Below are 72,089 nucleotides of genomic sequence, written 5' to 3' on the forward strand. Positions count from 1 at the left end.
TTTATCCTATGCTTTATTAAATTGTATATATGTTGTTTTATCCTATGCTTTATTAAATTGTGTTTATGTTGTTTTAACTCATGCTTTATTAAATTGTATTTATGTTGTTTTATCCTATGCTTTATTAAATTGCATCTATGTTATTTTATCCTATGCTTTATTAAATTGTATTTATGTTGTTTTATCCTATGCTTTATAAAATAATATTTATGTGGTTTTATCATATGCTTTATTAAATTGTATTCATGTTGTTTTATCTTATGCTTTATTAAATTGAATTTATGTTGTTTTATCCTATGCTTTATTAAATTGTATTTATGTGGTTTTATCCTATGCTTTATTAAATTGAATTTATGTTGTTTTCTCCTATGCTTTATTAAATTGTATTTATGTGGTTTTATCCTATGCTTTATTAAATTGTATTTATGTTGTTTTAACCTATGATTTATTAAATTGTATTTATGTTGTTTTATCCTATGCTTTATTAAATTGTATTTATGTTGTTTTATCCTATGCTTTATTAAATTGTATTTATGTTGTTTTATCCTATGCTTTATTAAATTGTATTTATGTTGTTTTATCCTATGCTTTATTAAATTGTATTTATGTTGTCTTAACCTATGCTTTATTACCTCGTGTTTATGTTGTTTTATCCTATGCTTTATTAAATTGTGTTTATGTTGCTTTAACCTATGCTTTATTAAATTATATTTATGTTGTTTTATCCTATGCTTTATTAAATGGTATTTATGTTGTTTTATCCTATGCTTTATTAAATTGTATTCATGTTGTTTTAACCTATGCTTTATTAAACTGTATTTATGTTGTTTTATCCTATGCTTTATTAAATTGTATTTATGTTGTTTTATCCTATGCTTTATTAAATTGTATTTATGTTGTTTTAACCTATGCTTTATTAAATTGTATTTATGTTGTTTTAACCTATGCTTTATTAAATTGTATTTATGTTGTTTTAACCTATGCTTTATTAAATTGTATTTATGTTGTTTTATCCTATGCTTTATTAAATTGTATTTATGTTGTTTTATCCTATGCTTTATTAAATTGTATTTATGTTGTTTTATCCTATGCTTTATTAAATTGCATTTATGTTGTTTTATCCTAAGCTTTATTACATCGTGTTTATGTTGTTTTATCCTATGCTTTATTAAATTGTATTTATGTTGCTTTAACCTATGCTATATTAAATTGTATTTATGTTGTTTTAATCTATGCTTTATTAAATTGTATTTATGTTGTTTTAACCATTGCTTTATTAAACTGTATTTATGTTGTTTTATCCTATGCTTTATTAAATTGTATTTATGTTGTTTTATCCTATGCTTTATTAAATTGTATTCATGTTGTTTTATCCTATGCTTTATTAAATTGTATTTATGTTGTTTTATCCTATGCTTTATTAAATGGTATTTATGTTGTTTTATCCTATGCTTTATTAAATTGTATTTATGTTGTTTTAACCTATGCTTTATTAAACTGTATTTATGTTGTTTTATCCTATGCTTTATTAAATTGTATTTATGTTGTTTTATCCTATGCTTTATTAAATTGTATTTATGTTGTTTTATCCTATGCTTTATTAAATTGTATATATGTTGTTTTATCCTATGCTTTATTAAATCGTGTTTATGTTGTTTTAACTCATGCTTTATTAAATTGTATTTATGTTGTTTTATCCTATGCTTTATTAAATTGCATCTATGTTATTTTATCCTATGCTTTATTAAATTGTATTTATGTTGTTTTATCCTATGCTTTATAAAATTATATTTATGTGGTTTTATCATATGCTTTATTAAATTGTATTCATGTTGTTTTATCTTATGCTTTATTAAATTGAATTTATGTTGTTTTATCCTATGCTTTATTAAATTGTATTTATGTGGTTTTATCCTATGCTTTATTAAATTGAATTTATGTTGTTTTCTCCTATGCTTTATTAAATTGTATTTATGTGGTTTTATCCTATGCTTTATTAAATTGTATTTATGTTGTTTTAACCTATGATTTATTAAATTGTATTTATGTTGTTTTATCCTATGCTTTATTAAATTGTATTTATGTTGTTTTATCCTATGCTTTATTAAATTGTATTTATGTTGTTTTATCCTATGCTTTATTAAATTGTATTTATGTTGTTTTATCCTATGCTTTATTAAATTGTATTTATGTTGTCTTAACCTATGCTTTATTACCTCGTGTTTATGTTGTTTTATCCTATGCTTTATTAAATTGTTTTTATGTTGCTTTAACCTATGCTTTATTAAATTATATTTATGTTGTTTTATCCTATGCTTTATTAAATGGTATTTATGTTGTTTTATCCTATGCTTTATTAAATTGTTTTCATGTTGTTTTAACCTATGCTTTATTAAACTGTATTTATGTTGTTTTATCCTATGCTTAATTAAATTGTATTTATGTTGTTTTATCCTATGCTTTATTAAATTGTATTTATGTTGTTTTAACCTATGCTTTATTAAATTGTATTTATGTTGTTTTAAACTATGCTTTATTAAATTGTATTTATGTTGTTTTAACCTATGCTTAATTAAATTGTATTTATGTTGTTTTATCCTATGCTTTATTAAATTGTATTTATGTTGTTTTATACTATGCTTTATTAAATTGTATTTATGTTGTTTTATCCTATGCTTTATTAAATTGTTTTTATGTTGTTTTATCCTATGCTTTATTACATCGTGTTTATGTTGTTTTATTCTATGCTTTATTAAATTGTATTTATGTTGCTTTAACCTATGCTTTATTAAATTGTATTTATGTTGTTTTATCCTATGCTTTACTAAATTGTATTTATGTTGTTTTATCCTATGCTTTATTAAATTGTATTTATGTTGTTTTATCCTAGGCTTTATTAAATTGTATTTATGTTGTTTTAACCTATGCTTTATTAAACTGTAGTTATGTTGTTTTATCCTATGCTTTATTAAATTGTATTTATGTTGTTTTATCCTATGCTTTATTAAATTGTATTTATGTTGTTTTATCCTATGCTTTATTAAATTGTATATATGTTGTTTTATCCTATGCTTTATTAAATTGTGTTTATGTTGTTTTAACTCATGCTTTATTAAATTGTATTTATGTTGTTTTATCCTATGCTTTATTAAATTGCATCTATGTTATTTTATCCTATACTTTATTAAATTGTATTTATGTTGTTTTATCCTATGCTTTATAAAATTATATTTATGTGGTTTTATCATATGCTTTATTAAATTGTATTCATGTTGTTTTATCTTAAGCTTTATTAAATTGAATTTATGTTGTTTTATCCTATGCTTTATTAAATTGTATTTATGTGGTTTTATCCTATGCTTTATTAAATTGAATTTATGTTGTTTTCTCCTATGCTTTATTAAATTGTATTTATGTTGTCTTAACCTATGCTTTATTACCTCGTGTTTATGTTGTTTTATCCTATGCTTTATTAAATTGTGTTTATGTTGCTTTAACCTATGCTTTATTAAATTATATTTATGTTGTTTTATCCTATGCTTTATTAAATGGTATTTATGTTGTTTTATCCTATGCTTTATTAAATTGTATTTATGTTGTTTTATCCTATGCTTTATTAAATTGTATTTATGTTGTTTTATCCTATGCTTTATTAAATTGTATTTATGTTGTTTTATCCTATGCTTTATTAAATTGTATTTATGTTGTTTTATCCTATGCTTTATTAAATTGTATTTATGTTGTTTTATCCTATGCTTTATTAAATTGTATTTATGTTGTTTTATCCTATGCTTTATTACATCGTGTTTATGTTGTTTTATTCTATGCTTTATTAAATTGTATTTATGTTGCTTTAACCTATGCTTTATTAAATTGTATTTATGTTGTTTTATCCTATGCTTTATTAAATTGTATTTATGTTGTTTTATCCTATGCTTTATTAAATTGTATTTATGTTGTTTTATCCTTTGCTTTATTAAATTTTATTGATGTTGTTTTATCCCATGCTTTATTAAATTGTATTTATGTTGTTTTAACCTATGATTTATTAAATTGTATTTATGTTGTTTTATCCTATGCTTTATTAAATTGTATTTATGTTGTTTTATCCTATGCTTTATTAAATTGTATTTATGTTGTTTTATCCTATGCTTTATTAAATGGTATTTATGTTGTTTTATCCTATGCTTTATTAAATTGTATTTATGTTGTTTTAACCTATGCTTTCTTAAACTGTATTTATGTTGTTTTATCCTATGCTTTATTAAATTGTATTTATGTTGTTTTATCCTATGCTTTATTAAATTGTATTTATGTTGTTTTATCCTATGCTTTATTAAATTGCATCTATGTTATTTTATCCTATGCTTTATTAAATTTTATTTATGTTGTTTTATCCTATGCTTTATAAAATTATATTTATGTGGTTTTATCATATGCTTTATTAAATTGTATTCATGTTGTTTTATCTTATGCTTTATTAAATTGAATTTATGTTGTTTTATCCTATGCTTTATTAAATTGTATTTATGTGGTTTTATCCTATGCTTTATTAAATTGAATTTATGTTGTTTTCTCCTATGCTTTATTAAATTGTATTTATGTGGTTTTATCCTATGCTTTATTAAATTGTATTTATGTTGTTTTAACCTATGATTTATTAAATTGTATTTATGTTGTTTTATCCTATGCTTTATTAAATTGTATTTATGTTGTTTTATCCAATGCTTTATTAAATTGTATTTATGTTGTTTTATCCTATGCTTTATTACCTCGTGTTTATGTTGTTTTATCCTATGCTTTATTAAATTGTGTTTATGTTGCTTTAACCTATGCTTTATTAAATTATATTTATGTTGTTTTATCCTATGCTTTATTAAATGGTATTTATGTTGTTTTATCCTATGCTTTATTAAATTGTATTTATGTTGTTTTATCCTATGCTTTATTAAATTGTATTTATGTTGTTTTAACCTATGCTTTATTAAATTGTATTTATGTTGTTTTATCCTATGCTTTATTAAATTGTATTTATGTTGTTTTATCCTATGCTTTATTAAATTGTATTTATGTTGTTTTATCCTATGCTTTATTAAATTGTATTTATGTTGTTTTATCCTATGCTTTATTACATCGTGTTTATGTTTTTTTATTCTATGCTTTATTAAATTGTATTTATGTTGCTTTAACCTATGCTTTATTAAATTGTATTTATGTTGTTTTATCCTATGCTTTATTAAATTGTATTTATGTTGTTTTATCCTATGCTTTATTAAATTGTATTTATGTTGTTTTATCCTTTGCTTTATTAAATTTTATAGATGTTGTTTTATCCCATGCTTTATTAAATTGTATTTTGTTGTTTTAACCTATGATTTATTAAATTGTATTTATGTTGTTTTATCCTATGCTTTATTAAATTGTATTTATGTTGTTTTATCCTATGCTTTATTAAATTGTATTTATGTTGTTTTATCCTATGCTTTATTAAATGGTATTTATGTTGTTTTATCCTATGCTTTATTAAATTGTATTTATGTTGTTTTAACCTATGCTTTATTAAACTGTATTTATGTTGTTTTATCCTATGCTTTATTAAATTGTATTTATGTTGTTTTATCCTATGCTTTATTAAATTGTATTTATGTTGTTTTATCCTATGCTTTATTAAATTGTATATATGTTGTTTTATCCTATGCTTTATTAAATTGTGTTTATGTAGTTTTAACCCATGCTTTATTAAATTGTATTTATGTTGTTTTATCCTATGCTTTATTAAATTGCATCTATGTTATTTTATCCTATGCTTTATTAAATTGTATTTATGTTGTTTTATCCTATGCTTTATAAAATTATATTTATGTGGTTTTATCCTATGCTTTATTAAATTGTATTCATGTTGTTTTATCTTATGCTTTATTAAATTGAATTTATGTTGTTTTATCTTATGCTTTATTAAATTGTATTTATGTTGTTTTATCCTATGCTTTATTAAATTGTATTTATGTGGTTTTATCCTATGCTTTATTAAATTGAATTTATGTTGTTTTCTCCTATGCTTTATTAAATTGTATTTATGTGGTTTTATCCTATGCTTTATTAAATTATATGTATGTTGTTTTAACCTATGATTTATTAAATTGTATTTATGTTGTTTTATCCTATGCTTTATTAAATTGTATTTATGTTGTTTTATCCTATGCTTTATTAAATTGTATTTATGTTGTTTTATCCTATGCTTTATTAAATTGTATTTATGTTGTTTTATCCTATGCTTTATTAAATTGTATTTATGTTCTCTTAACCTATGCTTTATTACCTCATGTTTATGTTGTTTTATCCTATGCTTTATTAAATTGTATTTATGTTGTTTTATCCTATGCTTTATAAAATTATATTTATGTGGTTTTATCCTATGCTTTATTAAATTGTATTCATGTTGTTTTATCTTATGCTTTATTAAATTGAATTTATGTTGTTTTATCTTATGCTTTATTAAATTGTATTTATGTTGTTTTATCCTATGCTTTATTAAATTGTATTTATGTGGTTTTATCCTATGCTTTATTAAATTGAATTTATGTTGTTTTCTCCTATGCTTTATTAAATTGTATTTATGTGGTTTTATCCTATGCTTTATTAAATTATATGTATGTTGTTTTAACCTATGATATATTAAATTGTATTTATGTTGTTTTATCCTATGCTTTATTAAATTGTATTTATGTTGTTTTATCCTATGCTTTATTAAATTGTATTTATGTTGTTTTATCCTATGCTTTATTAAATTGTATTTATGTTGTCTTAACCTATGCTTTATTACCTCATGTTTATGTTGTTTTATCCTATGCTTTATTAAATTGTGTTTATGTTGCTTTAACCTATGCTTTATTAAATTATATTTATGTTGTTTTCTCCTATGCTTTATTAAATTGTATTTATGTTGTTTTATCCTATGCTTTATTAAATTGTATTTATGTTGTTTTAACCTATGCTTTATTAAATTGTATTTATGTTGTTTTAACCTATGCTTTATTAAATTGTATTTATGTTGTTTTAACCTATGCTTTATTAAACTGCATTTATGTTGTTTTATCCTATGCTTTATTAAATTGTATTTATGTTGTTTTATCCTATGCTTTATTAAATTGTATTTATGTTGTTTTATCCTATGCTTTATTAAATTGTATTTATGTTGTTTTATCCTATGCTTTATTAAATTGTATTTATGTTGTTTTATCCTATGCTTTATTACATCGTGTTTATGTTGTTTTATCCTATGCTTTATTAAATTGTATTTATGTTGTTTTATCCTATGCTTTATTAAATTGTATTTATGTTGTTTTATCCTATGCTTTATTAAATTTTATTTATGTTGTTTTATCCTATGCTTAATTAAATTGTATTTATGTTGTTTTATTCTTTGCTTTATTAAATTTTATTGATGTTGTTTTATCCCATGCATTATTAAATTGTATTTATGTGGTTTTAACCTATGATTTATTAAATTGTATTTATGTTGTTTTATCCTATGCTTTATTAAATTGTATTCATGTTGTTTTATCCTATGCTTTATTAAATTGTATTTATGTTGTTTTATCCTATGCTTTATTAAATTGTATTTATGTTGTTTTATCCTATGCTTTATTAAATTGTATTTATGTTGTTTTAACCTATGCTTTATTACATCGTGTTTATGTTGTTTTATCCTATGCTTTATTAAATTGTATTTATGTTGCTTTAACCTATGCTTTATTTAATTATATTTATGTTGTTTTATCCTATGCTTTATTAAATTGTATTTACGTGGTTTCATCCTATGCTTTATTAAATTGTATTTATGTTGTTTTAACCTATGCTTTATTAAATTGTATTTATGTTGTTTTATCCTATGCTTTATTAAATTGTATTCATCTTGTTTTATCCAATGCTTTATTAAATTGTATTTATGTTGTTTTATCCTATGTTTCATTAAATTGTATTTATGTTGTTTTAATCTATGCTTTATTAAATTGTATTTATGTTGTTTTAACCAATGCTTTATTAAACTGTATTTATGTTGTTTTATCCTATGCTTTATTAAATTGTATTTATGTTGTTTTATCCTATGCTTTATTAAATTGTATTCATGTTGTTTTATCCTATGCTTTATTAAATTGTATTTATGTTGTTTTATCCTATGCTTTATTAAATGGTATTTATGTTGTTTTATCCTATGCTTTATTAAATTGTATTTATGTTGTTTTAACCTATGCTTTATTAAACTGTATTTATGTTGTTTTATCCTATGCTTTATTAAATTGTATTTATGTTGTTTTATCCTATGCTTTATTAAATTGTATTTATGTTGTTTTATCCTATGCTTTATTAAATTGTATATATGTTGTTTTATCCTATGCTTTATTAAATTGTGTTTATGTTGTTTTAACTCATGCTTTATTAAATTGTATTTATGTTGTTTTATCCTATGCTTTATTAAATTGCATCTATGTTATTTTATCCTATGCTTTATTAAATTGTATTTATGTTGTTTTATCCTATGCTTTATAAAATTATATTTATGTGGTTTTATCATATGCTTTATTAAATTGTATTCATGTTGTTTTATCTTATGCTTTATTAAATTGAATTTATGTTGTTTTATCCTATGCTTTATTAAATTGTATTTATGTGGTTTTATCCTATGCTTTATTAAATTGAATTTATGTTGTTTTCTCCTATGCTTTATTAAATTGTATTTATGTGGTTTTATCCTATGCTTTATTAAATTGTATTTATGTTGTTTTAACCTATGATTTATTAAATTGTATTTATGTTGTTTTATCCTATGCTTTATTAAATTGTATTTATGTTGTTTTATCCTATGCTTTATTAAATTGTATTTATGTTGTTTTATCCTATGCTTTATTAAATTGTATTTATGTTGTTTTATCCTATGCTTTATTAAATTGTATTTATGTTGTTTTATCCTATGCTTTATTAAATTGTATTTATGTTGTCTTAACCTATGCTTTATTACCTCGTGTTTATGTTGTTTTATCCTATGCTTTATTAAATTGTGTTTATGTTGCTTTAACCTATGCTTTATTAAATTATATTTATGTTGTTTTATCCTATGCTTTATTAAATGGTATTTATGTTGTTTTATCCTATGCTTTATTAAATTGTATTCATGTTGTTTTAACCTATGCTTTATTAAACTGTATTTATGTTGTTTTATCCTATGCTTTATTAAATTGTATTTATGTTGTTTTATCCTATGCTTTATTAAATTGTATTTATGTTGTTTTAACCTATGCTTTATTAAATTGTATTTATGTTGTTTTAACCTATGTTTTATTAAATTGTATTTATGTTGTTTTAACCTATGCTTTATTAAATTGTATTTATGTTGTTTTATCCTATGCTTTATTAAATTGTATTTATGTTGTTTTATCCTATGCTTTATTAAATTGTATTTATGTTGTTTTATCCTATGCTTAATTAAATTGTATTTATGTTGTTTTATCCTTTGCTTTATTAAATTGTATTTATGTGGTTTTATCCTATGCTTTATTAAATTGTATTTATGTTGTTTTAACCTATGCTTTATTAAACTGTATTTATGTTGTTTTATCCTATGCTTTATTAAATTGTATTTATGTTGTTTTATCCTATGCTTTATTAAATTGTATTTATGTTGTTTTATCCTATGCTTTATTAAATTGTATATATGTTGTTTTATCCTATGCTTTATTAAATTGTGTTTATGTTGTTTTAACCCATGCTTTATTAAATTGTATTTATGTTGTTTTATCCTATACTTTATTAAATTGCATCTATGTTATTTTATCCTATGCTTTATTAAATTGTATTTATGTTGTTTTATCCTATGCTTTATAAAATTATATTTATGTGGTTTTATCCTATGCTTTATTAAATTGTATTCATGTTGTTTTATCTTATGCTTTATTAAATTGTATTTATGTTGTTTTATCCAATGCTTTATTAAATTGTATTTATGTGGTTTTATCCTATGCTTTATTAAATTGAATTTATGTTGTTTTCTCCTATGCTTTATTAAATTGTATTTATGTGGTTTTATCCTATGCTTTATTAAATTATATTTATGTTGTTTTAACCTATGATTTATTAAATTGTATTTATGTTGTTTTATCCTATGCTTTATTAAATTGTATTTATGTTGTTTTATCCTATGCTTTATTAAATTGTATTTATGTTGTTTTATCCTATGTTTTATTAAATTGTATTTATGTTGTTTTATCCTATGCTTTATTAAATTGTATTTATGTTGTCTTAACCTATGCTTTATTACCTCATGTTTATGTTGTTTTATCCTATGCTTTATTAAATTGTGTTTATGTTGCTTTAAACTATGCTTTATTAAATTATATTTATGTTGTTTTATCCTATGCTTTATTAAATGGTATTTATGTTGTTTTATCCTATGCTTTATTAAATTGTATTCATGTTGTTTTAACCTATGCTTTATTAAACTGTATTTATGTTGTTTTATCCTATGCTTTATTAAATTGTATTTATGTTGTTTTATCCTATGCTTTATTAAATTGTATTTAAGTTGTCTTAACCTATGCTTTATTACCTCGTGTTTATGTTGTTTTATCCTATGCTTTATTAAATTGTGTTTATGTTGCTTTAACCTATGCTTTATTAAATTATATTTATGTTGTTTTATCCTATGCTTTATTAAATGGTATTTATGTTGTTTTATCCTATGCTTTATTAAATTGTATTCATGTTGTTTTAACCTATGCTTTTTTAAACTGTATTTATGTTGTTTTATCCTATGCTTTATTAAATTGTATTTATGTTGTTTTATCCTATGCTTTATTAAATTGTATTTATGTTGTTTTAACCTATGCTTTATTAAATTGTATTTATGTTGTTTTAACCTATGCTTTATTAAATTGTATTTATGTTGTTATAACCTATGCTTTATTAAACTGCATTTATGTTGTTTTATCCTATGCTTTATTAAATTGTATTTATGTTGTTTTATCCTATGCTTTATTAAATTGTATTTATGTTGTGTTATCCTATGCTTTATTAAATTGTATTTATGTTGTTTTATCCTATGCTTTATTAAATTGTATTTATGTGGTTTTATCCTATGCTTTATTAAATTGAATTTATGTTGTTTTCTCCTATGCTTTATTAAATTGTATTTATGTGGTTTTATCCTATGCTTTATTAAATTATATTTATGTTGTTTTAACCTATGATTTATTAAATTGTATTTATGTTGTTTTATCCTATGCTTTAATAAATTGTATTTATGTTGTTTTATCCTATGCTTTATTAAATTGTATTTATGTTGTTTTATCCTATGTTTTATTAAATTGTATTTATGTTGTTTTATCCTATGCTTTATTAAATTGTATTTATGTTGTCTTAACCTATGCTTTATTACCTCATGTTTATGTTGTTTTATCCTATGCTTTATTAAATTGTGTTTATGTTGCTTTAAACTATGCTTTATTAAATTATATTTATGTTGTTTTATCCTATGCTTTATTAAATGGTATTTATGTTGTTTTATCCTATGCTTTATTAAATTGTATTCATGTTGTTTTAACCTATGCTTTATTAAACTGTATTTATGTTGTTTTATCCTATGCTTTATTAAATTGTATTTATGTTGTTTTATCCTATGCTTTATTAAATTGTATTTATGTTGTCTTAACCTATGCTTTATTACCTCGTGTTTATGTTGTTTTATCCTATGCTTTATTAAATTGTGTTTATGTTGCTTTAACCTATGCTTTATTAAATTATATTTATGTTGTTTTATCCTATGCTTTATTAAATGGTATTTATGTTGTTTTATCCTATGCTTTATTAAATTGTATTCATGTTGTTTTAACCTATGCTTTTTTAAACTGTATTTATGTTGTTTTATCCTATGCTTTATTAAATTGTATTTATGTTGTTTTATCCTATGCTTTATTAAATTGTATTTATGTTGTTTTAACCTATGCTTTATTAAATTGTATTTATGTTGTTTTAACCTATGCTTTATTAAATTGTATTTATGTTGTTTTAACCTATGCTTTATTAAATTGTATTTATGTTGTTTTATCCTATGCTTTATTAAATTGTATTTATGTTGTTTTATCCTATGCTTTATTAAATTGTATTTATGTTGTTTTATCCTATGCTTTATTAAATTGTATTTATGTTGTTTTATCCTATGCTTTTTTAAATTGTATTTATGTTGTTTTAACCTATGCTTTATTACATCGTGTTTATGTTGTTTTATCCTATGCTTTATTAAATTGTATTTATGTTGCTTTAACCTATGCTTTATTTAATTATATTTATGTTGTTTTATCCTATGCTTTATTAAATGGTATTTATGTTGTTTTATCCTATGCTTTATTAAATTGTATTTATGTTGTTTTAACCTATGCTTTATTAAACTGTATTTATGTTGTTTTATCCTATGCTTTATTAAATTGTATTTATGTTGTTTTATCCTATGCTTTATTAAACTGTATTTATGTTGTTTTATCCTATGCTTTATTAAATTGTATTTATGTTGTTTTATCCTATGCTTTATTAAATTGTATTTATGTTGTTTTATCCTATACTTTATTAAATTGTATTTATGTTGTATTAACCTATGCTTTATTAAATTGTATTTATTTTGTTTTATCCTATGCTTTATTAAATTGTATATATGTTGTTTTATCCTATGCTTTATTAAATTGTGTTTATGTTGTTTTAACTCATGCTTTATTAAATTGTATTTATGTTGTTTTATCCTATGCTTTATTAAATTGCATCTATGTTATTTTATCCTATGCTTTATTAAATTGTATTTATGTTGTTTTATCCTATGCTTTATAAAATTATATTTATGTGGTTTTATCATATGCTTTATTAAATTGTATTCATGTTGTTTTATCTTATGCTTTATTAAATTGAATTTATGTTGTTTTATCCTATGCTTTATTAAATTGTATTTATGTGGTTTTATCCTATGCTTTATTAAATTGAATTTATGTTGTTTTCTCCTATGCTTTATTAAATTGTATTTATGTGGTTTTATCCTATGCTTTATTAAATTGTATTTATGTTGTTTTAACCTATGATTTATTAAATTGTATTTATGTTGTTTTATCCTATGCTTTATTAAATTGTATTTATGTTGTTTTATCCTATGCTTTATTAAATTGTATTTATGTTGTTTTATCCTATGCTTTATTAAATTGTATTTATGTTGTTTTATCCTATGCTTTATTAAATTGTATTTATGTTGTTTTATCCTATGCTTTATTAAATTGTATTTATGTTGTCTTAACCTATGCTTTATTACCTCGTGTTTATGTTGTTTTATCCTATGCTTTATTAAATTGTGTTTATGTTGCTTTAACCTATGCTTTATTAAATTATATTTATGTTGTTTTATCCTATGCTTTATTAAATGGTATTTATGTTGTTTTATCCTATGCTTTATTAAATTGTATTCATGTTGTTTTAACCTATGCTTTATTAAACTGTATTTATGTTGTTTTATCCTATGCTTTATTAAATTGTATTTATGTTGTTTTATCCTATGCTTTATTAAATTGTATTTATGTTGTTTTAACCTATGCTTTATTAAATTGTATTTATGTTGTTTTAACATATGTTTTATTAAATTGTATTTATGTTGTTTTAACCTATGCTTTATTAAATTGTATTTATGTTGTTTTATCCTATGCTTTATTAAATTGTATTTATGTTGTTTTATCCTATGCTTTATTAAATTGTATTTATGTTGTTTTATCCTATGCTTAATTAAATTGTATTTATGTTGTTTTATCCTTTGCTTTATTAAATTGTATTTATGTGGTTTTATCCTATGCTTTATTAAATTGTATTTATGTTGTTTTAACCTATGCTTTATTAAACTGTATTTATGTTGTTTTATCCTATGCTTTATTAAATTGTATTTATGTTGTTTTATCCTATGCTTTATTAAATTGTATTTATGTTGTTTTATCCTATGCTTTATTAAATTGTATATATGTTTTTTTATCCTATGCTTTATTAAATTGTGTTTATGTTGTTTTAACCCATGCTTTATTAAATTGTATTTATGTTGTTTTATCCTATACTTTATTAAATTGCATCTATGTTATTTTATCCTATGCTTTATTAAATTGTATTTATGTTGTTTTATCCTATGCTTTATAAAATTATATTTATGTGGTTTTATCCTATGCTTTATTAAATTGTATTCATGTTGTTTTATCTTATGCTTTATTAAATTGAATTTATGTTGTTTTATCTTATGCTTTATTAAATTGTATTTATGTTGTTTTATCCTATGCTTTATTAAATTGTATTTATGTGGTTTTATCCTATGCTTTATTAAATTGAATTTATGTTGTTTTATCCTATGTTTTATTAAATTGTATTTATGTTGTTTTATCCTATGCTTTATTAAATTGTATTTATGTTGTCTTAACCTATGCTTTATTACCTCATGTTTATGTTGTTTTATCCTATGCTTTATTAAATTGTGTTTATGTTGCTTTAAACTATGCTTTATTAAATTATATTTATGTTGTTTTATCCTATGCTTTATTAAATGGTATTTATGTTGTTTTATCCTATGCTTTATTAAATTGTATTCATGTTGTTTTAACCTATGCTTTATTAAACTGTATTTATGTTGTTTTATCCTATGCTTTATTAAATTGTATTTATGTTGTTTTATCCTATGCTTTATTAAATTGTATTTAAGTTGTCTTAACCTATGCTTTATTACCTCGTGTTTATGTTGTTTTATCCTATGCTTTATTAAATTGTGTTTATGTTGCTTTAACCTATGCTTTATTAAATTATATTTATGTTGTTTTATCCTATGCTTTATTAAATGGTATTTATGTTGTTTTATCCTATGCTTTATTAAATTGTATTCATGTTGTTTTAACCTATGCTTTTTTAAACTGTATTTATGTTGTTTTATCCTATGCTTTATTAAATTGTATTTATGTTGTTTTATCCTATGCTTTATTAAATTGTATTTATGTTGTTTTAACCTATGCTTTATTAAATTGTATTTATGTTGTTTTAACCTATGCTTTATTAAATTGTATTTATGTTGTTATAACCTATGCTTTATTAAACTGCATTTATGTTGTTTTATCCTATGCTTTATTAAATTGTATTTATGTTGTTTTATCCTATGCTTTATTAAATTGTATTTATGTTGTGTTATCCTATGCTTTATTAAATTGTATTTATGTTGTTTTATCCTATGCTTTATTAAATTGTATTTATGTGGTTTTATCCTATGCTTTATTAAATTGAATTTATGTTGTTTTCTCCTATGCTTTATTAAATTGTATTTATGTGGTTTTATCCTATGCTTTATTAAATTATATTTATGTTGTTTTAACCTATGATTTATTAAATTGTATTTATGTTGTTTTATCCTATGCTTTAATAAATTGTATTTATGTTGTTTTATCCTATGCTTTATTAAATTGTATTTATGTTGTTTTATCCTATGTTTTATTAAATTGTATTTATGTTGTTTTATCCTATGCTTTATTAAATTGTATTTATGTTGTCTTAACCTATGCTTTATTACCTCATGTTTATGTTGTTTTATCCTATGCTTTATTAAATTGTGTTTATGTTGCTTTAAACTATGCTTTATTAAATTATATTTATGTTGTTTTATCCTATGCTTTATTAAATGGTATTTATGTTGTTTTATCCTATGCTTTATTAAATTGTATTCATGTTGTTTTAACCTATGCTTTATTAAACTGTATTTATGTTGTTTTATCCTATGCTTTATTAAATTGTATTTATGTTGTTTTATCCTATGCTTTATTAAATTGTATTTATGTTGTCTTAACCTATGCTTTATTACCTCGTGTTTATGTTGTTTTATCCTATGCTTTATTAAATTGTGTTTATGTTGCTTTAACCTATGCTTTATTAAATTATATTTATGTTGTTTTATCCTATGCTTTATTAAATGGTATTTATGTTGTTTTATCCTATGCTTTATTAAATTGTATTCATGTTGTTTTAACCTATGCTTTTTTAAACTGTATTTATGTTGTTTTATCCTATGCTTTATTAAATTGTATTTATGTTGTTTTATCCTATGCTTTATTAAATTGTATTTATGTTGTTTTAACCTATGCTTTATTAAATTGTATTTATGTTGTTTTAACCTATGCTTTATTAAATTGTATTTATGTTGTTTTAACCTATGCTTTATTAAATTGTATTTATGTTGTTTTATCCTATGCTTTATTAAATTGTATTTATGTTGTTTTATCCTATGCTTTATTAAATTGTATTTATGTTGTTTTATCCTATGCTTTATTAAATTGTATTTATGTTGTTTTATCCTATGCTTTTTTAAATTGTATTTATGTTGTTTTAACCTATGCTTTATTACATCGTGTTTATGTTGTTTTATCCTATGCTTTATTAAATTGTATTTATGTTGCTTTAACCTATGCTTTATTTAATTATATTTATGTTGTTTTATCCTATGCTTTATTAAATGGTATTTATGTTGTTTTATCCTATGCTTTATTAAATTGTATTTATGTTGTTTTAACCTATGCTTTATTAAACTGTATTTATGTTGTTTTATCCTATGCTTTATTAAATTGTATTTATGTTGTTTTATCCTATGCTTTATTAAACTGTATTTATGTTGTTTTATCCTATGCTTTATTAAATTGTATTTATGTTGTTTTATCCTATGCTTTATTAAATTGTATTTATGTTGTTTTATCCTATACTTTATTAAATTGTATTTATGTTGTATTAACCTATGCTTTATTAAATTGTATTTATTTTGTTTTATCCTATGCTTTATTAAATTGTATTTATGTTGTTTTATCCTATGCTTTATTAAATTGCATTTATGTTGTTTTATCCTATGCTTTATTAAATTGTATTTATGTTGTTTTATCCTATGCTTTATTAAATTGTATTTATGTTGTTTTAACCTATGCTTTATTAAATTGTATTTATGTTGTTTTATCCTATGCTGTATTAAATTGTATTTATGTTGTTTTGTCCTATGCTTTATTACATCGTGTTTATGTTGTTTTATCCTATGCTTTATTAAATTGTATTTATGTTGCTTTAACCTATGCTTTATTAAATTGTATTTATGTTGTTTTATCCTATGCTTTATTAAATTGTATTTATGTTGTTTTATCCTATGCTTTATTAAATTGTATTTATGTCGTTTTAACCTATGCTTTATTAAATTGTATTTATGTTGTTTTATCCTATGCTTTATTAAATTGTATTTATGTTGCTTTAACCTATGCTTTATTAAATTGTATTTATGTTGTTTTATCCTATGCTTTATTAAATTGTAGTTATTTTGTTTTAACCTATGCTTTATTAAATTGTTTTTATGTTGTTTTATCCTATGCTTTATTAAATTGTATTTATGTTGTTTTATCCTATGCTTTATTAAATTGTATTTACGTGGTTTCATCCTATGCTTTATTAAATTGTATTTATGTTCTTTTAACCTATGCTTTATTAAATTGTATTTATGTTGTTTTATTCTATGCTTTATTAAATTGTTTTCATGTTGTTTTATCCAATGCTTTATTAAATTGTATTTATGTTGTTTTATCCTATGTTTCATTAAATTGTATTTATGTAGTTTTAATCTATGCTTTATTAAATTGTATTTATGTTGTTTTAACCAATGCTTTATTAAACTGTATTTATGTTGTTTTATCCTATGCTTTATTAAATTGTATTTATGGTGTTTTATCCTATGCTTTATTAAATGGTATTTATGTTGTTTTATCCTATGTTTTATTAAATGGTATTTATGTTGTTTTATCCTATGCTTTATTAAATTGTATTTATGTTGTTTTAACCTATGCTTTATTAAATTGTATTTATGTTGTTTTATCCTATGCTTTATTAAATTGTATTTATGTTGTTCTATCCTATGCTTTATTAAATTGTATTTATGTTGTTTTATCCTATGCTTTATTAAATTGTATTTATGTTGTTTTATCCTATGCTTTATTAAATTGTAGTTATGTTGTTTTATCCTATGCTTTATTAAATTGTATTTATGTTGTTTTATCCTATGCTTTATTAAATTGTATTTATGTTGTTTTAACCTATGATTTATTAAATTGTATTTATGTTGTTTTATCCTATGCTTTATTAAATTGTATTTATGTTGTTTTATCCTATGCTTTATTAAATTGTATTTATGTTGTTTTAACCAATGCTTTATTAAACTGTATTTATGTTGTTTTATCCTATGCTTTATTAAATTGTATTTAAGTTGTTTTAACCTATGCTTTATTAAATGGTATTTATGTTGTTTTATCCTATGCTTTATTAAATTGTATTTATGTTGTTTTATCCTATGCTTTATTAAATTGTATTTATGTTGTTTTATCCTATGCTTTATTGAATTGTATTTATGTTGTTTTATCCTATGCTTTATTAAATTGTATTTATGTTGTTTTATCCTATGCTTTATTAAATTGTATTTATGTTGTTTTATCATATGCTTTATTAAATTGTATTTATGTTGCTTTAACCTATGCTTTATTAAATTGTATTTATATTGTTTTATCCTATGCTTTATTAAATTGTATTTATTTTGTTTTAACCTATGCTTTATTAAATTGTTTTTATGTTGTTTTATCCTATGCTTTATTAAATTGTATTTATGTTGTTTTATCCTATGCTTTATTAAATTTTATTTACGTGGTTTCATCCTATGCTTTATTAAATTGTATTTATGTTGTTTTAACCTATGCTTTATTAAATTGTATTTCTGTTGTTTTATCCTATGCTTTATTAAATTGTTTTCATGTTGTTTTATCCAATGCTTTATTAAATTGTATTTATGTTGTTTTATCCTATGTTTCATTAAATTGTATTTATGTTGTATTAATCTATGATTTATTAAATTGTATTTACGTTGTTTTAACCAATGCTTTATTAAACTGTATTTATGTTGTTTTATCCTATGCTTTATTAAATTGTATTTAAGTTGTTTTAACCTATGCTTTATTAAATGGTATTTATGTTGTTTTATCCTATGCTTTATTAAATTGTATTTATGTTGTTTTATCCTATGCTTTATTAAATTGTATTTATGTTGTTTTATCCTATGCTTTATTGAATTGTATTTATGTTGTTTTATCCTATGCTTTATTAAATTGTATTTATGTTGTTTTATCCTATGCTTTATTACATCGTGTTTATGTTGTTTTATCATATGCTTTATTAAATTGTATTTATGTTGCTTTAACCTATGCTTTATTAAATTGTATTTATGTTGTTTTATCCTATGCTTTATTAAATTGTATTTATGTTGTTTTATCCTATGCTTTATTAAATTGTATTTATGTTGTTTTATCCTATGCTTAATTAAATTGTATTTATGTTGTTTTATCCTATGCTTTATTAAATTTTATTGATGTTGTTTTATCCCATGCTTTATTAAATTGTATTTATGTTGTTTTAACCTATGATTTATTAAATTGTATTTATGTTGTTTTATCCTATGCTTTATTAAATTGTATTTATGTTGTTTTATCCTATGCTTTATTAAATTGTATTTATGTTGTTTTATCCTATGCTTTATTAAATTGTATTTATGTTGTTTTATCCTATGCTTTATTAAATTGTATTTATGTTGTTTTATCCTATGCTTTATAAAATTATATTTATGTGGTTTTATCATATGCTTTATTAAATTGTATTCATGTTGTTTTATCTTATGCTTTATTAAATTGAATTTATGTTGTTTTATCCTATGCTTTATTAAATTGTATTTATGTGGTTTTATCCTATGCTTTATTAAATTGAATTTATGTTGTTTTCTCCTATGCTTTATTAAATTGTATTTATGTGGTTTTATCCTATGCTTTATTAAATTGTATTTATGTTGTTTTAACCTATGATTTATTAAATTGTATTTATGTTGTTTTATCCTATGCTTTATTAAATTGTATTTATGTTGTTTTATCCTATGCTTTATTAAATTGTATTTATGTTGTTTTATCCTATGCTTTATTAAATTGTATTTATGTTGTTTTATCCTATGCTTTATTAAATTGTATTTATGTTGTCTTAACCTATGCTTTATTACCTCGTGTTTATGTTGTTTTATCCTATGCTTTATTAAATTGTGTTTATGTTGCTTTAACCTATGCTTTATTAAATTATATTTATGTTGTTTTATCCTATGCTTTATTAAATGGTATTTATGTTGTTTTATCCTATGCTTTATTAAATTGTATTCATGTTGTTTTAACCTATGCTTTATTAAACTGTATTTATGTTGTTTTATCCTATGCTTTATTAAATTGTATTTATGTTGTTTTATCCTATGCTTTATTAAATTGTATTTATGTTGTTTTAACCTATGCTTTATTAAATTGTATTTATGTTGTTTTAACCTATGCTTTATTAAATTGTATTTATGTTGTTTTAACCTATGCTTTATTAAATTGTATTTATGTTGTTTTATCCTATGCTTTATTAAATTGTATTTATGTTGTTTTATCCTATGCTTTATTAAATTGTATTTATGTTGTTTTATCCTATGCTTTATTAATTTGTATTTATGTTGTTTTATCCTATGCTTTATTACATCGTGTTTATGTTGTTTTATCCTATGCTTTATTAAATTGTATTTATGTTGCTTTAACCTATGCTTTATTAAATTGTATTTATGTTGTTTTATCCTATGCTTTATTAAATTGTATTTATGTTGTTTTATCCTATGCTTTATTAAATTGTATTTATGTTGTTTTATCCTATGCTTAATTAAATTGTATTTATGTTGTTTTATCCTTTGCTTTATTAAATTTTATTGATGTTGTTTTATCCCATGCTTTATTAAATTGTATTTATGTTGTTTTAAAATATGATTTATTAAATTGTATTTATGTTGTTTTATCCTATGCTTTATTAAATTGTATTTATGTTGTTTTATCCTATGCTTTATTAAATTGTATTTATGTTGTTTTATCCTATGCTTTATTAAATGGTATTTATGTTGTTTTATCCTATGCTTTATTAAATTGTATTTATGTTGTTTTAACCTATGCTTTATTAAACTGTATTTATGTTGTTTTATCCTATGCTTTATTAAATTGTATTTATGTTGTTTTATCCTATGCTTTATTAAATTGTATTTATGTTGTTTTATCCTATGCTTTATTAAATTGTATATATGTTGTTTTATCCTATGCTTTATTAAATTGTGTTTATGTTGTTTTAACCCATGCTTTATTAAATTGTATTTATGTTGTTTTATCCTATGCTTTATTAAATTGCATCTATGTTATTTTATCCTATGCTTTATTAAATTGTATTTATGTTGTTTTATCCTATGCTTAATTAAATTGTATTTATGTTGTTTTATCCTATGCTTTATTAAATTGTATTTATGTTGTTTTATCCTATGCTTTATTAAATTGTATATATGTTGTTTTATCCTATGCTTTATTAAATTGTGTTTATGTTGTTTTAACCCATGCTTTATTAAATTGTATTTATGTTGTTTTATCCTATGCTTTATTAAATTGCATCTATGTTATTTTATCCTATGCTTTATTAAATTGTATTTATGTTGTTTTATCCTATGCTTAATTAAATTGTATTTATGTTGTTTTATCCTTTGCTTTATTAAATTTTATTGATGTTGTTTTATCCCATGCTTTATTAAATTGTATTTATGTTGTTTTAACCTATGATTTATTAAATTGTATTTATGTTGTTTTATCCTATGCTTTATTAAATTGTATTTATGTTGTTTTATCCTATGCTTTATTAAATTGTATTTATGTTGTTTTATCCTATGCTTTATTAAATGGTATTTATGTTGTTTTATCCTATGCTTTATTAAATTGTATTTATGTTGTTTTAACCTATGCTTTATTAAACTGTATTTATGTTGTTTTATCCTATGCTTTATTAAATTGTATTTATGTTGTTTTATCCTATGCTTTATTAAATTTTATTTATGTTGTTTTATCCTATGCTTTATTAAATTGTATATATGTTGTTTTATCCTATGCTTTATTAAATTGTGTTTATGTTGTTTTAACCCATGCTTTATTAAATTGTATTTATGTTGTTTTATCCTATGCTTTATTAAATTGCATCTATGTTATTTTATCCTATGCTTTATTAAATTGTATTTATGTTGTTTTATCCTATGCTTTATAAAATTATATTTATGTGGTTTTATCCTATGCTTTATTAAATTGTATTCATGTTGTTTTATCTTATGCTTTATTAAATTGAATTTATGTTGTTTTATCTTATGCTTTATTAAATTGTATTTATGTTGTTTTATCCTATGCTTTATTAAATTGTATTTATGTGGTTTTATCCTATGCTTTATTAAATTGAATTTATGTTGTTTTCTCCTATGCTTTATTAAATTGTATTTATGTGGTTTTATCCTATGCTTTATTAAATTATATTTATGTTGTTTTAACCTATGATTTATTAAATTGTATTTATGTTGTTTTATCCTATGCTTTATTAAATTGTATTTATGTTATTTTATCCTATGCTTTATTAAATTGTATTTATGTTGTTTTATCCTATGTTTTATTAAATTGTATTTATGTTGTTTTATCCTATGCTTTATTAAATTGTATTCATGTTGTCTTAACCTATGCTTTATTACCTCATGTTTATGTTGTTTTATCCTATGCTTTATTAAATTGTGTTTATGTTGCTTTAAACTATGCTTTATTAAATTATATTTATGTTGTTTTATCCTATGCTTTATTAAATGGTATTTATGTTGTTTTATCCTATGCTTTATTAAATTGTATTCATGTTGTTTTAACCTATGCTTTATTAAACTGTATTTATGTTGTTTTATCCTATGCTTTATTAAATTGTATTTATGTTGTTTTATCCTATGCTTTATTAAATTGTATTTATGTTGTCTTAACCTATGCTTTATTACCTCGTGTTTATGTTGTTTTATCCTATGCTTTATTAAATTGTGTTTATGTTGCTTTAACTTATGCTTTATTAAATTATATTTATGTTGTTTTATCCTATGCTTTATTAAATGGTATTTATGTTGTTTTATCCTATGCTTTATTAAATTGTATTCATGTTGTTTTAACCTATGCTTTTTTAAACTGTATTTATGTTGTTTTATCCTATGCTTTATTAAATTGTATTTATGTTGTTTTATCCTATGCTTTATTAAATTGTATTTATGTTGTTTTAACCTATGCTTTATTAAATTGTATTTATGTTGTTTTAACCTATGCTTTATTAAATTGTATTTATGTTGTTTTAACCTATGCTTTATTAAACTGCATTTATGTTGTTTTATCCTATGCTTTATTAAATTGTATTTATGTTGTTTTATCCTATGCTTTATTAAATTGTATTTATGTTGTGTTATCCTATGCTTTATTAAATTGTATTTATGTTGTTTTATCCTATGCTTTATTAAATTGTATTTATGTTGTTTTATCCTATGCTTTATTACATCGTGTTTATGTTGTTTTATCCTATGCTTTATTAAATTGTATTTATGTTGTTTTATCCTATGCTTTATTAAATTTTATTTATGTTGTTTTATCCTATGCTTAATTAAATTGTATTTATGTTGTTTTATCCTTTGCTTTATTAAATTTTATTGATGTTGTTTTATCGCATGCTTTATTAAATTGTATTTATGTTGTTTTATCCTATGCTTTATTAAATTGTATTTATGTTGTTTTATCCTATGCTTTATTAAATTGTATTTATGTTGTTTTATCCTATGCTTTATTAAATTGTATTTATGTTGTTTTATCCTATGCTTTATTAAATTGTATTTATGTTGTTTTATCCTATGCTTTATTAAATTGTATTTATGTTGTTTTAACCTATGCTTTATTACATCGTGTTTATGTTGTTTTATCCTATGCTTTATTAAATTGTATTTATGTTGCTTTAACCTATGCTTTATTTAATTATATTTATGTTGTTTTATCCTATGCTTTATTAAATGGTATTTATGTTGTTTTATCCTATGCTTTATTAAATTGTATTTATGTTGTTTTAACCTATGCTTTATTAAACTGTATTTATGTTGTTTTATCCTATGCTTTATTAAATTGTATTTATGTTATTTTATCCTATACTTTATTAAATTGTATTTATGTTGTATTAACCTATGCTTTATTAAATTGTATTTATTTTGTTTTATCCTATGCTTTATTAAATTGTATTTATGTTGTTTTATCCTATGCTTTATTAAATTGCATTTATGTTGTTTTATCCTATGCTTTATTAAATTGTATTTATGTTGTTTTATCCTATGCTTTATTAAATTGTATTTATGTTGTTTTAACCTATGCTTTATTAAATTGTATTTATGTTGTTTTATCCTATGCTGTATTAAATTGTATTTATGTTGTTTTGTCCTATGCTTTATTACATCGTGTTTATGTTGTTTTATCCTATGCTTTATTAAATTGTATTTATGTTGCTTTAACCTATGCTTTATTAAATTGTATTTATGTTGTTTTATCCTATGCTTTATTAAATTGTATTTATGTTGTTTTATCCTATGCTTTATTAAATTGTATTTATGTTGTTTTAACCTATGCTTTATTAAATTGTATTTATGTTGTTTTATCCTATGCTTTATTAAATTGTATTTATGTTGCTTTAACCTATGCTTTATTAAATTGTATTTATGTTGTTTTATCCTATGCTTTATTAAATTGTATTTATTTTGTTTTAACCTATGCTTTATTAAATTGTTTTTATGTTGTTTTATCCTATGCTGTATTAAATTGTATTTATGTTGTTTTATCCTATGCTTTATTAAATTGTATTTACGTGGTTTCATCCTATGCTTTATTAAATTGTATTTATGTTCTTTTAACCTATGCTTTATTAAATTGTATTTATGTTGTTTTATTCTATGCTTTATTAAATTGTTTTCATGTTGTTTTATCCAATGCTTTATTAAATTGTATTTATGTTGTTTTATCCTATGTTTCATTAAATTGTATTTATGTTGTTTTAATCTATGCTTTATTAAATTGTATTTATGTTGTTTTAACCAATGCTTTATTAAACTGTATTTATGTTGTTTTATCCTATGCTTTATTAAATTGTATTTATGGTGTTTTATCCTATGCTTTATTAAATGGTATTTATGTTGTTTTATCCTATGTTTTAATAAATGGTATTTATGTTGTTTTATCCTATGCTTTATTAAATTGTATTTATGTTGTTTTAACTTATGCTTTATTAAATTGTATTTATGTTGTTTTATCCTATGCTTTATTAAATTGTATTTATGTTGTTCTATCCTATGCTTTATTAAATTGTATTTATGTTGTTTTATCCTATGCTTTATTAAATTGTATTTATGTTGTTTTATCCTATGCTTTATTAAATTGTATTTATGTTGTTTTATCCTATGCTTTATTAAATTGTATTTATGTTGTTTTATCCTATGCTTTATTAAATTGTATTTATGTTGTTTATCCTATGCTTTATTAAATTGTATTTATGTTGTTTTAACCTATGATTTATTAAATTGTATTTATGTTGTTTTATCCTATGCTTTATTAAATTGTATTTATGTTGTTTTATCCTATGCTTTATTAAATTGTATTTATGTTGTTTTATCCTATGCTTTATTAAATTGTATTTATGTTGTTTTAACCAATGCTTTATTAAACTGTATTTATGTTGTTTTATCCTATGCTTTATTAAATTGTATTTAAGTTGTTTTAACCTATGCTTTATTAAATGGTATTTATGTTGTTTTATCCTATGCTTTATTAAATTGTATTTATGTTGTTTTATCCTATGCTTTATTAAATTGTATTTATGTTGTTTTATCCTATGCTTTATTGAATTGTATTTATGTTGTTTTATCCTATGCTTTATTAAATTGTATTTATGTTGTTTTATCCTATGCTTTATTACATTGTGTTTATGTTGTTTTATCATATGCTTTATTAAATTGTATTTATGTTGCTTTAACCTATGCTTTATTAAATTGTATTTATGTTGTTTTATCCTATGCTTTATTAAATTGTATTTATTTTGTTTTAACCTATGCTTTATTAAATTGTTTTTATGTTGTTTTATCCTATGCTTTATTAAATTGTATTTATGTTGTTTTATTCTATGCTTTATTAAATTTTATTTACGTGGTTTCATCCTATGCTTTATTAAATTGTATTTATGTTGTTTTAACCTATGCTTTATTAAATTGTATTTATGTTGTTTTATCCTATGCTTTATTAAATTGTTTTCATGTTGTTTTATCCAATGCTTTATTAAATTGTATTTATGTTGTTTTATCCTATGTTTCATTAAATTGTATTTATGTTGTTTTAATCTATGATTTATTAAATTGTATTTACGTTGTTTTAACCAATGCTTTATTAAACTGTATTTATGTTGTTTTATCCTATGCTTTATTAAATTGTATTTAAGTTGTTTTAACCTATGCTTTATTAAATGGTATTTATGTTGTTTTATCCTATGCTTTATTAAATTGTATTTATGTTGTTTTATCCTATGCTTTATTAAATTGTATTTATGTTGTTTTATCCTATGCTTTATTGAATTGTATTTATGTTGTTTTATCCTATGCTTTATTAAATTGTATTTATGTTGTTTTATCCTATGCTTTATTACATCGTGTTTATGTTGTTTTATCATATGCTTTATTAAATTGTATTTATGTTGCTTTAACCTATGCTTTATTAAATTGTATTTATGTTGTTTTATCCTATGCTTTATTAAATTGTATTTATGTTGTTTTATCCTATGCTTTATTAAATTGTATTTATGTTGTTTTATCCTATGCTTAATTAAATTGTATTTATGTTGTTTTATCCTATGCTTTATTAAATTTTATTGATGTTGTTTTATCCCATGCTTTATTAAATTGTATTTATGTTGTTTTAACCTATGATTTATTAAATTGTATTTATGTTGTTTTATCCTATGCTTTATTAAATTGTATTTATGTTGTTTTATCCTATGCTTTATTAAATTGTATTTATGTTGTTTTATCCTATGCTTTATTAAATTGTATTTATGTTGTTTTATCCTATGCTTTATTACATCGTGTTTATGTTGTTTTATCCTATGCTTTATTAAATTGTATTTATGTTGCTTTAACCTATGCTTTATTAAATTGTATTTATGTTGTTTTATCCTATGCTTTATTAAATTGTATTTATGTTGTTTTATCCTATGCTTTATTAAATTGTATTTATGTTGTTTTATCCTATGCTTAATTAAATTGTATTTATGATGTTTTATCCTTTGCTTTATTAAATTTTATTGATGTTGTTTTATCCCATGCTTTATTAAATTGTATTTATGTTGTTTTAACCTATGATTTATTAAATTGTATTTATGTTGTTTTATCCTATGCTTTATTAAATTGTATTTATGTTGTTTTATCCTATGCTTTATTAAATTGTGTTTATGTTGTTTTATCCTATGCTTTATTAAATGGTATTTATGTTGTTTTATCCTATGCTTTATTAAATTGTATTTATGTTGTTTTAACCTATGCTTTATTAAACTGTATTTATGTTGTTTTATCCTATGCTTTATTAAATTGTATTTATGTTGTTTTATCCTATGCTTTATTAAATTGTATTTATGTTGTTTTATCCTATGCTTTATTAAATTGTATATATGTTGTTTTATCCTATGCTTTATTAAATTGTGTTTATGTTGTTTTAACCCATGCTTTATTAAATTGTATTTATGTTGTTTTATCCTATGCTTTATTAAATTGCATCTATGTTATTTTATCCTATGCTTTATTAAATTGTATTTATGTTGTTTTATCCTATGCTTAATTAAATTGTATTTATGTTGTTTTATCCTTTGCTTTATTAAATTTTATTGATGTTGTTTTATCCCATGCTTTATTAAATTGTATTTATGTTGTTTTAACCTATGATTTATTAAATTGTATTTATGTTGTTTTATCCTATGCTTTATTAAATTGTATTTATGTTGTTTTATCCTATGCTTTATTAAATTGTATTTATGTTGTTTTATCCTATGCTTTATTAAATGGTATTTATGTTGTTTTATCCTATGCTTTATTAAATTGTATTTATGTTGTTTTAACCTATGCTTTATTAAACTGTATTTATGTTGTTTTATCCTATGCTTTATTAAATTGTATTTATGTTGTTTTATCCTATGCTTTATTAAATTTTATTTATGTTGTTTTATCCTATGCTTTATTAAATTGTATATATGTTGTTTTATCCTATGCTTTATTAAATTGTGTTTATGTTGTTTTAACCCATGCTTTATTAAATTGTATTTATGTTGTTTTATCCTATGCTTTATTAAATTGCATCTATGTTATTTTATCCTATGCTTTATTAAATTGTATTTATGTTGTTTTATCCTATGCTTTATAAAATTATATTTATGTGGTTTTATCCTATGCTTTATTAAATTGTATTCATGTTGTTTTATCTTATGCTTTATTAAATTGAATTTATGTTGTTTTATCTTATGCTTTATTAAATTGTATTTATGTTGTTTTATCCTATGCTTTATTAAATTGTATTTATGTGGTTTTATCCTATGCTTTATTAAATTGAATTTCTGTTGTTTTCTCCTATGCTTTATTAAATTGTATTTATGTGGTTTTATCCTATGCTTTATTAAATTATATTTATGTTGTTTTAACCTATGATTTATTAAATTGTATTTATGTTGTTTTATCCTATGCTTTATTAAATTGTATTTATGTTGTTTTATCCTATGCTTTATTAAATTGTATTTATGTTGTTTTATCCTATGTTTTATTAAATTGTATTTATGTTGTTTTATCCTATGCTTTATTAAATTGTATTTATGTTGTCTTAACCTATGCTTTATTACCTCATGTTTATGTTGTTTTATCCTATGCTTTATTAAATTGTGTTTATGTTGCTTTAAACTATGCTTTATTAAATTATATTTATGTTGTTTTATCCTATGCTTTATTAAATGGTATTTATGTTGTTTTATCCTATGCTTTATTAAATTGTATTCATGTTGTTTTAACCTATGCTTTATTAAACTGTATTTATGTTGTTTTATCCTATGCTTTATTAAATTGTATTTATGTTGTTTTATCCTATGCTTTATTAAATTGTATTTATGTTGTCTTAACCTATGCTTTATTACCTCGTGTTTATGTTGTTTTATCCTATGCTTTATTAAATTGTGTTTATGTTGCTTTAACCTATGCTTTATTAAATTATATTTATGTTGTTTTATCCTATGCTTTATTAAATGGTATTTATGTTGTTTTATCCTATGCTTTATTAAATTGTATTCATGTTGTTTTAACCTATGCTTTTTTAAACTGTATTTATGTTGTTTTATCCTATGCTTTATTAAATTGTATTTATGTTGTTTTATCCTATGCTTTATTAAATTGTATTTATGTTGTTTTAACCTATGCTTTATTAAATTGTATTTATGTTGTTTTAACCTATGCTTTATTAAATTGTATTTATGTTGTTTTAACCTATGCTTTATTAAACTGCATTTATGTTGTTTTATCCTATGCTTTATTAAATTGTATTTATGTTGTTTTATCCTATGCTTTATTAAATTGTATTTATGTTGTGTTATCCTATGCTTTATTAAATTGTATTTATGTTGTTTTATCCTATGCTTTATTAAATTGTATTTATGTTGTTTTATCCTATGCTTTATTACATCGTGTTTATGTTGTTTTATCCTATGCTTTATTAAATTGTATTTATGTTGTTTTATCCTATGCTTTATTAAATTGTATTTATGTTGTTTTATCCTATGCTTTATTAAATTTTATTTATGTTGTTTTATCCTATGCTTAATTAAATTGTATTTATGTTGTTTTATCCTTTGCTTTATTAAATTTTATTGATGTTGTTTTATCCCATGCTTTATTAAATTGTATTTATGTTGTTTTATCCTATGCTTTATTAAATTGTATTTATGTTGTTTTATCCTATGCTTTATTAAATTGTATTTATGTTGTTTTATCCTATGCTTTATTAAATTGTATTTATGTTGTTTTATCCTATGCTTTATTAAATTGTATTTATGTTGTTTTATCCTATGCTTTATTAAATCGTATTTATGTTGTTTTAACCTATGCTTTATTACATCGTGTTTATGTTGTTTTATCCTATGCTTTATTAAATTGTATTTATGTTGCTTTAACCTATGCTTTATTTAATTATATTTATGTTGTTTTATCCTATGCTTTAATAAATGGTATTTATGTTGTTTTATCCTATGCTTTATTAAATTGTATTTATGTTGTTTTAACCTATGCTTTATTAAACTGTATTTATGTTGTTTTGTCCTATGCTTTATTAAATTGTATTTATGTTGTTTTATCCTATGCTTTATTAAACTGTATTTATGTTGTTTTATCCTTTGCTTTATTAAATTTTATTGATGTTGTTTTATCCCATGCTTTATTAAATTGTATTTATGTTGTTTTATCCTATGCTTTATTAAATTGTATTTATGTTGTTTTATCCTATGCTTTATTAAATTGTATTTATGTTGTTTTATCCTATGCTTTATTAAATTGTATTTATGTTGTTTTATCCTATGCTTTATTAAATTGTATTTATGTTGTTTTATCCTATGCTTTATTAAATCGTATTTATGTTGTTTTAACCTATGCTTTATTACATCGTGTTTATGTTGTTTTATCCTATGCTTTATTAAATTGTATTTATGTTGCTTTAACCTATGCTTTATTTAATTATATTTATGTTGTTTTATCCTATGCTTTAATAAATGGTATTTATGTTGTTTTATCCTATGCTTTATTAAATTGTATTTATGTTGTTTTAACCTATGCTTTATTAAACTGTATTTATGTTGTTTTGTCCTATGCTTTATTAAATTGTATTTATGTTGTTTTATCCTATGCTTTATTAAACTGTATTTATGTTGTTTTATCCTATGCTTTATTAAATTGTATTTATGTTGTTTTATCCTATGCTTTATTAAATTGTATTTATGTTGTTTTAACCTATGCTTTATTAAATTGTATTTATGTTGTTTTATCCTACTTTATTAAATTGTATTTATGTTGTATTAACCTATGCTTTATTAAATTGTATTTATGTTGTTTTATCCTATGCTTTATTAAATGGTATTTATGTTGTTTTATCCTATGCTTTATTAAATTGTATTTATGTTGTTTTAACCTATGCTTTATTAAACTGTATTTATGTTGTTTTATCCTATGCTTTATTAAATTGTATTTATGTTGTTTTATCCTATGCTTTATTAAATTTTATTTATGTTGTTTTATCCTATGCTTTATTAAATTGTATATATGTTGTTTTATCCTATGCTTTATTAAATTGTGTTTATGTTGTTTTAACCCATGCTTTATTAAATTGTATTTATGTTGTTTTATCCTATGCTTTATTAAATTGCATCTATGTTATTTTATCCTATGCTTTATTAAATTGTATTTATGTTGTTTTATCCTATGCTTTATAAAATTATATTTATGTGGTTTTATCCTATGCTTTATTAAATTGTATTCATGTTGTTTTATCTTATGCTTTATTAAATTGAATTTATGTTGTTTTATCTTATGCTTTATTAAATTGTATTTATGTTGTTTTATCCTATGCTTTATTAAATTGTATTTATGTGGTTTTATCCTATGCTTTATTAAATTGAATTTCTGTTGTTTTCTCCTATGCTTTATTAAATTGTATTTATGTGGTTTTATCCTATGCTTTATTAAATTATATTTATGTTGTTTTAACCTATGATTTATTAAATTGTATTTATGTTGTTTTATCCTATGCTTTATTAAATTGTATTTATGTTGTTTTATCCTATGCTTTATTAAATTGTATTTATGTTGTTTTATCCTATGTTTTATTAAATTGTATTTATGTTGTTTTATCCTATGCTTTATTAAATTGTATTTATGTTGTCTTAACCTATGCTTTATTACCTCATGTTTATGTTGTTTTATCCTATGCTTTATTAAATTGTGTTTATGTTGCTTTAAACTATGCTTTATTAAATTATATTTATGTTGTTTTATCCTATGCTTTATTAAATTTTATTTATGTTGTTTTATCCTATGCTGTATTAAATTGTATTTATGTTGTTTTGTCCTATGCTTTATTACATCGTGTTTATGTTGTTTTATCCTATGCTTTATTAAATTGTATTTATGTTGCTTTAACCTATGCTTTATTAAATTGTATTTATGTTGTTTTATCCTATGCTTTATTAAATTGTATTTATTTTGTTTTAACCTATGCTTTATTAAATTGTTTTTATGTTGTTTTATCCTATGCTTTATTAAATTGTATTTATGTTGTTTTATCCTATGCTTTATTAAATTGTATTTACGTGGTTTCATCCTATGCTTTATTAAATTGTATTTATGTTGCTTTAATCTATGCTTTATTAAATTGTATTTATGTTGTTTTATTCTATGCTTTATTAAATTGTTTTCATGTTGTTTTATCCAATGCTTTATTAAATTGTATTTATGTTGTTTTATCCTATGTTTCATTAAATTGTATTTATGTTGTTTTAATCTATGCTTTATTAAATTGTATTTATGTTGTTTTAACCAATGCTTTATTAAACTGTATTTATGTTGTTTTATCCTATGCTTTATTAAATGGTATTTATGTTGTTTTATCCTATGCTTTATTAAATGGTATTTATGTTGTTTTATCCTATGCTTTATTAAATTGTATTTATGTTGTTTTAACCTATGCTTTATTAAACTGTATTTATGTTGTTTTATCCTATGCTTTATTAAATTGTATTTATGTTGTTTTATCCTATGCTTTATTAAATTGTATTTATGTTGTTTTATCCTATGCTTTATTAAATTGTATTTATGTTGTTTTATCCTATGCTTTATTAAATTGTATTTATGTTGTTTTATCCTATGCTTTATTAAATTTTATTTATGTTGTTTATCCTATGCTTTATTAAATTGTATTTATGTTGTTTTAACCTATGATTTATTAAATTGTATTTATGTTGTTTTATCCTATGCTTTATTAAATTGTATTTATGTTGTTTTATCCTATGCTTTATTAAATTATATTTATGTTGTTTTATCCTATGCTTTATTAAATTGTATTTATGTTGTTTTATCCTATGCTTTATAAAATTATATTTACGTGGTTTTATCCTATACTTTATTAAATATTATTCATGTTGTTTTATCTTATGCTTTATTAAATTGTATTTATGTTGTTTTATCTTATTCTTTATTAAATTGTATTTATGTTGTTTTATCCTATGCTTTATTAAATTGTATTTATGTTGTTTGATCCTATGCATTATTAAATTGTATTTATGTTGTTTTATCCTATGCTTTATTAAATTGTATTTATGTTGTTTTATCCTATGCTTTATTAAATTGTATTTATGTTGTTTTATCCTATGCTTTATTAAATTGTATGTATGTTGTTTTAACCTATGCTTTATTAAATTGTATTTATGTTGTTTTAACCCATGCTTTATTAAATTGTATTTATGTTGTTTTATCCTATGCTTTATTAAATTGTATTTATGTTGTTTTATCCTATGCTTTATTGAATTGTATTTATGTTGTTTTATCCTATGCTTTATTAAATTGTATTTATGTTGTTTTATCCTATGCTTTATTACATCGTGTTTATGTTGTTTTATCATATGCTTTATTAAATTGTATTTATGTTGCTTTAACCTATGCTTTATTAAATTGTATTTATGTTGTTTTATCCTATGCTTTATTAAATTGTATTTATGTTGTTTTATCCTATGCTTTATTAAATTGTATTTATGCTGTTTTATCCTATGCTTAATTAAATTGTATTTATGTTGTTTTATCCTATGCTTTATTAAATTTTATTGATGTTGTTTTATCCCATGCTTTATTAAATTGTATTTATGTTGTTTTAACCTATGATTTATTAAATTGTATTTATGTTGTTTTATCCTATGCTTTATTAAATTGTATTTATGTTGTTTTATCCTATGCTTTATTAAATTGTATTTATGTTGTTTTATCCTATGCTTTATTAAATTGTATTTATGTTGTTTTATCCTATGCTTTATTACATCGTGTTTATGTTGTTTTATCCTATGCTTTATTAAATTGTATTTATGTTGCTTTAACCTATGCTTTATTAAATTGTATTTATGTTGTTTTATCCTATGCTTTATTAAATTGTATTTATGTTGTTTTATCCTATGCTTTATTAAATTGTATTTATGTTGTTTTATCCTATGCTTAATTAAATTGTATTTATGTTGTTTTATCCTTTGCTTTATTAAATTTTATTGATGTTGTTTTATCCCATGCTTTATTAAATTGCATTTATGTTGTTTTAACCTATGATTTATTAAATTGTATTTATGTTGTTTTATCCTATGCTTTATTAAATTGTATTTATGTTGTTTTATCCTATGCTTTATTAAATTGTATTTATGTTGTTTTATCCTATGCTTTATTAAATGGTATTTATGTTGTTTTATCCTATGCTTTATTAAATTGTATTTATGTTGTTTTAACCTATGCTTTATTAAACTGTATTTATGTTGTTTTATCCTATGCTTTAATAAATTGTATTTATGTTGTTTTATCCTATGCTTTATTAAATTGTATTTATGTTGTTTTATCCTATGCTTTATTAAATTGTATATATGTTGTTTTATCCTATGCTTTATTAAATTGTGTTTATGTTGTTTTAACCCATGCTTTATTAAATTGTATTTATGTTGTTTTATCCTATGCTTTATTAAATTGCATCTATGTTATTTTATCCTATGCTTTATTAAATTGTATTTATGTTGTTTTATCCTATGCTTAATTAAATTGTATTTATGTTGTTTTATCCTTTGCTTTATTAAATTTTATTGATGTTGTTTTATCCCATGCTTTATTAAATTGTATTTATGTTGTTTTAACCTATGATTTATTAAATTGTATTTATGTTGTTTTATCCTATGCTTTATTAAATTGTATTTATGTTGTTTTATCCTATGCTTTATTAAATTGTATTTATGTTGTTTTATCCTATGCTTTATTAAATGGTATTTATGTTGTTTTATCCTATGCTTTATTAAATTGTATTTATGTTGTTTTAACCTATGCTTTATTAAACTGTATTTATGTTGTTTTATCCTATGCTTTATTAAATTGTATTTATGTTGTTTTATCCTATGCTTTATTAAATTTTATTTATGTTGTTTTATCCTATGCTTTATTAAATTGTATATATGTTGTTTTATCCTATGCTTTATTAAATTGTGTTTATGTTGTTTTAACCCATGCTTTATTAAATTGTATTTATGTTGTTTTATCCTATGCTTTATTAAATTGCATCTATGTTATTTTATCCTATGCTTTATTAAATTGTATTTATGTTGTTTTATCCTATGCTTTATAAAATTATATTTATGTGGTTTTATCCTATGCTTTATTAAATTGTATTCATGTTGTTTTATCTTATGCTTTATTAAATTGAATTTATGTTGTTTTATCTTATGCTTTATTAAATTGTATTTATGTTGTTTTATCCTATGCTTTATTAAATTGTATTTATGTGGTTTTATCCTATGCTTTATTAAATTGAATTTCTGTTGTTTTCTCCTATGCTTTATTAAATTGTATTTATGTGGTTTTATCCTATGCTTTATTAAATTATATTTATGTTGTTTTAACCTATGATTTATTAAATTGTATTTATGTTGTTTTATCCTATGCTTTATTAAATTGTATTTATGTTGTTTTATCCTATGCTTTATTAAATTGTATTTATGTTGTTTTATCCTATGTTTTATTAAATTGTATTTATGTTGTTTTATCCTATGCTTTATTAAATTGTATTTATGTTGTCTTAACCTATGCTTTATTACCTCATGTTTATGTTGTTTTATCCTATGCTTTATTAAATTGTGTTTATGTTGCTTTAAACTATGCTTTATTAAATTATATTTATGTTGTTTTATCCTATGCTTTATTAAATGGTATTTATGTTGTTTTATCCTATGCTTTATTAAATTGTATTCATGTTGTTTTAACCTATGCTTTATTAAACTGTATTTATGTTGTTTTATCCTATGCTTTATTAAATTGTATTTATGTTGTTTTATCCTATGCTTTATTAAATTGTATTTATGTTGTCTTAACCTATGCTTTATTACCTCGTGTTTATGTTATTTTATCCTATGCTTTATTAAATTGTGTTTATGTTGCTTTAACCTATGCTTTATTAAATTATATTTATGTTGTTTTATCCTATGCTTTATTAAATGGTATTTATGTTGTTTTATCCTATGCTTTATTAAATTGTATTCATGTTGTTTTAACCTATGCTTTTTTAAACTGTATTTATGTTGTTTTATCCTATGCTTTATTAAATTGTATTTATGTTGTTTTATCCTATGCTTTATTAAATTGTATTTATGTTGTTTTAACCTATGCTTTATTAAATTGTATTTATGTTGTTTTAACCTATGCTTTATTAAATTGTATTTATGTTGTTTTAACCTATGCTTTATTAAACTGCATTTATGTTGTTTTATCCTATGCTTTATTAAATTGTATTTATGTTGTTTTATCCTATGCTTTATTAAATTGTATTTATGTTGTGTTATCCTATGCTTTATTAAATTGTATTTATGTTGTTTTATCCTATGCTTTATTAAATTGTATTTATGTTGTTTTATCCTATGCTTTATTACATCGTGTTTATGTTGTTTTATCCTATGCTTTATTAAATTGTATTTATGTTGTTTTATCCTATGCTTTATTAAATTGTATTTATGTTGTTTTATCCTATGCTTTATTAAATTTTATTTATGTTGTTTTATCCTATGCTTAATTAAATTGTATTTATGTTGTTTTATCCTTTGCTTTATTAAATTTTATTGATGTTGTTTTATCCCATGCTTTATTAAATTGTATTTATGTTGTTTTATCCTATGCTTTATTAAATTGTATTTATGTTGTTTTATCCTATGCTTTATTAAATTGTATTTATGTTGTTTTATCCTATGCTTTATTAAATTGTATTTATGTTGTTTTATCCTATGCTTTATTAAATTGTATTTATGTTGTTTTATCCTATGCTTTATTAAATCGTATTTATGTTGTTTTAACCTATGCTTTATTACATCGTGTTTATGTTGTTTTATCCTATGCTTTATTAAATTGTATTTATGTTGCTTTAACCTATGCTTTATTTAATTATATTCATGTTGTTTTATCCTATGCTTTAATAAATGGTATTTATGTTGTTTTATCCTATGCTTTATTAAATTGTATTTATGTTGTTTTAACCTATGCTTTATTAAACTGTATTTATGTTGTTTTGTCCTATGCTTTATTAAATTGTATTTATGTTGTTTTATCCTATGCTTTATTAAACTGTATTTATGTTCTTTTATCCTATGCTTTATTAAATTGTATTTATGTTGTTTTATCCTATGCTTTATTAAATTGTATTTATGTTGTTTTAACCTATGCTTTATTAAATTGTATTTATGTTGTTTTATCCTACTTTATTAAATTGTATTTATGTTGTATTAACCTATGCTTTATTAAATTGTATTTATGTTGTTTTATCCTATGCTTTATTAAATTGTATTTATGTTGTTTTATCCTATGCTTTATTACATCGTGTTTATGTTGTTTTATCATATGCTTTATTAAATTGTATTTATGTTGCTTTAACCTATGCTTTATTAAATTGTATTTATGTTGTTTTATCCTATGCTTTATTAAATTGTATTTATGTTGTTTTATCCTATGCTTTATTAAATTGTATTTATGTTGTTTTATCCTATGCTTAATTAAATTGTATTTATGTTGTTTTATCCTATGCTTTATTAAATTTTATTGATGTTGTTTTATCCCATGCTTTATTAAATTGTATTTATGTTGTTTTAACCTATGATTTATTAAATTGTATTTATGTTGTTTTATCCTATGCTTTATTAAATTGTATTTATGTTGTTTTATCCTATGCTTTATTAAATTGTATTTATGTTGTTTTATCCTATGCTTTATTAAATTGTATTTATGTTGTTTTATCCTATGCTTTATTACATCGTGTTTATGTTGTTTTATCCTATGCTTTATTAAATTGTATTTATGTTGCTTTAACCTATGCTTTATTAAATTGTATTTATGTTGTTTTATCCTATGCTTTATTAAATTGTATTTATGTTGTTTTATCCTATGCTTTATTAAATTGTATTTATGTTGTTTTATCCTATGCTTAATTAAATTGTATTTATGTTGTTTTATCCTTTGCTTTATTAAATTTTATTGATGTTGTTTTATCCCATGCTTTATTAAATTGTATTTATGTTGTTTTAACCTATGATTTATTAAATTGTATTTATGTTGTTTTATCCTATGCTTTATTAAATTGTATTTATGTTGTTTTATCCTATGCTTTATTAAATTGTATTTATGTTGTTTTATCCTATGCTTTATTAAATGGTATTTATGTTGTTTTATCCTATGCTTTATTAAATTGTATTTATGTTGTTTTAACCTATGCTTTATTAAACTGTATTTATGTTGTTTTATCCTATGCTTTAATAAATTGTATTTATGTTGTTTTATCCTATGCTTTATTAAATTGTATTTATGTTGTTTTATCCTATGCTTTATTAAATTGTATATATGTTGTTTTATCCTATGCTTTATTAAATTGTGTTTATGTTGTTTTAACCCATGCTTTATTAAATTGTATTTATGTTGTTTTATCCTATGCTTTATTAAATTGCATCTATGTTATTTTATCCTATGCTTTATTAAATTGTATTTATGTTGTTTTATCCTATGCTTAATTAAATTGTATTTATGTTGTTTTATCCTTTGCTTTATTAAATTTTATTGATGTTGTTTTATCCCATGCTTTATTAAATTGTATTTATGTTGTTTTAACCTATGATTTATTAAATTGTATTTATGTTGTTTTATCCTATGCTTTATTAAATTGTATTTATGTTGTTTTATCCTATGCTTTATTAAATTGTATTTATGTTGTTTTATCCTATGCTTTATTAAATGGTATTTATGTTGTTTTATCCTATGCTTTATTAAATTGTATTTATGTTGTTTTAACCTATGCTTTATTAAACTGTATTTATGTTGTTTTATCCTATGCTTTATTAAATTGTATTTATGTTGTTTTATCCTATGCTTTATTAAATTTTATTTATGTTGTTTTATCCTATGCTTTATTAAATTGTATATATGTTGTTTTATCCTATGCTTTATTAAATTGTGTTTATGTTGTTTTAACCCATGCTTTATTAAATTGTATTTATGTTGTTTTATCCTATGCTTTATTAAATTGCATCTATGTTATTTTATCCTATGCTTTATTAAATTGTATTTATGTTGTTTTATCCTATGCTTTATAAAATTATATTTATGTGGTTTTATCCTATGCTTTATTAAATTGTATTCATGTTGTTTTATCTTATGCTTTATTAAATTGAATTTATGTTGTTTTATCTTATGCTTTATTAAATTGTATTTATGTTGTTTTATCCTATGCTTTATTAAATTGTATTTATGTGGTTTTATCCTATGCTTTATTAAATTGAATTTCTGTTGTTTTCTCCTATGCTTTATTAAATTGTATTTATGTGGTTTTATCCTATGCTTTATTAAATTATATTTATGTTGTTTTAACCTATGATTTATTAAATTGTATTTATGTTGTTTTATCCTATGCTTTATTAAATTGTATTTATGTTGTTTTATCCTATGCTTTATTAAATTGTATTTATGTTGTTTTATCCTATGTTTTATTAAATTGTATTTATGTTGTTTTATCCTATGCTTTATTAAATTGTATTTATGTTGTCTTAACCTATGCTTTATTACCTCATGTTTATGTTGTTTTATCCTATGCTTTATTAAATTGTGTTTATGTTGCTTTAAACTATGCTTTATTAAATTATATTTATGTTGTTTTATCCTATGCTTTATTAAATGGTATTTATGTTGTTTTATCCTATGCTTTATTAAATTGTATTCATGTTGTTTTAACCTATGCTTTATTAAACTGTATTTATGTTGTTTTATCCTATGCTTTATTAAATTGTATTTATGTTGTTTTATCCTATGCTTTATTAAATTGTATTTATGTTGTCTTAACCTATGCTTTATTACCTCGTGTTTATGTTGTTTTATCCTATGCTTTATTAAATTGTGTTTATGTTGCTTTAACCTATGCTTTATTAAATTATATTTATGTTGTTTTATCCTATGCTTTATTAAATGGTATTTATGTTGTTTTATCCTATGCTTTATTAAATTGTATTCATGTTGTTTTAACCTATGCTTTTTTAAACTGTATTTATGTTGTTTTATCCTATGCTTTATTAAATTGTATTTATGTTGTTTTATCCTATGCTTTATTAAATTGTATTTATGTTGTTTTAACCTATGCTTTATTAAATTGTATTTATGTTGTTTTAACCTATGCTTTATTAAATTGTATTTATGTTGTTTTAACCTATGCTTTATTAAACTGCATTTATGTTGTTTTATCCTATGCTTTATTAAATTGTATTTATGTTGTTTTATCCTATGCTTTATTAAATTGTATTTATGTTGTGTTATCCTATGCTTTATTAAATTGTATTTATGTTGTTTTATCCTATGCTTTATTAAATTGTATTTATGTTGTTTTATCCTATGCTTTATTACATCGTGTTTATGTTGTTTTATCCTATGCTTTATTAAATTGTATTTATGTTGTTTTATCCTATGCTTTATTAAATTGTATTTATGTTGTTTTATCCTATGCTTTATTAAATTTTATTTATGTTGTTTTATCCTATGCTTAATTAAATTGTATTTATGTTGTTTTATCCTTTGCTTTATTAAATTTTATTGATGTTGTTTTATCCCATGCTTTATTAAATTGTATTTATGTTGTTTTATCCTATGCTTTATTAAATTGTATTTATGTTGTTTTATCCTATGCTTTATTAAATTGTATTTATGTTGTTTTATCCTATGCTTTATTAAATTGTATTTATGTTGTTTTATCCTATGCTTTATTAAATCGTATTTATGTTGTTTTAACCTATGCTTTATTACATCGTGTTTATGTTGTTTTATCCTATGCTTTATTAAATTGTATTTATGTTGCTTTAACCTATGCTTTATTTAATTATATTCATGTTGTTTTATCCTATGCTTTAATAAATGGTATTTATGTTGTTTTATCCTATGCTTTATTAAATTGTATTTATGTTGTTTTAACCTATGCTTTATTAAACTGTATTTATGTTGTTTTGTCCTATGCTTTATTAAATTGTATTTATGTTGTTTTATCCTATGCTTTATTAAACTGTATTTATGTTGTTTTATCCTATGCTTTATTAAATTGTATTTATGTTGTTTTATCCTATGCTTTATTAAATTGTATTTATGTTGTTTTAACCTATGCTTTATTAAATTGTATTTATGTTGTTTTATCCTACTTTATTAAATTGTATTTATGTTGTATTAACCTATGCTTTATTAAATTGTATTTATGTTGTTTTATCCTATGGTTTATTAAATTGTATTTATGTTGTTTTATCCTATGCTTTATTAAATTGCATTTATGTTGTTTTATCCTATGCTTTATTAAATTGTATTTATGTTGTTTTATCCTATGCTTTATTAAATTGTATTTATGTTGTTTTAACCTATGCTTTATTAAATTGTATTTATGTTGTTTTATCCTAGGCTGTATTAAATTGTATTTATGTTGTTTTGTCCTATGCTTTATTACATCGTGTTTATGTTGTTTTATCCTATGCTTTATTAAATTGTATTTATGTTGCTTTAACCTATGCTTTATTAAATTGTATTTATGTTGTTTTATCCTATGCTTTATTAAATTGTATTTATTTTGTTTTAACCTATGCTTTATTAAATTGTTTTTATGTTGTTTTATCCTATGCTTTATTAAATTGTATTTATGTTGTTTTATCCTATGCTTTATTAAATTGTATTTACGTGGTTTCATCCTATGCTTTATTAAATTGTATTTATATTGCTTTAATCTATGCTTTATTAAATTGTATTTATGTTGTTTTATTCTATGCTTTATTAAATTGTTTTCATGTTGTTTTATCCAATGCTTTATTAAATTGTATTTATGTTGTTTTATCCTATGTTTCATTAAATTGTATTTATGTTGTTTTAATCTATGCTTTATTAAATTGCATTTATGTTGTTTTAACCAATGCTTTATTAAACTGTATTTATGTTGTTTTATCCTATGCTTTATTAAATGGTATTTATGTTGTTTTATCCTATGCTTTATTAAATGGTATTTATGTTGTTTTATCCTATGCTTTATTAAATTGTATTTATGTTGTTTTAACCTATGCTTTATTAAACTGTATTTATGTTGTTTTATCCTATGCTTTATTAAATTGTATTTATGTTGTTTTATCCTATGCTTTATTAAATTGTATTTATGTTGTTTTATCCTATGCTTTATTAAATTGTATTTATGTTGTTTTATCCTATGCTTTATTAAATTGTATTTATGTTGTTTTATCCTATGCTTTATTAAATTTTATTTATGTTGTTTATCCTATGCTTTATTAAATTGTATTTATGTTGTTTTAACCTATGATTTATTAAATTGTATTTATGTTGTTTTATCCTATGCTTTATTAAATTGTATTTATGTTGTTTTATCCTATGCTTTATTAAATTATATTTATGTTGTTTTATCCCATGCTTTATTAAATTGTATTTATGTTGTTTTATCCTATGCTTTATAAAATTATATTTATGTGGTTTTATCCTATACTTTATTAAATATTATTCATGTTGTTTTATCTTATGCTTTATTAAATTGTATTTATGTTGTTTTATCTTATTCTTTATTAAATTGTATTTATGTTGTTTTATCCTATGCTTTATTAAATTGTATTTATGTTGTTTGATCCTATGCATTATTAAATTGTATTTATGTTGTTTTATCCTATGCTTTATTAAATTGTATTTATGTTGTTTTATCCTATGCTTTATTAAATTGTATTTATGTTGTTTTATCCTATGCTTTATTAAATTGTATGTATGTTGTTTTAACCTATGCTTTATTAAATTGTATTTATGTTGTTTTAACCCATGCTTTATTAAATTGTATTTATGTTGTTTTATCCTATGCTTTATTAAATTGTATTTATGTTGTTTTAACCTATGCTTTATTAAATTGTATTTATGTTGTTTTATCCTATGCTGTATTAAATTGTATTTATGTTGTTTTGTCCTATGCTTTATTACATCGTGTTTATGTTGTTTTATCCTATGCTTTATTAAATTGTATTTATGTTGCTTTAACCTATGCTTTATTAAATTGTATTTATGTTGTTTTATCCTGTGCTTTATTAAATTGTATTTATTTTGTTTTAACCTATGCTTTATTAAATTGTTTTTATGTTGTTTTATCCTATGCTTTATTAAATTGTATTTATGTTGTTTTATCCTATGCTTTATTAAATTGTATTTACGTGGTTTCATCCTATGCTTTATTAAATTGTATTTATGTTGTTTTAACCTATGCTTTATTAAATTGTATTTATGTTGTTTTATTCTATGCTTTATTAAATTGTTTCATGTTGTTTTATCCAATGCTTTATTAAATTGTATTTATGTTGTTTTATCCTATGTTTCATTAAATTGTATTTATGTTGTTTTAATCTATGCTTTATTAAATTGTATTTATGTTGTTTTAACCAATGCTTTATTACACTGTATTTATGTTGTTTTATCCTATGCTTTATTAAATTGTATTTATGTTGTTTTATCCTATGCTTTATTAAATGGTATTTATGTTGTTTTATCCTATGCTTTATTAAATTGTATTTATGTTGTTTTAACCTATGCTTTATTAGACTGTATTTATGTTGTTTTATCCTATGCTTTATTAAATTGTATTTATGTTGTTTTATCCTATGCTTTATTAAATTGTATTTATGTTGTTTTATCCTATGCTTTATTAAATTGTATTTATGTTGTTTTATCCTATGCTTTATTAAATTGTATTTATGTTGTTTTATCCTATGCTTTATTAAATTTTATTTATGTTGTTTATCCTATGCTTTATTAAATTGTATTTATGTTGTTTTAACCTATGATTTATTAAATTGTATTTATGTTGTTTTATCCTATGCTTTATTAAATTGTATTTATGTTGTTTTATCCTATGCTTTATTAAATTGTATTTATGTTGTTTTATCCTATGCTTTATTAAATTGTATTTATGTTGTTTTATCCTATGCTTTATAAAATTATATTTATGTGGTTTTATCCTATACTTTATTAAATATTATTCATGTTGTTTTATCTTATGCTTTATTAAATTGTATTTATGTTGTTTTATCCTATGCTTTATTAAATTGTATTTATGTTGTTTTATCCTAAGCTTTATTAAATTGTATTTATGTTGTTTTAACCTATGCTTTATTAAATTGTATTTATGTTGTTTTATCCCATGCTTTATTAAATTGTATTTATGTTGTTTTATCCTATGCTTTATTAAATTGTATTTATGTTGTTTTAACCTATGATTTATTAAATTGTATTTATGTTGTTTTATCCTATGCTTTATTAAATTGTATTTATGTTGTTTCATCCTATGCTTTATTACATCCTGTTTATGTTGTTTTATCCTATGCTTTATTACATCCTGTTTATGTTGTTTTATCCTATGCTTTATTAAATTGTATTTATGTTGTTTTAACCTATGCTTTATTAAATTGTATTTATGTTGTTTTATCCTATGCTTTATTAAATTGTATTTACGTGGTTTCATCCTATGCTTTATTACATTGTATTTATGTTGTTTTAACCTATGCTTTATTAAATTGTATTTATGTTGTTTTATCCTATGCTTTATTAAATTGTATTCATGTTGTTTTATCCAATGCTTTATTAAATTGTATTTATGTTGTTTTATCCTATGTTTCATTAAATTGTATTTATGTTGTTTTAATCTATACTTTATTAAATTGTATTTATGTTGTTTTAACCAATGCTTTATTAAACTGTATTTATGTTGTTTTATCCTATGCTTTATTAAATTGTATTTATGTTGTTTTATCCTATGCTTTATTAAATTGTATTCATGTTGTTTTATCCTATGCTTTATTAAATTGTATTTATGTTGTTTTATCCTATGCTTTATTAAATGGTATTTATGTTGTTTTATCCTATGCTTTATTAAATTGTATTTATGTTGTTTTAACCTATGCTTTATTAAACTGTATTTATGTTGTTTTATCCTATGCTTTATTAAATTGTATTTATGTTGTTTTATCCTATGTTTTATTAAATTGTATTTATTTTGTTTTGTCCTATGCTTTATTAAATTGTATTTATGTTGTTTTAACCTATGCTTTATTAAATTGTATTTATGTTGTTTTAACCCATGCTTTATTAAATTGTATTTATGTTGTTTTATTCTATGCTTTATTAAATTGTATTTATGTTGTTTTATCCTATGCTTTATTAAATTGTATTTATGTTGTTTTAACCTATGATTTATTAAATTGTATTTATGTTGTTTTATCCTATGCTTTATTAAATTGTATTTATGTTGTTTTATCCTATGCTTTATTACATCCTGTTTATGTTGTTTTATCCTATGCTTTATTAAATTGTATTTATGTTGTTTTAACCTATGCTTTATTAAATTGTATTTATGTTGTTTTATCCTATGTTATATTAAATTGTATTTACGTGGTTTCATCCTATGCTTTATTAAATTGTATTTATTTTGTTTTAACCTATGCTTTATTAAATTGTTTTTATGTTGTTTTATCCTATGCTTTATTAAATTGTATTTATGTTGTTTTAACCTATGCTTTATTAAATTGTATTTATGTTGTTTTATCCTATGCTTTATTAAATTGTATTTATGTTGTTTTAACCTATGCTTTATTAAATTGTATTTATGTTGTTTTATCCTATGCTTTATTAAATTGTATTTATGTTGTTTTAACCTATGCTTTATTAAATTGTATTTATGTTGTTTTAACCCATGCTTTATTAAATTGTATTTATGTTGTTTTAACCTATGCTTTATTAAATTGTATTTATGTTGTTTTATCCTATGCTTTATTAAATTGTATTTATGTTGTTTTAACCTATGATTTATTAAATTGTATTTATGTTGTTTTATCCTATGCTTTATTAAATTGTATTTACGTGGTTTCATCCTATGCTTTATTAAATTGTATTTATGTTGTTTTAACCTATGCTTTATTAAATTGTATTTATGTTGTTTTATCCTATGCTTTATTAAATTGTATTTACGTGGTTTCATCCTATGCTTTATTAAATTGTATTTATGTTGTTTTAATCTATGCTTTATTAAATTGTATTTATGTTGTTTATCCTATGCTTTATTAAATTGTATTCATGTTGTTTTATCCAATGCTTTATTAAATTGTATTTATGTTGTTTTATCCTATGTTTCATTAAATTGTATTTATGTTGTTTTAATCTATGCTTTATTATATTGTATTTATGTTGTTTTAACCACTGCTTTATTAAACTGTATTTATGTTGTTTTATCCTATGCTTTTTAAATTGTATTTATGTTGTTTTATCATATGCTTTATTAAATTGTATTTACGTGGTTTCATCCTATGCTTTATTAAACTGTATTTATGTTGTTTTAACCTATGCTTTATTAAATTGTATTTATGCTGTTTTAACCCATGCTTTATTAAATTGTATTGATGTTGATTTATCCTATGCTTTATTAAATTGTATTTATGTTGTTTTATCCTATGCTTTATTAAATTGTATTTATGTTGTTTTATCCTATGCTTTATTAAATTGTATTTATGTTGTTTTATCCTATGCATTATTAAATTATATTTATGTTGTTTTATTCTATGCTTTATTAAATTGTATTTATGTTGTTTTATCTTATGCTTTATTAAATTTTATTTATGTTGTTTATCCTATGCTTTATTAAATTGTATTTATGTTGTTTTAACCTATGATTTATTAAATTGTATTTATGTTGTTTTATCCTATGCTTTATTAAATTGTATTTATGTTGTTTTAACCTATGCTTTATTAAATTGTATTTATGTTGTTTTATCCTATGCTTTATTAAATTGTATTTATGTTGTTTTAACCTATGATTTATTAAATTGTATTTATGTTGTTTTATCCTATGCTTTATTAAATTGCATTTATGTTGTTTCATCCTATGCTTTATTACATCCTGTTTATGTTGTTTTATCCTATGCTTTATTACATCCTGTTTATGTTGTTTTATCCTATGCTTTATTAAATTGTATTTATGTTGTTTTAACCTATGCTTTATTAAATTGTATTTATGTTGTTTTATCCTATGCTTTATTAAATTGTATTTACGTGGTTTCATCCTATGCTTTATTAAATTGTATTTATGTTGTTTTAACCTATGCTTTATTAAATTGTATTTATGTTGTTTTATCCTATGCTTTATTAAATTGTATTTACGTGGTTTCATCCTATGCTTTATTAAATTGTATTTATGTTGTTTTAATCTATGCTTTATTAAATTGTATTTATGTTGTTTTATCCTATGCTTTATTAAATTGTATTCATGTTGTTTTATCCAATGCTTTATTAAATTGTATTTATGTTGTTTTATCCTATGTTTCATTAAATTGTATTTATGTTGTTTTAATCTATGCTTTATTAAATTGTATTTATGTTGTTTTAACCACTGCTTTATTAAACTGTATTTATGTTGTTTTATCCTATGCTTTTTAAATTGTATTTATGTTGTTTTATCATATGCTTTATTAAATTGTATTTACGTGGTTTCATCCTATGCTTTATTAAATTGTATTTATGTAGTTTTAACCTATGCTTTATTAAATTGTATTTATGCTGTTTAAACCCATGCTTTATTAAATTGTATTGATGTTGATTTATCCTATGCTTTATTAAATTGTATTTATGTTGTTTTATCCTATGCTTTATTAAATTGTATTTATGTTGTTTTATCCTATGCATTATTAAATTATATTTATGTTGTTTTATTCTATGCTTTATTAAATTGTATTTATGTTGTTTTATCTTATGCTTTATTAAATTTTATTTATGTTGTTTATCCTATGCTTTATTAAATTGTATTTATGTTGTTTTAACCTATGATTTATTAAATTGTATTTATGTTGTTTTATCCTATGCTTTATTAAATTGTATTTATGTTGTTTTATCCTATGCTTTATTAAATGGTATTTATGTTGTTTTATCCTATGCTTTATTAAATTGTATTTATGTTGTTTTAACCTATGCTTTATTAAACTGTATTTATGTTGTTTTATCCTATGCTTTATTAAATTGTATTTATGTTGTTTTATCCTATGCTTTATTAAATTGTATTTATGTTGTTTTATCCAATGTTTTATTAAATTGTATTTATTTTGTTTTGTCCTATGCTTTATTAAATTGTATTTATGTTGTTTTAACCTATGCTTTATTAAATTGTATTTATGTTGTTTTAACCCATGCTTTATTAAATTGTATTTATGTTGTTTTATTCTATGCTTTATTAAATTGTATTTATGTTGTTTTATCCTATGCTTTATTAAATTGTATTTATGTTGTTTTATCCTATGCTTTATTACATCCTGTTTATGTTGTTTTATCCTATGCTTTATTAAATTGTATTTATGTTGTTTTAACCTATGCTTTATTAAATTGTATTTATGTTCTTTTATCCTATGTTATATTAAATTGTATTTACGTGGTTTCATCCTATGCTTTATTAAATTGTATTTATTTTGCTTTAACCTATGCTTTATTAAATTGTTTTTATGTTGTTTTATCCTATGCTTTATTAAATTGTATTTATGTTGTTTTAACCTATGCTTTTTAAATTGTATTTATGTTGTTTTATCATATGCTTTATTAAATTGTATTTACGTGGTTTCATCCTATGCTTTATTAAATTGTATTTATGTTGTTTTAACCTATGCTTTATTAAATTGTATTTATGCTGTTTTAACCCATGCTTTATTAAATTGTATTGATGTTGATTTATCCTATGCTTTATTAAATTGTATTTATGTTGTTTTATCCTATGCTTTATTAAATTGTATTTATGTTGTTTTATCCTATGCTTTATTAAATTGTATTTATGTTGTTTTATCCTATGCATTATTAAATCATATTTATGTTGTTTTATTCTATGCTTTATTAAATTGTATTTATGTTGTTTTATCTTATGCTTTATTAAATTTTATTTATGTTGTTTATCCTATGCTTTATTAAATTGTATTTATGTTGTTTTAACCTATGATTTATTAAATTGTATTTATGTTGTTTTATCCTATGCGTTATTAAATTGTATATATGTTGTTTTATCCTATGCTTTATTAAATTGTATTTATGTTGTTTTATCCTATGTTTCATTAAATTGTATTTATGTTGTTTTAATCTATGCTTTATTAAATTGTATTTATGTTGTTTTAACCACTGCTTTATTAAACTGTATTTATGTTGTTTTATCCTATGCTTTATTAAATTGTACTTATGTTGTTTTATCCTATGCTTTATTAAATTGTATTCATGTTGTTTTATCCTATGCTTTATTAAATTGTATTTATGTTGCGTTATCCTATGCTTTATTAAATGGTATTTATGTTGTTTTATCCTATGCTTTATTAAATTGTATTTATGTTGTTTTAACCTATGCTTTATTAAACTGTATTTGTGTTGTTTTATCCTATGCTTTATTAAATTGTATTTATGTTGTTTTATCCTATGCTTTATTAAATTGTATTTATGTTGTTTTATCCAATGTTTTATTAAATTGTATTTATTTTGTTTTGTCCTATGCTTTATTAAATTGTATTTATGTTGTTTTAACCTATGCTTTATTAAATTGTATTTATGTTGTTTTAACCCATGCTTTATTAAATTGTATTTATGTTGTTTTATTCTATGCTTTATTAAATTGTATTTATGTTGTTTTATCCTATGCTTTATTAAATTGTATTTATGTTGTTTTAACATATGATTTATTAAATTGTATTTATGTTGTTTTATCCTATGCTTTATTAAATTGTATTTATGTTGTTTTATCCTATGCTTTATTACATCCTGTTTATGTTGTTTTATCCTATGCTTTATTAAATTGTATTTATGTTGTTTTAACCTATGCTTTATTAAATTGTATTTATGTTGTTTTATCCTATGTTATATTAAATTGTATTTACGTGGTTTCATCCTATGCTTTATTAAATTGTATTTATTTTGCTTTAACCTATGCTTTATTAAATTGTTTTTATGTTGTTTTATCCTATGCTTTATTAAATTGTATTTATGTTGTTTTAACCTATGCTTTTTAAATTGTATTTATGTTGTTTTATCATATGCTTTATTAAATTGTATTTACGTGGTTTCATCCTATGCTTTATTAAATTGTATTTATGTTGTTTTAACCTATGCTTTATTAAATTGTATTTATGCTGTTTTAACCCATGCTTTATTAAATTGTATTGATGTTGATTTATCCTATGCTTTATTAAATTGTATTTATGTTGTTTTATCCTATGCTTTATTAAATTGTATTTATGTTGTTTTATCCTATGCTTTATTAAATTGTATTTATGTTGTTTTATCCTATGCATTATTAAATTATATTTATGTTGTTTTATTCTATGCTTTATTAAATTGTATTTATGTTGTTTTATCTTATGCTTTATTAAATTTTATTTATGTTGTTTATCCTATGCTTTATTAAATTGTATTTATGTTGTTTTAACCTATGATTTATTAAATTGTATTTATGTTGTTTTATCCTATGCTTTATTAAATTGTATTTATGTTGTTTTATCCTAAGCTTTATTAAATTGTATTTATGTTGTTTTATCCTATGCTTTTTTAAATTGTATTTATGTTGTTTTAACCTATGGTTTATTACATCCTGTTTATGTTGTTTTACCCTATGGTTTATTAAATTGTATTTATGTTGTTTTAACCTATGCTTTATTAAATTGTATTTATGTTGTTTTAGCCTATGTTATATTAAATTCTATTTACGTGGTTTCATCCTATGCTTTATTAAATTGTATTTATTTTGTTTTAACCTATGCTTTATTAAATTGTTTTTATTTTGTTTTATCCTATGCTTTATTAAATTGTATTTATGTTCTTTTATCCTATGCTTTATTAAATTGTATTTAAGTTGCTTTAACCTATGCTTTATTAAATTGTATTTATGTTGTTTTATCCTATGCTTTATTAAATTGTATTGATGTTGTTTTATGCTATGCTTTATTAAATTGTATTTATGTTGTTTTATCCTATGCTTTATTAAATTGTATTTACGTGGTTTCATCCTATGCTTTATTAAATTGTATTTATGTTGTTTTAACCTATGCTTTATTAAATTGTATTTATGTTGTTTTATCCTATGCTTTATTAAATTGTATTCATGTTGTTTTATCCAATGCTTTATTAAATTGTATTTATGTTGTTTTATCCTATGTTTCATTAAATTGTATTTATGTTGTTTTAATCTATGCTTTATTAAATTGTATTTATGCTGTTTTAACCCATGATTTATTAAATTGTATTTATGTTGTTTTATCCTACGCTTTATTAAATTGTATTTATGTTGTTTTATCCTATGCTTTATTAAATTGTATTTATGTTGTTTTATCCTATGCTTTATTAAATTGTATTTATGTTGTTTTATCCTATGCTTTATTAAATTGTATTTATGTTGTTTTATTCTATGCTTTATTAAATTGTATTTATGTTGTTTTATCCTATGCTTTATTAAATTTTATTTATGTTGTTTATCCTATGCTTTATCAAATTGTATTTATGTTGTTTTAACCTATGATTTATTAAATTGTATTTATGTTGTTTTATCCTATGCTTTATTAAATTGTATTTATGTTGTTTTATCCTATGCTTTATTAAATTGTATTTATGTTGTTTTACCCTATGCTTTATTAAAATGTATTTATGTTGTTTTATCCTATGCTTTCTAAAATTATATTTATGTGGTTTTATCCTATGCTTCATTAAATATTATTCATGTTGTTTTAACTTATGCTTTATTAAATTGTATTTATGTTGTTTAATCTTATGCTTTATTAAATTGTATTTATGTTGTTTTATCCTATGCTTTATTAAATTGTATTTATGTTGTTTTATCCTTTGCTTTATTAAATTGTATTTATGTTGTTTTATCATATGCTTTATTAAATTGTATTTATGTTGTTTTATCCTATGCTTTATTAAATTGTATTTATGTTGTTTTGTACTATGCTTTATTAAATTGTATTTATGTTGTTTTAACCCATGCTTTATTAAATTGTATTTATGTTGTTTTATCCTATGTTTTATTAAATTGTATTTATTTTGTTTTGTCCTATGCTTTATTAAATTGTATTTATGTTGTTTTAACCTATGCTTTATTAAATTGTATTTATGTTGTTTTAACCCATGCTTTATTAAATTGTATTTATGTTGTTTTATTCTATGCTTTATTAAATTGTATTTATGTTGTTTTATCCTATGCTTTATTAAATTGTATTTATGTTGTTTTATCCTATGATTTATTAAATTGTATTTATGTTGTTTTATCCTATGCTTTATTAAATTGTATTTATGTTGTTTTATCCTATGCTTTATTACATCCTGTTTATGTTGTTTTATCCTATGCTTTATTAAATTGTATTTATGTTGTTTTAACCTATGCTTTATTAAATTGTATTTATGTTGTTTTATCCTATGCTTTATTAAATGGTATTTATGTTGTTTTATCCTATGCTTTATTAAATTGTATTTATGTTGTTTTAACCTATGCTTTATTAAACTGTATTTATGTTGTTTTATCCTATGCTTTATTAAATTGTATTTATGTAGTTTTATCCTATGCTTTATTAAATTGTATTTATGTTGTTTTATCCTATGTTTTATTAAATTGTATTTATTTTGTTTTGTCCTATGCTTTATTAAATTGTATTTATGTTGTTTTAACCTATGCTTTATTAAATTGTATTTATGTTGTTTTAACCCATGCTTTATTAAATTGTATTTATGTTGTTTTATTCTATGCTTTATTAAATTGTATTTATGTTGTTTTATCCTATGCTTTATTAAATTGTATTTATGTTGTTTTATCCTATGCTTTATTACATCCTGTTTATGTTGTTTTATCCTATGCTTTATTAAATTGTATTTATGTTGTTTTAACCTATGCTTTATTAAATTGTATTTATGTTGTTTTATCCTATGTTCTATTAAATTGTATTTACGTGGTTTCATCCTATGCTTTATTAAATTGTATTTATTTTGTTTTAACCAATGCTTTATTAAATTGTTTTATGTTGTTTTATCCTATGCTTTATTAAATTGTATTTATGTTGTTTTAACCTATGCTTTATTAAATTGTATTTATGTTGTTTTATCCTATGCTTTATTAAATTGTATTTACGTGGTTTCATCCTATGCTTTATTAAATTGTATTTATGTTGTTTTAACCTATGCTTTATTAAATTGTATTTATGTTGTTTTATCCTATGCTTTATTAAATTCTATTCATGTTGTTTTATCCAATGCTTTATTAAATTGTATTTATGTTGTTTTATCCTATGTTTCATTAAATTGTATTTATGTTGTTTTAACCTATGCTTTATTAAATTGTATTTATGCTGTTTTAACCCATGCTTTATTAAATTGTATTTATGTTGTTTTATCCTATGCTTTATTAAATTGTATTTATGTTGTTTTATCCTATGCTTTATTAAATTGTATTTATGTTGTTTTATCCTATGCTTTATTAAATTGTATTTATGTTGTTTTATTCTATGCTTTATTAAATTGTATTTATGTTGTTTTATCCTATGCTTTATTAAATTTTATTTATGTTGTTTATCCTATGCTTTATTAAATTGTATTCATGTTGTTTTAACCTATGATTTATTAAATTGTATTTATGTTGTTTTATCCAATGCTTTATTAAATTGTATTTATGTTGTTTTATCCTATGCTTTATTAAATTGTATTTATGTTGTTTTATCCTATGCTTTTTTAAATTGTATTTATGTTGTTTTAACCTATGCTTTATTAAATTGTATTTATGTTGTTTTAACCTATGCTTTATTAAATTGTATTTATGTTGTTTTATCCTATGCTTTATTAAATTGTATTTATGTGGTTTCATCCTATGCTTTATTAAATTGTATTTATGTTGTTTTAACCTATGCTTTATTAAATTGTATTTATGTTGTTTTATCCTATGCTTTATTAAATTGTATTCATGTTGTTTTATCCAATGCTTTATTAAATTGTATTTATGTTGTTTTATCCTATGTTTCATTAAATTGTATTTATGTTGTTTTAATCTATGCTTTATTAAATTGTATTTATGTTGTTTTAACCAATGCTTTATTAAACTGTATTTATGTTGTTTTATCCTATGCTTTATTAAATTGTATTTATGTTGTTTTATCCTATGCTTTATTAAATTGTATTCATGTTGTTTTATCCTATGCTTTATTAAATTGTATTTATGTTGTTTTATCCTATGCTTTATTAAATGGTATTTATGTTGTTTTATCCTATGCTTTATTAAATTGTATTTATGTTGTTTTATCCTATGTTTTATTAAATTGTATTTATTTTGTTTTGTCCTATGCTTTATTAAATTGTATTTATGTTGTTTTAACCTATGCTTTATTAAATTGTATTTATGTTGTTTTAACCCATGCTTTATTAAATTGTATTTATGTTGTTTTATTCTATGCTTTATTAAATTGTATTTATGTTGTTTTATCCTATGCTTTATTAAATTGTATTTATGTTGTTTTATCCTATGCTTTATTACATTGTATTTATGTTGTTTTATCATATGCTTTATTAAATTGTATTTATGTTGTTTTATCCTATGCTTTATTAAATTGTATTTATGTTGTTTTATCCTATGCTTTATTAAATTGTATTTATGTTGTTTTATCCTATGCTTTATTAAATTGTATTTATGTTGTTTTATCCTATGTTTCATTAAATTGTATTTATGTTGTTTTAATCTATGCTTTATTAAATTGTATTTATGTTGTTTTAACCAATGCTTTATTAAACTGTATTTATGTTGTTTTATCCTATGCTTTATTAAATTGTATTTATGTTGTTTTATCCTATGCTTTATTAAATTGTATTCATGTTGTTTTATCCTATGCTTTATTAAATTGTATTTATGTTGTTTTATCCTATGCTTTATTAAATGGTATTTATGTTGTTTTATCCTATGCTTTATTAAATTGTATTTATGTTGTTTTAACCTATGCTTTATTAAACTGTATTTATGTTGTTTTATCCTATGCTTTATTAAATTGTATTTATGTTGTTTTATCCTATGCTTTATTAAATTGTATTTATGTTGTTTTATCCTATGTTTTATTAAATTGTATTTATTTTGTTTTGTCCTATGCTTTATTAAATTGTATTTATGTTGTTTTAACCTATGCTTTATTAAATTGTATTTATGTTGTTTTAACCCATGCTTTATTAAATTGTATTTATGTTGTTTTATTCTATGCTTTATTAAATTGTATTTATGTTGTTTTATCCTATGCTTTATTAAATTGTATTTATGTTGTTTTAACCTATGATTTATTAAATTGTATTTATGTTGTTTTATCCTATGCTTTATTAAATTGTATTTATGTTGTTTTATCCTATGCTTTATTACATCCTGTTATGTTGTTTTATCCTATGCTTTATTAAATTGTATTTATGTTGTTTTAACCTATGCTTTATTAAATTGTATTTATGTTGTTTTATCCTATGTTATATTAAATTGTATTTACGTGGTTTCATCCTATGCTTTATTAAATTGTATTTATTTTGTTTTAACCTATGCTTTATTAAATTCTTTTTATGTTGTTTTATCCTATGCTTTATTAAATTGTATTTATGTTGTTTTAACCTATGCTTTATTAAATTGTATTTATGTTGTTTTATCATATGCTTTATTAAATTGTATTTACGTGGTTTCATCCTATGCTTTATTAAATTGTATTTATGTTGTTTTAACCTATGCTTTATTAAATTGTATTTATGCTGTTTTAACCCATGCTTTATTAAATTGTGTTTATGTTGTTTTATCCTATGCTTTATTAAATTGTATTTATGTTGTTTTATCCTATGCTTTATTAAATTGCATTTATGTTGTTTTATCCTATGCTTTATTAAATTGTATTTATGTTGTTTTATTCTATGCTTTATTAAATTGTATTTATGTTGTTTTATCCTATGCTTTATTAAATTTTATTTATGTTGTTTATCCTATGCTTTATTAAATTGTATTCATGTTGTTTTAACCTATGATTTATTAAATTGTATTTATGTTGTTTTATCCTATGCTTTATTAAATTGTATTTATGTTGTTTTATCCTATGCTTTATTAAATTGTATTCATGTTGTTTTATCCTATGCTTTTTTAAATTGTATTTATGTTGTTTTAACCTATGCTTTATTAAATTGTATTTATGTTGTTTTAACCTATGCCTTATTAAATTGTATTTATGTTGTTTTATCCTATGCTTTATTAAATTGTATTTATGTGGTTTCATCCTATGCTTTATTAAATTGTATTTATGTTGTTTTAACCTATGCTTTATTAAATTGTATTTATGTTGTTTTATCCTATGCTTTATTAAATTGTATTCATGTTGTTTTATCCAATGCTTTTTTAAATTGTATTTATGTTGTTTTATCCTATGTTTCATTAAATTGTATTTATGTTGTTTTAATCTATGCTTTATTAAATTGTATTTATGTTGTTTTAACCAATGCTTTATTAAACTGTATTTATGTTGTTTTATCCTATGCTTTATTAAATTGTATTTATGTTGTTTTATCCTATGCTTTATTAAATTGTATTCATGTTGTTTTATCCTATGCTTTATTAAATTGTATTTATGTTGTTTTATCCTATGCTTTATTAAATGGTATTTATGTTGTTTTATCCTATGCTTTATTAAATTGTATTTATGTTGTTTTAACCTATGCTTTATTAAACTGTATTTATGTTGTTTTATCCTATGCTTTATTAAATTGTATTTATGTTGTTTTATCCTATGCTTTATTAAATTGTATTTATGTTGTTTTATCCTATGTTTTATTAAATTGTATTTATTTTGTTTTGTCCTATGCTTTATTAAATTGTATTTATGTTGTTTTAACCTATGCTTTATTAAATTGTATTTATGTTGTTTTAACCCATGCTTTATTAAATTGTATTTATGTTGTTTTATTCTATGCTTTATTAAATTGTATTTATGTTGTTTTATCCTATGCTTTATTAAATTGTATTTATGTTGTTTTATCCTATGCTTTATTAAATTGTATTTATGTTGTTTTATTCTATGCTTTATTAAATTGTATTTATGTTGTTTTATCCTATGCTTTATTAAATTTTATTTATGTTGTTTATCCTATGCTTTATTAAATTGTATTCATGTTGTTTTAACCTATGATTTATTAAATTGTATTTATGTTGTTTTATCCAATGCTTTATTAAATTGTATTTATGTTGTTTTATCCTATGCTTTATTAAATTGTATTTATGTTGTTTTATCCTATGCTTTTTTAAATTGTATTTATGTTGTTTTAACCTATGCTTTATTAAATTGTATTTATGTTGTTTTAACCTATGCTTTATTAAATTGTATTTATGTTGTTTTATCCTATGCTTTATTAAATTGTATTTATGTGGTTTCATCCTATGCTTTATTAAATTGTATTTATGTTGTTTTAACCTATGCTTTATTAAATTGTATTTATGTTGTTTTATCCTATGCTTTATTAAATTGTATTCATGTTGTTTTATCCAATGCTTTATTAAATTGTATTTATGTTGTTTTATCCTATGTTTCATTAAATTGTATTTATGTTGTTTTAATCTATGCTTTATTAAATTGTATTTATGTTGTTTTAACCAATGCTTTATTAAACTGTATTTATGTTGTTTTATCCTATGCTTTATTAAATTGTATTTATGTTGTTTTATCCTATGCTTTATTAAATTGTATTCATGTTGTTTTATCCTATGCTTTATTAAATTGTATTTATGTTGTTTTATCCTATGCTTTATTAAATGGTATTTATGTTGTTTTATCCTATGCTTTATTAAATTGTATTTATGTTGTTTTATCCTATGTTTTATTAAATTGTATTTATTTTGTTTTGTCCTATGCTTTATTAAATTGTATTTATGTTGTTTTAACCTATGCTTTATTAAATTGTATTTATGTTGTTTTAACCCATGCTTTATTAAATTGTATTTATGTTGTTTTATTCTATGCTTTATTAAATTGTATTTATGTTGTTTTATCCTATGCTTTATTAAATTGTATTTATGTTGTTTTATCCTATGCTTTATTACATTGTATTTATGTTGTTTTATCATATGCTTTATTAAATTGTATTTATGTTGTTTTATCCTATGCTTTATTAAATTGTATTTATGTTGTTTTATCCTATGCTTTATTAAATTGTATTTATGTTGTTTTATCCTATGCTTTATTAAATTGTATTTATGTTGTTTTATCCTATGTTTCATTAAATTGTATTTATGTTGTTTTAATCTATGCTTTATTAAATTGTATTTATGTTGTTTTAACCAATGCTTTATTAAACTGTATTTATGTTGTTTTATCCTATGCTTTATTAAATTGTATTTATGTTGTTTTATCCTATGCTTTATTAAATTGTATTCATGTTGTTTTATCCTATGCTTTATTAAATTGTATTTATGTTGTTTTATCCTATGCTTTATTAAATGGTATTTATGTTGTTTTATCCTATGCTTTATTAAATTGTATTTATGTTGTTTTAACCTATGCTTTATTAAACTGTATTTATGTTGTTTTATCTTATGCTTTATTAAATTGTATTTATGTTGTTTTATCCTATGCTTTATTAAATTGTATTTATGTTGTTTTATCCTATGTTTTATTAAATTGTATTTATTTTGTTTTGTCCTATGCTTTATTAAATTGTATTTATGTTGTTTTAACCTATGCTTTATTAAATTGTATTTATGTTGTTTTAACCCATGCTTTATTAAATTGTATTTATGTTGTTTTATTCTATGCTTTATTAAATTGTATTTATGTTGTTTTATCCTATGCTTTATTAAATTGTATTTATGTTGTTTTAACCTATGATTTATTAAATTGTATTTATGTTGTTTTATCCTATGCTTTATTAAATTGTATTTATGTTGTTTTATCCTATGCTTTATTACATCCTGTTATGTTGTTTTATCCTATGCTTTATTAAATTGTATTTATGTTGTTTTAACCTATGCTTTATTAAATTGTATTTATGTTGTTTTATCCTATGTTATATTAAATTGTATTTACGTGGTTTCATCCTATGCTTTATTAAATTGTATTTATTTTGTTTTAACCTATGCTTTATTAAATTCTTTTTATGTTGTTTTATCCTATGCTTTATTAAATTGTATTTATGTTGTTTTAACCTATGCTTTATTAAATTGTATTTATGTTGTTTTATCATATGCTTTATTAAATTGTATTTACGTGGTTTCATCCTATGCTTTATTAAATTGTATTTATGTTGTTTTAACCTATGCTTTATTAAATTGTATTTATGCTGTTTTAACCCATGCTTTATTAAATTGTGTTTATGTTGTTTTATCCTATGCTTTATTAAATTGTATTTATGTTGTTTTATCCTATGCTTTATTAAATTGTATTTATGTTGTTTTATCCTATGCTTTATTAAATTGTATTTATGTTGTTTTATTCTATGCTTTATTAAATTGTATTTATGTTGTTTTATCCTATGCTTTATTAAATTTTATTTATGTTGTTTATCCTATGCTTTATTAAATTGTATTCATGTTGTTTTAACCTATGATTTATTAAATTGTATTTATGTTGTTTTATCCTATGCTTTATTAAATTGTATTTATGTTGTTTTATCCTATGCTTTATTAAATTGTATTCATGTTGTTTTATCCTATGCTTTTTTAAATTGTATTTATGTTGTTTTAACCTATGCTTTATTAAATTGTATTTATGTTGTTTTAACCTATGCCTTATTAAATTGTATTTATGTTGTTTTATCCTATGCTTTATTAAATTGTATTTATGTGGTTTCATCCTATGCTTTATTAAATTGTATTTATGTTGTTTTAACCTATGCTTTATTAAATTGTATTTATGTTGTTTTATCCTATGCTTTATTAAATTGTATTCATGTTGTTTTATCCAATGCTTTTTTAAATTGTATTTATGTTGTTTTATCCTATGTTTCATTAAATTGTATTTATGTTGTTTTAATCTATGCTTTATTAAATTGTATTTATGTTGTTTTAACCAATGCTTTATTAAACTGTATTTATGTTGTTTTATCCTATGCTTTATTAAATTGTATTTATGTTGTTTTATCCTATGCTTTATTAAATTGTATTCATGTTGTTTTATCCTATGCTTTATTAAATTGTATTTATGTTGTTTTATCCTATGCTTTATTAAATGGTATTTATGTTGTTTTATCCTATGCTTTATTAAATTGTATTTATGTTGTTTTAACCTATGCTTTATTAAACTGTATTTATGTTGTTTTATCCTATGCTTTATTAAATTGTATTTATGTTGTTTTATCCTATGCTTTATTAAATTGTATTTATGTTGTTTTATCCTATGTTTTATTAAATTGTATTTATTTTGTTTTGTCCTATGCTTTATTAAATTGTATTTATGTTGTTTTAACCTATGCTTTATTAAATTGTATTTATGTTGTTTTAACCCATGCTTTATTAAATTGTATTTATGTTGTTTTATTCTATGCTTTATTAAATTGTATTTATGTTGTTTTATCCTATGCTTTATTAAATTGTATTTATGTTGTTTTAACCTATGATTTATTAAATTGTATTTATGTTGTTTTATCCTATGCTTTATTAAATTGTATTTATGTTGTTTTATCCTATGCTTTATTACATCCTGTTATGTTGTTTTATCCTATGCTTTATTAAATTGTATTTATGTTGTTTTAACCTATGCTTTATTAAATTGTATTTATGTTGTTTTATCCTATGTTATATTAAATTGTATTTACGTGGTTTCATCCTATGCTTTATTAAATTGTATTTATTTTGTTTTAACCTATGCTTTATTAAATTCTTTTTATGTTGTTTTATCCTATGCTTTATTAAATTGTATTTATGTTGTTTTAACCTATGCTTTATTAAATTGTATTTATGTTGTTTTATCATATGCTTTATTAAATTGTATTTACGTGGTTTCATCCTATGCTTTATTAAATTGTATTTATGTTGTTTTAACCTATGCTTTATTAAATTGTATTTATGTTGTTTTATCCTATGCTTTATTAAATTGTATTCATGTTGTTTTATCCAATGCTTTATTAAATTGTATTTATGTTGTTTTATCCTATGTTTCATTAAAATGTATTTATGTTGTTTTACCCTATGCTTTATTAAATTGTATTTATGTTGTTTTATCCTATGCTTTATTAAATTATATTTATGTTGTTTTATTCTATGCTTTATTAAATTGTATTTATGTTGTTTTATCTTATGCTTTATTAAATTTTATTTATGTTGTTTATCCTATGCTTTATTAATTTGTATTTATGTTGTTTTAACCTATGATTTATTAAATTGTATTTATGTTGTTTTATCCTATGCTTTATTAAATTGTATTTATGTTGTTTTATCTTATGCTTTATTAAATTTTATTTATGTTGTTTATCCTATGCTTTATTAATTTGTATTTATGTTGTTTTAACCTATGATTTATTAAATTGTATTTATGTTGTTTTATCCTATGCTTTATTAAATTGTATTTATGTTGTTTTATCCTATGCTTTATTAAATTGTATTTATGTTGTTTTATCCTATGCTTTTTTAAATTGTATTTATGTTGTTTTAACCTATGGTTTATTACATCCTGTTTATGTTGTTTTATCCTATGCTTTATTAAATTGTATTTAAGTTGCTTTAACCTATGCTTTATTAAATTGTATTTATGTTGTTTTATCCTATGCTTTATTAAATTGTATTGATGTTGTTTTATGCTATGCTTTATTAAATTGTATTTATGTTGTTTTATCCTATGCTTTATTAAATTGTATTTACGTGGTTTCATCCTATGCTTTATTAAATTGTATTTATGTTGTTTTAACCTATGCTTTATTAAATTGTATTTATGTTGTTTTATCCTATGCTTTATTAAATTGTATTCATGTTGTTTTATCCAATGCTTTATTAAATTGTATTTATGTTGTTTTATCCTATGTTTCATTAAATTGTATTTATGTTGTTTTAATCTATGCTTTATTAAATTGTATTTATGCTGTTTTAACCCATGATTTATTAAATTGTATTTATGTTGTTTTATCCTACGCTTTATTAAATTTTATTTATGTTGTTTTATCCTATGCTTTATTAAATTGTATTTATGTTGTTTTATCCTATGCTTTATTAAATTGTATTTATGTTGTTTTATCCTATGCTTTATTAAATTGTATTTATGTTGTTTTATTCTATGCTTTATTAAATTGTATTTATGTTGTTTTATCCTATGCTTTATTAAATTTTATTTATGTTGTTTATCCTATGCTTTATCAAATTGTATTTATGTTGTTTTAACCTATGATTTATTAAATTGTATTTATGTTGTTTTATCCTGTGCTTTATTAAATTGTATTTATGTTGTTTTATCCTATGCTTTATTAAATTGTATTTATGTTGTTTTATCCTATGCTTTATTAAATTGTATTTATGTTGTTTTATCCTATGCTTTCTAAAATTATATTTATGTGGTTTTATCCTATGCTTTATTAAATATTATTCATGTTGTTTTAACTTATGCTTTATTAAATTGTATTTATGTTGTTTTATCTTATGCTTTATTAAATTGTATTTATGTTGTTTTATCCTATGCTTTATTAAATTGTATTTATGTTGTTTTATCCTTTGCTTTATTAAATTGTATTTATGTTGTTTTATCATATGCTTTATTAAATTGTATTTATGTTGTTTTATCCTATGCTTTATTAAATTGTATTTATGTTGTTTTGTACTATGCTTTATTAAATTGTATTTATGTTGTTTTAACCCATGCTTTATTAAATTGTATTTATGTTGTTTTATCCTATGCTTTATTAAATTGTATTTATATTGTTTTATCCTATGCTTTATTAAATTGTATTTATGTTGTTTTATCCTATGCTTTATTAAATTGTATTTATGTTGTTTTATCCTATGCTTTATTAAATTGTATTTATGTTGTTTTAACCTATGCTTTATTAAATTGTATTTATGTTGTTTTATCCTATGCTTTATTAAATGGTATTTATGTTGTTTTATCCTATGCTTTATTAAATTGTATTTATGTTGTTTTATCCTATGCTTTATTAAATTGTATTTATGTTGTTTTATCCTATACTTTATTAAATTGTATTTATGTTGTATTAACCTATGCTTTATTAAATTGTATTTATGTTTTTTTATCCTATGCTTTATTAAATTGTATTTATGTTGTTTTATCCTATGCTTTATTAAATTGTATTTATGTTGTTTTATCCTATGCTTTATTAAATTGTATTTATGTTGTTTTATCCTATGCTTTATTAAATTGTATTTATGTTGTTTTAACCTATGCTTTATTAAATCGTGTTTATGTTGTTTTATCCTATGCTTTATTAAATTGTATTTATGTTGCTTTATCCTATGCTTTATTAAATTGTATTTATGTTGTTTTATCCTATGCTTTATTAAATGGTATTTATGTTGTTTTATCCTATGCTTTATTAAATTGTATTTATGTTGTTTTATCCTATGCTTTATTAAATTGTATTTATGTTGTTTTATCCTATACTTTATTAAATTGTATTTATGTTGTATTAACCTATGCTTTATTAAATTGTATTTATGTTTTTTTATCCTATGCTTTATTAAATTGTATTTATGTTGTTTTATCCTATGCTTTATTAAATTGTATTTATGTTGTTTTATCCTATGCTTTATTAAATTGTATTTATGTTGTTTTATCCTATGCTTTATTAAATTGTATTTATGTTGTTTTAACCTATGCTTTATTAAATTGTATTTATGTTGTTTTATCCTATGTTATATTAAATTGTATTTACGTGGTTTCATCCTATGCTTTATTAAATTGTATTTATTTTGTTTTAACCTATGCTTTATTAAATTCTTTTTATGTTGTTTTATCCTATGCTTTATTAAATTGTATTTATGTTGTTTTAACCTATGCTTTATTAAATTGTATTTATGTTGTTTTATCATATGCTTTATTAAATTGTATTTACGTGGTTTCATCCTATGCTTTATTAAATTGTATTTATGTTGTTTTAACCTATGCTTTATTAAATTGTATTTATGTTGTTTTATCCTATGCTTTATTAAATTGTATTCATGTTGTTTTATCCAATGCTTTATTAAATTGTATTTATGTTGTTTTATCCTATGTTTCATTAAATTGTATTTATGTTGTTTTACCCTATGCTTTATTAAATTGTCTTTATGCTGTTTTAACCCATGCTTTATTAAATTGTATTGATGTTGTTTTATCCTATGCTTTATTAAATTGTATTTATGTTGTTTTATCCTATGCTTTATTAAATTGTATTTATGTTGTTTTATCCTATGCTTTATTAAATTGTATTTATGTTGTTTTATCCTATGCTTTATTAAATTATATTTATGTTGTTTTATTCTATGCTTTATTAAATTGTATTTATGTTGTTTTATCTTATGCTTTATTAAATTTTATTTATGTTGTTTATCCTACGCTTTATTAATTTGTATTTATGTTGTTTTAACCTATGATTTATTAAATTGTATTTATGTTGTTTTATCCTATGCTTTATTAAATTGTATTTATGTTGTTTTATCCTATGCTTTATTAAATTGTATTTATGTTGTTTTATCCTATGCTTTTTTAAATTGTATTTATGTTGTTTTAACCTATGGTTTATTACATCCTGTTTATGTTGTTTTATCCTATGCTTTATTAAATTGTATTTAAGTTGCTTTAACCTATGCTTTATTAAATTGTATTTATGTTGTTTTATCCAATGCTTTATTAAATTGTATTGATGTTGTTTTATGCTATGCTTTATTAAATTGTATTTATGTTGTTTTATCCTATGCTTTATTAAATTGTATTTACGTGGTTTCATCCTATGCTTTATTAAATTGTATTTATGTTGTTTTAACCTATGCTTTATTAAATTGTATTTATGTTGTTTTATCCTATGCTTTATTAAATTGTATTCATGTTGTTTTATCCAATGCTTTATTAAATTGTATTTATGTTGTTTTATCCTATGTTTCATTAAATTGTATTTATGTTGTTTTAATCTATGCTTTATTAAATTGTATTTATGCTGTTTTAACCCATGATTTATTAAATTGTATTTATGTTGTTTTATCCTACGCTTTATTAAATTTTATTTATGTTGTTTTATCCTATGCTTTATTAAATTGTATTTATGTTGTTTTATCCTATGCTTTATTAAATTGTATTTATGTTGTTTTATCCTATGCTTTATTAAATTGTATTTATGTTGTTTTATTCTATGCTTTATTAAATTGTATTTATGTTGTTTTATCCTATGCTTTATTAAATTTTATTTATGTTGTTTATCCTATGCTTTATCAAATTGTATTTATGTTGTTTTAACCTATGATTTATTAAATTGTATTTATGTTGTTTTATCCTGTGCTTTATTAAATTGTATTTATGTTGTTTTATCCTATGCTTTATTAAATTGTATTTATGTTGTTTTATCCTATGCTTTATTAAATTGTATTTATGTTGTTTTATCCTATGCTTTCTAAAATTATATTTATGTGGTTTTATCCTATGCTTTATTAAATATTATTCATGTTGTTTTAACTTATGCTTTATTAAATTGTATTTATGTTGTTTTATCTTATGCTTTATTAAATTGTATTTATGTTGTTTTATCCTATGCTTTATTAAATTGTATTTATGTTGTTTTATCCTTTGCTTTATTAAATTGTATTTATGTTGTTTTATCATATGCTTTATTAAATTGTATTTATGTTGTTTTATCCTATGCTTTATTAAATTGTATTTATGTTGTTTTGTACTATGCTTTATTAAATTGTATTTATGTTGTTTTAACCCATGCTTTATTAAATTGTATTTATGTTGTTTTATCCTATGCTTTATTAAATTGTATTTATGTTGTTTTATCCTATGCTTTATTAAATTGTATTTATGTTGTTTTATCCTATGCTTTATTAAATTGTATTTATGTTGTTTTATCCTATGCTTTATTAAATTGTATTTATGTTGTTTTAACCTATGCTTTATTAAATTGTATTTATGTTGTTTTATCCTATACTTTATTAAATTGTATTTATGTTGTATTAACCTATGCTTTATTAAATTGTATTTATGTTGTTTTATCCTATGCTTTATTAAATTGTATTTATGTTTTTTTATCCTATGCTTTATTAAATTGTAATTATGTTGTTTTATCCTATGCTTTATTAAATTGTATTTATGTTGTTTTATCCTATGCTTTATTAAATTGTATTTATGTTGTTTTAACCTATGCTTTATTACATCGTGTTTATGTTGTTTTATCCTATGCTTTATTAAATTGTATTTATGTTGCTTTATCCTATGCTTTATTAAATTGTATTTATGTTGTTTTATCCTATGCTTTATTAAATTGTATTTATGTTGTTTTAACCTATGCTTTATTAAACTGTATTTATGTTGTTTTATCCTATGCTTTATTAAATTGTATTTATGTTGTTTTATCCTATGCTTTATTAAATTGTATTTATGTTGTTTTATCCTATGCTTTATTAAATTGTATTTATGTTGTTTTATCCTATGCTTTATTAAATTGTATTTATGTTGTTTTATCCTATGCTTTATTAAATTGTATTTATGTTGTTTTAATCTATGCTTTATTACATCGTGTTTATGTTGTTTTATCCTATGCTTTATTAAATTGTATTTATGTTGCTTTAACCTATGCTTTATTAAATTGTATTTATGTTGTTTTATCCTATGCTTTATTAAATGGTATTTATGTTGTTTTATCCTATGCTTTATTAAATTGTATTTATGTTGTTTTATCCTATGCTTTATTAAATTGTATTTATGTTGTTTTATCCTATACTTTATTAAATTGTATTTATGTTGTATTAACCTATGCTTTATTAAATTGTATTTATGTTTTTTTATCCTATGCTTTATTAAATTGTATTTATGTTGTTTTATCCTATGCTTTATTAAATTGTATTTATGTTGTTTTATCCTATGCTTTATTAAATTGTATTTATGTTGTTTTATCCTATGCTTTATTAAATTGTATTTATGTTGTTTTAACCTATGCTTTATTAAATCGTGTTTATGTTGTTTTATCCTATGCTTTATTAAATTGTATTTATGTTGCTTTATCCTATGCTTTATTAAATTGTATTTATGTTGTTTTATCCTATGCTTTATTAAATGGTATTTATGTTGTTTTATCCTATGCTTTATTAAATTGTATTTATGTTGTTTTAACCTATGCTTTATTAAACTGTATTTATGTTGTTTTATCCTATGCTTTATTAAATTGTATTTATGTTGTTTTATCCTATGCTTTATTAAATTGTATTTATGTTGTTTTATCCTATGCTTTATTAAATTGTATTTATGTTGTTTTATCCTATGCTTTATTAAATTGTATTTATGTTGTTTTAACCTATGCTTTATTAAATTGTATTTATGTTGTTTTAACCCATGCTTTATTAAATTGTATTTATGTAGTTATATCCTATGCTTTATTAAATTGTATTTATGTTGTTTTATCCTATGCTTTAATAAATTGTATATATGTTGTTTTATCCTATGCTTTATTAAATTGTGTTTATGTTGTTTTAACCCATGCTTTATTAAATTGTATTTATGTTGTTTTATCCTATGCTTTATTAAATTGCATCTATGTTATTTTATCCTATGCTTTATTAAATTGTATTTATGTTGTTTTATACTATGCTTTATAAAATTATATTTATGTGGTTTTATCCTATGCTTTATTAAATTGTATTCATGTTGTTTTATCTTATGCTTTACTAAATTGTATTTATGTTGTTTTATCTTATGCTTTATTAAATTGTATTTATGTTGTTTTATCCTATGCTTTATTAAATTGTATTTATGTGGTTTTATCCTATGCTTTATTAAATTGAATTTATGTTGTTTTATCCTATGCTTTATTAAATTGTATTTATGTTGTTTTGTACTATGCTTTATTAAATTGTATTTATGTTGTTTTAACCTATGCTTTATTAAATTGTATTTATGTTGTTTTATCCAATGTTTTATTAAATTGTAATTATTTTGTTTTGTCCTATGCTTTATTAAATTGTATTTATGTTGTTTTAAACTATGCTTTATTAAATTGTATTTATGTTGTTTTAACCCATGCTTTATTAAATTGTATTTATGTTGTTTTATCCTATGTTTTACTAAATTGTATTTATGTTGTTTTATCCTATGCTTTATTAAATTGTATTTATGTTGTTTTAACCTATGATTTATTAAATTGTATTTATGTTGTTTTATCCTATGCTTTATTAAATTGTATTTATGTTGTTTTATCCTATGCATTATTACATCCTGTTTATGTTGTTTTATCCTATGCTTTATTAAATTGTATTTATGTTGTTTTAACCTATGCTTTATTAAATTGTATTTATGGTGTTTTATCCTATGCTATATTAAATTGTATTTACGTAGTTTCATCCTATGCTTTATTAATTTGTATTTATTTTGTTTTAACCTATGCTTCATTAAATTGTTTTTATGTTGTTTTATCCTATGCTTTATTAAATTGTATTTATGTTGTTTTATCCTATGCTTTATTAAATTGTATTTACGTGGTTTCATCCTATGCTTTATTAAATTGTTTTTATGTTGTTTTAACCTATGCTTTATTAAATTGTATTTATGTTGTTTTATCCTATGCTTTATTAAATTGTATTCATGTTGTTTTATCCAATGCTTTATTAAATTGTATTTATGTTGTTTTATCCTATGTTTCATTGAATTGTATTTATGTTGTTTTAACCTATGCTTTATTAAATTGTATTTATGCTGTTTTAACCCATGCTTTATTAAATTGTATTTATGTTGTTTTATCCTATGCTTTATTAAATTGTATTTATGTTGTTTTATCCTTTGCTTTATTAAATTGTATTTATGTTGTTTTATCCTATGCTTTATTAAATTGTATTTATGTTGTTTAATCCTATGCTTTATTAAATTGTATTTATGTTGTTTTATTCTATGCTTTATTAAATTGTATTTATGTTGTTTTATCCTATGCTTTATTAAATTTTATTTATGTTGTTTATCCTATGCTTTATTAAATTGTATTTATGTTGTTTTAACCTATGATTTATTAAATTGTATTTATGTTGTTTTATCCTATGCTTTATTAAATTGTATTTATGTTGTTTTATCCTATGCTTTATAAAATTGTATTTATGTTGTTTTATCCTATGCTTTATTAAATTGTATTTATGTTGTTTTAACCTATGCTTTATTACATCCTGTTTATGTTGTTTTATCCTATGCTTTATTAAATTGTATTTATGTTGTTTTAACCTATGCTTTAAGAAATTGTATTTATGTTGTTTTATCCTATGTTATATTAAATTGTATTTACGTGGTTTCATCCTATGCTTTATTAAATTGTATTTATTTTGTTTTAACCTATGCTTTATTAAATTGTTTTTATTTTGTTTTATCCTATGCTTTATTAAATTGTATTTATGTTGTTTTAACCTATGCTTTATTAAATTGTATTTATGTTGTTTTATCCTATGCTTTATTAAATTGTATTTACGTGGTTTCATCCTATGCTTTATTAAATTGTATTTATGTTGTTTTAACCTATGCTTTATTAAGTTGTATTTATGTTGTTTTATCCTATGCTTTATTAAATTGTATTCATGTTGTTTTATCCAATGCTTTATTAAATTGTATTTATGTTGTTTTATCCTATGTTTCATTAAATTGTATTTATGTTGTTTTAACCTATGCTTTATTAAATTGTATTTATGCTGTTTTAACCCATGCTTTATTAAATTGTATTTATGTTGTTTTATCCTATGCTTTATTAAATTGTATTTATGTTGCTTTATCCTATGCTTTATTAAATTGTATTTATGTTGTTTTATCCTATGCTTTATTAAATTGTATTTATGTTATTTAATCCTATGCTTTATTAAATTGTATTTATGTTGTTTTATCCTATGCTTTATAAAATTATATTTATGTGGTTTTATCCTATGCTTTATTAAATTGTATTCATGTTGTTTTATCTTATGCTTTATTAAATTGTATTTATGTTGTTTTATCTTATGCTTTATTAAATTGTATTTATGTTGTTTTATCCTATGCTTTATTAAATTGTATTTATGTGGTTTTATCCTATGCTTTATTAAATTGTATTTATGTTGTTTTATCCTATGCTTTATTAAATCATATTTATGTTGTTTTATCCTATGCTTTATTAAATTGTATTTATGTTGTTTTGTACTATGCTTTATTAAATTGTATTTATGTTGTTTTAACCCATGCTTTATTAAATTGTATTTATGTTGTTTTATCCTATGTTTTATTAAATTGTATTTATTTTGTTTTGTCCTATGCTTTATTAAATTGTATTTATGTTGTTTTAACCTATGCTTTATTAATTTGTATTTATGTTGTTTTAACCCATGCTTTATTAAATTGTATTTATGTTGTTTTATCCTATGCTTTATTAAATTGTATTTATGTGGTTTTATCCTATGCTTTATTAAATTGAATTTATGTTGTTTTATCCTATCCTTTATTAAATTGTATTTATGTTGTTTTGTACTATGCTTTATTAAATTGTATTTATGTTGTTTTAACCTATGCTTTATTAAATTGTATTTATGTTGTTTTATCCAATGTTTTATTAAATTGTAATTATTTTGTTTTGTCCTATGCTTTATTAAATTGTATTTTTGTTGTTTTAAACTATGCTTTATTAAATTGTATTTATGTTGTTTTAACCCATGCTTTATTAAATTGTATTTATGTTGTTTTGTCCTATGTTTTACTAAATTATATTTATGTTGTTTTATCCTATGCTTTATTAAATTGTATTTATGTTGTTTTAACCTATGATTTATTAAATTGTATTTACGTTGTTTTATCCTATGCTTTATTAAATTGTATTTATTTTGTTTTATCCTATGCATTATTACATCCTGTTTATGTTGTTTTATCCTATGCTTTATTAAATTGTATTTATGTTGTTTTAACCTATGCTTTATTAAATTGTATTTATGGTGTTTTATCCTATGCTATATTAAATTGTATTTACGTAGTTTCATCCTATGCTTTATTAATTTGTATTTATTTTGTTTTAACCTATGCTTCATTAAATTGTTTTTATGTTGTTTTATCCTATGCTTTATTAAATTGTATTTATGTTGTTTTATCCTATGCTTTATTAAATTGTATTTACGTGGTTTCATCCTATGCTTTATTAAATTGTATTTATGTTGTTTTAACCTATGCTTTATTAAATTGTATTTATGTTGTTTTATCCTATGCTTTATTAAATTGTATTCATGTTGTTTTATCCAATGCTTTATTAAATTGTATTTATGTTGTTTTATCCTATGTTTCATTAAATTGTATTTATGTTGTTTTAACCTATGCTTTATTAAATTGTATTTATGCTGTTTTAACCCATGCTTTATTAAATTGTATTTATGTTGTTTTATCCTATGCTTTATTAAATTGTATTTATGTTGCTTTATCCTATGCTTTATTAAATTGTATTTATGTTGTTTTATCCTATGCTTTATTAAATTGTATTTATGTTATTTAATCCTATGCTTTATTAAATTGTATTTATGTTGTTTTATCCTATGCTTTAT

This window comes from Phyllobates terribilis, unplaced genomic scaffold (genome assembly GCF_046119375.1).
Source record: "Phyllobates terribilis strain yellow unplaced genomic scaffold, ASM4611937v1 Scaffold_15__1_contigs__length_34870131, whole genome shotgun sequence".
Taxonomy (NCBI): Eukaryota; Metazoa; Chordata; class Amphibia; order Anura; family Dendrobatidae; genus Phyllobates; species Phyllobates terribilis.